Source organism: Amblyomma americanum, chromosome 11, assembly GCF_052857255.1.
Source record: "Amblyomma americanum isolate KBUSLIRL-KWMA chromosome 11, ASM5285725v1, whole genome shotgun sequence".
NCBI lineage: Eukaryota > Metazoa > Arthropoda > Arachnida > Ixodida > Ixodidae > Amblyomma > Amblyomma americanum.
The window spans coordinates 96,623,174-96,692,592 of NC_135507.1; the positions used below are offsets into that span (position 1 = coordinate 96,623,174).

Sequence of the window (69,419 nt, forward strand, 5' to 3'; positions counted from 1 at the left end):
GGCAGGATATTTTCCCATCCCCGAAAGATGTGCGCCTGAGAGGCTGGCTATCCGTCGTTGCAAGTTCGGCATGTTGGCTCGTATTCCGTATCGGTGATTAGTGATAGTCCTGAGTGTCTAAGAACTGAGTGTGTCAGCAAGGTGCTGAGCAGGGTGGTGGTCTGTGCTCTGTCGAGGCGGGGAACGGCGTCTCGTCTCTTTATGAAAATTGGTCATGTCGGCAAATGTCTGGGGCTTCAGCGAGTGCGCCTCGGTCCGTAGGGCTAGCTGCCGGGATTGTTAATGCCTGGGCAAGTCGCTCGGCCCCTTCGTTTCTAGAGTTGCTCGCGTGGGCGGGTACCCAGGGCGGGTATCTGGGCGACAGTTTGAACATCCGAAGGGGACCACTCAGCTTCTGTTCTGAAATTTCGGCATCAATCTCTCAACGAAGCTGTCGCGCCATGAAGCCAAACTTGCGGCGTCCATCGCTGCCCCGGCCTAAGGCACGCCGGCTGGCAAGACACACCCTCCTGCTTCGCGCGCTGCAGCAAGCAATGGCAAGGTTCTTTCTAACTGGAAATCTCGCCCACTCACAAGACCAGGCCCAGACGACTTCATGATTGTTCTCAAGCCATGCAAACATATGTCGCTGCACCAAGCCTTTTCAGAGAATCGCTACGGCGCCGCCATAACGGCCTACCTCAGGTCCGAGGTAGCAAGGTCTGTTACGGTTCTACCATCCCGTGAAGAAGACCTCATTGTGATTTACACCCCGAACCCGGCGGCGGCTGATCGGCTCCTTGGGGACATCTCCATTAACACCGAGCATGGGAAGATTCCACTCCACTGATACCTTCGACAAGACGGAGGTGATGCCTGCCACGGCGTCATCACCTTCAGCATCTCGGACACTACTGAATCGCTTCGGAAGCAGGTGCAGTGGAGGGCAGGCGAGGTTAGGAAATTCGGCACCTCTAACAAAGCTCGGATCACCTTCGCCGGGAGGGAAAGACCACGTTTTTCGCACTACGAGAACATGCTGATCCCTGTGCAAAATTACTACCCTACGATCCCGGCCTGCAGCCTGTGTGGGGCCGTTTGCCACCGAATGGATGCTTGCCCCAACACGCAGCGGAACACGTGCAGTCTGTGTGGGCAACAGGCCCCGCTTCAGGAGGGGGTGCGGGCCCCTCACGAATGTGTGCCGCGGTGTTCGGTTTGTGCAGGTGCGCACACCTCTAACTCGCGGGAGTGTGCGGCGAAATTCCGCAAGCACAAGATGACCACCCCAAAGAAAACAGCCGCCAAGAAGAAGAGCCGCCAACTTGGCCGCCCCGGTGAGTTACCAAGCCGGGACAACAACAACGAGAAGCCGGTGACACCTACCGGAGGAGCCGGCAAGCGCCCGTCGACGCAGCCGCCACCACACGGCGACACTGGAAAGCAGTCGACAACGCCACCACACGAGAAGACCATTCCCTGGGTCAACGTCGTGAAATATGGAACACAGGTGAGCGGTAAGGACAGGGTTGCCTCTTCCTCCCTCCCTCCTGCCCCCCTGCGTCACGCAGTGCCGAGAAAACCAAATTAGCAGCTCTTAATTGAGGGCAAAATTGAGATGCTGCTCGAGAAAACTGCTCTCCTAGAATCGCACTCAAAGCAGCCTATCACTGCCCAATCCCGCCCTGCTACCGAGGCATTGGACAGTGAGCCGTCGGTACCGAACGCAGCACTGAACGCGGAAGCTGCACTTGAAGCCCGTCTAGAGGTCCGCATGGACGCCCGTTTCAATGCCCTAGAAAGTCAAATTTCCGCGACAGTCACCTCCGCGATCGCCAAAATGACCAAAATTGTACCCACAATCCTAGCACAGCACATCGCACAATCTTCGTTTGGCGTCCGACGAGTCGGCGGTCTAATCAAAGACGTGTCTGCAAGCTATTATAAAATGCGTCGCGCTATGGAAACTTTTGTAGAAGACGACGACCGCTGCTCGCTCTCCGGAATAGAGGTTGGCACCCTCACCGCGAGTGCTGGCTCCGGAGCAGCGTCGCTACAATCGACACTCACCTAACTGAACATGGTGGACAGGCCTCAAATTACGCGCTCCCCTCATACCAATTTGGCCACCCCCATCCCAATCACCCAACGGAACTGCCGCGGATTCGGTTCCCATGCCAAGCGGGCGAACCTCCGGCTTTTCCTGTCAACATTCGATTCATTTCCTGCGGTGGTTTCCCTCCAGGAGCCAGGTAGCGGTGCAATCCTTACAAATTATGATATGTTCCAGGTAGACTCCTCTTCCAGTATCTGCGTTCACAAAAATCATACAGCCAACTTTGTTGATTTGGACCTCAATGCGGCATATTCCTAAGTGATGGTCACTCTTCTTCCGCTTAAGAAAAAAAAACGCACCCTTACGTATACTTAGCATCTATTGTTCTCCCAAGATAAAAAATGTAACTGTGCACCCAGAATGTAATGTGCACCCAGAAGGCTGCGGGCAGTGACCCCCTGGTGATCGTGGCGACTTCAACGCTCAAAGCACACTCTGGAGGTATGTGCGTGAAGAGAAGCGCGGCCGCAAGCTAGCGGAACTTGCGTCCACGCTGGGCCTGACCCTTCACACCAACCCTGCACATCCAACGCGGATGAGTAACTCCGTGACTCGGGACACGTGTCCGGATCTTACCTTCGCCAAAAACATTAGACACGCAGAAGGGGCCAACACCGAGGAAACCCTCTGCAGTGACCGCTGCATACTCAACACCAGCGTCAAAACCAAACCACTGGCATGATCCAACGCCCAAGCATGCCTACCCGACTGGACAATGTTCCGGCAAACCTACACTAATACGGCCTCTATTGACAAACAAGGCTACCACACGTAGTCACAAGAATAGGTTACACACCTTCGTTCGGTACAAAGTCAAGTTCAACTATCGGAGACCACGCCGGAGGTGGACAACCACCTCCTGTACATCTGGGAGCCGCGGCACAGCGTCGTCCGCAGATGGCGCCACCAAAAACAATCGTAAGCTCAAAATTCGCATCGCCGAGCTCATCCAGCGAGCGGCTGAGTACGCGGCACAGCTCGCCGACTCGAATTGGGTGGATCGGCGCAACACGGCCGCTAGACATATGTCTGGCCGGAGCACTTGGCGTCTTTTTCGGGCCTTGATCGATCCGACTAAAACCAGACCCGAGACACAAAAACACCTCGAACGAACTTTCCATAGCTTCGACGGAGATAGCTCTAAATTAGCATGGAAACTATGCGATCAATACTTCTGCATTAAAAAGGACCCCGAGGTCCAGCGTACTCGTATGCATGTTCCGAAAACGCGGAACTGGATCAACCGTTCCGGCTCCACGACCTGAAGGCGGCCTTGAGTAAAATAAAACGAGGAACGGTGCCGGGAAGAGACAAAATATCTGTGAAATTACTTGCCATCCTTCCCGACCCGGCCTACGAGACACTCCTGCCATATATAAACTCAAACTGGCAAGGTGCGGCACCCCTCCCAATCGAATGAAAGAACGCTCTGGTCACCTTCATTCCTAAAGCCGGCAAAACCATAAACACGGACAACCTTCGCCCCATCTCCCTCACGTCTTGTGCGGTAAAGCAGATGGAGACTATGGTGCGAGACAGGCTGTCCGAGTTTTTGGAAAAACAAAATGTATTCGCAGACACCATCTTCGGGTTCCGCCCGCACCTGTCCGCGCAGGATGTCCCGCTTGAACTAGACCGCGAAGTTCTAAATCCCGTCGAATACCCCCTTAATGACAAGGTGGTACTCGCCCTCGATTTGGAGGGGGCTTTCGACAATGTAACACACGACATAATTCTGACACCCCTCTCCCAAACCATCTGTAGACACAAGACGTTTCAGTACATTAGGCAATTCCTGGCCGCCCGGCAATCGTATATCTGGATACAAGATTAACACGGGCCCTACCAATTAGGTACGAGAAGTTCCCAGCAGAGCGTGGTCCTCTTACCTTTGCTATTCAATTTGGCAATGATGAAACTTCCGGCGCAGCTGGAAAGTCGGCATACAACACGCGCTATATGCCGACGACATCCCCATCTGGGCTAAGCACGGATCGGTAGGAGACATTAAAGCCAAACTGCAGCAAGCGGTGGAGATTGTGGACACTTACGCCCGCCGCTGCAGCCTTGAATGTTCCCCGGCCAAATCGGAATCTGTGCACATTCGATCCTCGCCAAAGTGCACTACCCAAATCGAACTGTCTCTATCGAGCGGACCCATCCCAGAACACGCTGAGATCAGAGAACGTGATCTCTTTATCAATAAACACCGCCGTGTCGACACAACACTGGCCAAATTGCAAAATGTGGGGGCCCAGGTGGGCCGCATGATCCGCCGGGTTTCCAGTAACCGCGGGGGGTTAGAAGATGCCTTGCGGCTGGCGCACGCAATCGTAACCAGTCGAGTCATGTACACGACTCCTTACCTTCACCTTCGCAAATGTGACGAGAAAGCCCTTGAGTTGGTTGTCCGTAAGATTTACAAGCGTGCTCTCGACCTCCCAGTCACCACGTCCAGCCACCGCCTCCTGGGCCTGTGGATGGTCAACACCTTCGTGGAGCTCCGAGAAGGACACTTGACAAACCACTGCACAAGACTCTCAAAGTCGCCGTCGCGTCGCCACCTGCTTGCCCGACTTCACATCCACCATCCAACACTAACGCAAGAGCGCGTGCGCATCCCCGAAATCTGGAGTTACGCCCTGCACGTACGCCCTCTTCCAGACAACATGATACGAGACGACCATAGTGGCCGTCGCGTCACGTGGGCGGAAGCCTTGGCACGCTACTATGGAAACAAACACGGAGTATTTTACGCGGACGCAACCGGCCCACATCATGGGGGTTGGTACACAGCCGCAGTCGTCCAACAAAACACCGCAGTGAACAGCCTTACATTCAAAGCTCAAGATATTACTCATGCGGATGAGGTGGCAATCGCGCTCACCGCCGCCGATCAGGATTCGTGGGTCATCATTACCGACTCTGTAGGGGCCTGCAGGAACATCGATAGGGGCTTTATTCCCTATTTGGCATACCGAATTCTTCAACATAGTAATTATCTCAGGGCTCCCGCGTCCCGCACAATAGTATGGACTCCCGCGCACACTGGTCTCGAGGGCAATGAAGCGGCCGACGCCGCTGCCCGTGCGATCACTCTCCGGGCATCACGCTCGCCTCCCACCGATGCGGACTTTGACCTTAATCCGGCTTTTACCTTCAAGGAATTTATCCAGTATTACCAATTCGGCCACGCAATCTCTCCTAAGCCCTGCAAGGGCCTCACGAAGGCGGAGGAACACTTACTCCTTCAAATTTATACTAAAACACTTCTGTGCCCGGCAGTCATCAAACATTTCGACCCTGCGTGCACAGGAGAGTTCCCACACTGCAGGAAAAAGTCTTCGGACATTTACCACATGGTGTGGGCATGCCAGTCAACTCCGCATCTTCCCCATATCCCCAACGATACCCGGGAGGACTGAAAGGCGGCCCTACTCGGCTGCTGTGACCTGGCGAGCCAAAAGGCCCTGGTCGGGTGCGCCGTAGCAGCAGCTACCGCTAGTGGACTCATGCAATGAGCAGCCCACCTAGCATTTGTAAGGAACGGACTCTTAAGGACCGCTCCACTAGCTCCCTGTATATATTTTGGAAATAAAGTTTTTCAGTCAGTTAGTTCATAAAAACGCAGCCGCCACAGTCGGGTTCGAACACGGGAGCTCCGGATCAGTAGCCGAGCGCCCTAACCACTGAAACACCGCGGCTGGCCGGGACAAGATAAGATTGGTTTTGTTTAAAGCGAAAGCTTTACTGGCCGCAGGTTGAGCAGTTTCGCGTGATTCCTGGAGAGCCCTGCTGGAGAGCCGTGCTGTTATATCGCCAATTTCAGTACCGATTTGCGTTCATCGGTTTGGTTCTTTCTTGTCTGCGCATATGTGTACTTCACGTGATTCCGTGATTCCATTCTATAATACATGGAGGGACAAAAGACTAAAGAGTGTGCTTCCAGCGATAACCATGAAGCCTAGTAAAAAAAAAGGATGGTCGATTTTTGTAGTTAGGCTAAATGCCAATTACGTAAGCTAGCAGTTCGGTTTTCACTTCGGTTCCGGTGTTCAGATGCAGTGTTCACGAATGGTAGTTGTTGGGATAACAATAACAGGTTAATCTCCATGTATGCGGAATTCGTCATTCGCTCCATTCATATACCCATGGGAGTTTTCCCACAACTCCTGACGCAATGGTGCAGTGCTCAAGCGATATGCCACTGCCGTTCTATGGAAGGAGCTGCCATCGGCGATACTTTGGTTGCTTGGGTTGGGTTGCGACCCAGGAAGCTTGGCTTTCGCGAGCAGCCTCTCGAGATTAAATGAGCTGCTGCCTCACATGGTGGGCAGGATGCTAGGTTATATGCTATATATGCAGTATGTGTGAGATGCCATTCGGTAGAAGGACGTATCCCAACATAAAACGTAACCACTGTTTATTAGCTATATCAGCGGACGAGCATACCCAGGCTACGCTCGTCCGGGTAGTGGAAGGAAAAGAGCAGGTCTTCCCAGCCGGGCAGCATGTTTTTGTAGCCGCCGTTGGTGACGTGTGCCTCGGGCGACGCCGCGGCGGCGCTGTGCTTTAAGCTCGGGATTCATGCGACGTTTTTTCCGAGGATGTTCGTGCGGCAGAAAACGTCGTGGCGGCGCGACGCCCGGCCGGAGATACATGGAGCGAAAAAGCGGCAGCCCGCCGCCGCGTATCTCAGCGCGAAAGCAATATATCAACGAGTGGCAAATACCATTGAGCGAGGAGCTCTTTGAGAGCAGCGACGCCGACTCCTCATCCAGAATAACGAAATTTTTCATTTGGACACCACTGTACTGATTGCAGCACGCGTGCATAGATATATACAAGGCATTGCGTGCTCGAATGCATGGGGTTGAAAAACTTTCGATGCCCGCTCAGCCGTGGCTACCATCGGCTGCGGTTTTGTTCGGCACCTTCGCTTCAGGGAGGAAAAGCGGGCATTTCGATCCAAAATTCGCTCGTGTTCTAAAAAAAGAAGTGATATTTCATGTCTCGTGAAGCGTTTATTTTCACGGTATTAACATTTCATTGCATTAAACACAGCAGAGCTCGTCGGCCGTGGCGGCCATGCTGGCGGCGGCGGCGGCGTCCAAACCGGAAGAGCGGGCTTTCTGCGCTGCTATCGGCTTGCTTCGGCTGCCGCTACCGGTCTCGTCAGACGCCGCGCGTCAATATCTGGCGGGACCAGATCGGCGGCGGCGGGCGTTTTTTTTCGAGACCGGGTGTCAAATGCGCGCCTTCGGGCGAAAATCGCGCAAAAAACGCTTCATGTATCCCAGGCCTTACCGGTAACGCATTCCAGCGCGTGGCCATGTGATGCTGGCCCGGATAAAAACAAGGTGGAGGCTGCGCGGAAATGTGCGCACAGTGTGTCGCCAAAGATATATACATGCCTGGGCCGGTTGCCCACCACCCGGTGAACGAGTGAGCAACATGCAACAAAACCGGCTTCAGACAGACAGACAGACAGACAGACAGACAGACAGACAGACAGACAGACAGACAGACAGACAGACAGACAGACAGACAGACAGACAGACAGACAGACAGACAGACAGACAGACAGACAGACAGACAGACAGACAGACAGACAGACAGACAGACAGACAGACAGACAGACAGACAGACAGACAGACAGACAGACAGACAGACAGACAGACAGACAGACAGACAGACAGACAGACAGACAGACAGACAGACAGACAGACAGACAGACAGACAGACAGACAGACAGACAGACAGACAGACAGACAGACAGACAGACAGACAGACAGACAGACAGACAGACAGACAGACAGACAGACAGACAGACAGACAGACAGACAGACAGACAGACAGACAGACAGACAGACAGACAGACAGACAGACAGACAGACAGACAGACAGACAGACAGACAGACAGACAGACAGACAGACAGACAGACAGACAGACAGACAGACAGACAGACAGACAGACAGACAGACAGACAGACAGACAGACAGACAGACAGACAGACAGACAGACAGACAGACAGACAGACAGACAGACAGACAGACAGACAGACAGACAGACAGACAGACAGACAGACAGACAGACAGACAGACAGACAGACAGACAGACAGACAGACAGACAGACGGACGGACGGACGGACAACTGATAAATGTGGGAAATGCACGCTATAAGTGCGAGCGCACTAAAAGTAAAAAGGAGAGTAGACCCCCACATGATTACACCCCGTGATGGCGTGCGGCATTATCACCGCTGAACCCGCGGATGCGCGGACCAGCGCGGATAATAGTGCAACCATATTTGAACCACGGGTTGCACACATGGAGAAAAAAATTCACTAGAGAGCATGACGTCACAATGCCTGCCTTCACAAGTCAAGTACTCGTGAAACCAATTCCTCTCTCGGTTTTTGTATCGAGAGCTACACTTGGCTACCAGTCGAGCATTTCGCTTTGGTCCGGAGAGGAAAGTTGTGCGCATGCGCCGTTGCCATGGCAACCGGAGAGGAGCAGCAGGTGCGGCGTGCGTTTCGTCATCGCCGGAGAGGAAAGCTGAGGAGCCGATCGGAGCGGACGCGCTCCATATGGGCTCCGTCAACTTTCTTCCTTTTTGCTGAATTACATCATCCAAGCTCCAGAAATGAACTTCAGGCTTGGCTAACCACCCCCTGGACCTCTTCGAGAACTTCGTTGGCAGTGAGTGCTCCTTATTTTTGCCCAAGCTGCCTTTTCAGACATCCGAGGTGGCGCCGATGCTTTAAGTCTAAAGCCCCAACTCGATGAACACTTCCGAGGCGTACACGCGAAGCGCCTACGCGCCTAGCGGCGCCGCGACGGACGTCAAAAGCGGTGCGAATCTCCATGGCCAGTTGCTGGCGCGCGTTTGTAATCGCGTGTCGCTCGCGCTGCCGTATCGTTGCTAGACTGCATAGGCTAAAATCGGCCGAAACTTTTTGACTGCCACTTGAAGGGTTTAGCTTATTAAAGCGGCAGGAGAAGTAAATCCATTTACAAACTGAATTGTAGTTTGCACAATAGGTTTTTATGCAAACGCGCACTTATCGCCTCGCAGTTTTCTTCGGTGTTTAGCGTAATCTGCAGCACCATCGACATAGCATCGCTAGGATCCCTGTTCAGCTCGTCGGTATTGCACTCCTCTCCAAGCATCATTATTTGCAATAATGCCAGCGGTGTGAGCACAAACACGAGTTTTACTGCTTGTGATAAGAACAGCACTTCTGCTCATTGTGAGGAGGAGGCAGGAGCGCCGCCAGCGGACAAGGCACCGCTGGTGGGTTCGGCCCGTGTTCGTGGCGCGCAGGCAAGAAGGCCTATATCACACTGCGGTGTCTTCGTTTCCTCTTTAAGTATAAAAGGTCCGTGTAGAGTATTGAAAAGATAATTAGCGCAACTGTTCTGCGGCCAAGTGGTTAAAACATCTGACCGCGGTGCCGTAGGCGCGCAGTTCGGTCGCCAGTGCCGCCGGGTACCCACTATCATGTACTGGGTACAGAGGTACAGTGATCCCTTCCCCCTGGTCTGGTGGTAGGCTTCTCTGCATTAATCTGCTCGGAAAATGTGCCTTTGACTGCACCCTGTGCAAAGAAGAATGCTTTGTCCCGTGGGGCTATATCATCAATGGTTTGATTGCGTCTACACTGTGCAGTCAGTTATAGGTCCCGTAACGACAGCAGACGTGATCTAGCTAACAAGTTAAAGCCACGCAACAGCAAATATTGCTACATTTCGTGGTCCTATGCAGTGGTACGTGCTATGCAGTGGTACGAATTCTAGCAGCAGGTACATTGTCGGCAGTGCACTGTGGAAAAGAAAAGTTCGCCGCTGTTGTAGCAGTGTCCAAAATGAACAGCAACTGCCACTCTGTGACAACGAACCCAAACTGAAACAAACATAACTCCTTGGATTTGAGGTGTAATGGTTAAGAAAAAGAAAGCCAGCTACCAATACGTTCTGTAGTGGTGTCCACACATACCGTTAATATGAGAAGTGACATTCAACAGTGGGAGTGGGTGGGAGCCCAGTCAAAACGCACTACAGGATTCTAAGACAGAAAATTTCTGTAGTCTGTAGTCTTGTCGTATTTTGGGCATGTCTTGTGTAGTCTGTCTTGTCTTTTGTAGTCCTGTCTTCTGTAGTCTGTCTTGTCTTTTATAGTCTGTCTTCTGTAGTTCGTCCTCTCTTTTGTAGTCTGTCTTGACTTCTGTAGTCTGTCTTGTCTTCTGTAGTCTGTCTTGTCTTCTGTAGTCTGTCTTGTCTTCTGTAGTCTGTCTTGTCTTCTGTAGTATGTCTTGTCTTCTGTAGTCTGTCTTGTCTTCTGTAGTCTGTCTTGTGTAGTGCTCGTACACTGTGTAACAGTCGTTAGTGTCACCTGTCAATTAACACAGGATTTGTGTTCTGGAGTAGGCTATGCACAAAAATGCACAGCTTGTTAATAGTCCCCTGTCAATTAACACAAGCTTTGTGCATTCCAGAGTAATTCGTGCACAAAACCACTAGAATTGAAATGAAAAAGATCAATATTTATTTACTGTTTCGTGCTTTTTTTTCGAGCTTGCTGATGCATGCTGTCCAGCGTTGTCCTGGCCGCAGGTTCCTAGATACATCGCCCATGAGTCAAGAAAAATGGTTTTTGTCTTGGCTGAAAAATACAAAAAATAGAGATCACCGCTGCTACCTGCGGAAAAAAAATGTGAAAGCGCTGATGCTTCCTCGACACTGGTCGCCTTTCAAATTTGGCGCCATGGTTGTTTTCTCGTTGACTTGATTGGTTATCAATGAACTCTTATTTTACCCTCATTTCATCCCAGCAACGATTTCGAGTTTTCAAATTTCCCTAAACGGATCGTTCCTGCCCACTCACTGAATACCCGCCCAGTCTAATCAAGTGTTCATTGCCTTTGGCTTTTCAATAATTACCTAATTGCCTCTAATTTATCATTATTTTTCCTATCTCCTGGTTAAGTATAGGACACTTATCACTGGTCACGTGATTGCTCATTTCGAGTTTTCAAACTTGGCGCTAAGCTTTGGCTTTGTCCATACTTCCAGTTTTTCAAACTTGGCACTATGCTGTAGCTCCACCTACTTTCAGCGTTTTCAAATTTCGCGGCACTTTTTCTCTGGCCCAGCCACTTTTTGGACATTTTTGGCTGTAAATAATTATCCGATTATGAAATTTTCTTTTCGAGCAGCATTCTCACATCATCCTCTGCCAATTACACAACCAATCGTATGACGCTATCTCTTCCGAGTTGCCCACAACTGCTGCGGACACAATCCCCGGCAACATAGCCTAGTAAACTTCTCACTTTATTCAAAATGTTGTAATACTGAACAAGGCTTATGACTGGCCGAGTTGGTACTGACTCACCTTAAAACCAGCCAGAACACACAAGAAGACATGAGCTCAAGAGGCGGGACTAAAAGTTTAATTTAAGATTTTGATTATTTGATTTGTGAGGGTTTAACGTCCCAAAGCGACTCGGGCTATGAGGGACGCCGTAGTGGAGGGCTCCAGAAATTTCGACCACCTGGGGTTCGTTAGCGTACACGGGCCTCTAAAATTTCGCCTCCATTGAAATTTGACTGGTGCGGCCAGGATCGAACCTGCGTCTTTTGGGACAGCAGCCAAGCGCCATAACCACTGAGCCACTGCGGCGGCATCATTGAAGGAAAGCCGCAAAAGGAGACCCGCGAAGAGATACAAGCGCACAATAACCCCAAGCAGTGAAAGGGCGAAGTGCAATCAAAAGTCACTGGCATACTAGTGAATCACCGAAAAAAGCAAATTCCTTACGGTGAAGGTTTTCCGATGGCTTAGCCACACGTGTCCTTAGCCTTACCGATGTAGTAAGCCTCAACTATCTACCGACAGATTTATCCCTTCCATAAACCACTGATGTGTCGTGGAAATTAGGCATGCAAAGAGACATGTCATCCTCAGATTTGCATTCACAAGATTGAGCATACAGTGCCAGATTAGAATTTGCCTTCCCCCTATAGAGTGAAAGTGCTCAGTCAAGTGCAAATTCAAATATCTGCCTGTCTGCCCATATTAGTTGCAGCCATAAGGCAGTGGAACGCAACAAACTCCATTACTTTTGCAAGTGGTGAACCTTTTTTTGTGACACTGTCCATTGTGGACAAGTACCCAGTTTTTATCAAGCCTTTTTAATGGCGGCGCAAAGGCCTCCTGTCTTGCACTTCACTGTTAAGACAACAGCAGAATTACGGTTTTCCTCGACTTTCTTGAGACTGTGAAATACTGTGGAGGTAAGGTGTATCAGCATCATCGGAGTATGTGCTCCTTACCCTCTAGCGAGTGAAAACATACTATGACAGGTTGTTGAGATGGGCAAGTGGGAACCCAGCTGCTTGGAAACCTGCTACAAGAATGCGTCCTCAGCAGTGATGGCATGACTTATCTAAAGCTGATGTCATGCACACGATTGCACACCCATCAAGTGTTTCCATCTTTACTGACCTTAACCAGCGACAAATCCACCTCTTCACCATCCTTCCCCAACAACGAGTGGTCCGACTCGTAGCTAAAAAGAGCCTTCCCCGATCTTTAGCTGTAGCCCCGACAAACATATTCGTCCACAAAGCGCAAGTCTGCATCAAGAAACTGCTAACGGTTCTGCTTAGACAATTCTGATGTAAAAGACAGGCCTTGACCGCATGCCTTAAAGACTCCTAAAACATCTTGTGCCAACTTATCTGAGCCTTCTATGTCCAGAAAAATTACAGTCATGAACATAACGAAATGCTACTATGCCAAGGTCTTCCAAACAGGGCTCTAATGCCTTAATTACTTTAGACAAAAAAATGTTGCTGAGCAAAGGTACGACCTGCGTGTAAATACCACCCTGCCAACTGACAAATGCGGATTTGAAGTAAAAGGACAACAGCCCCAAGAAGCCAGCAACCGAAATCACGCAATCATCTGTAAAAGCATGTTCATTGTTCACCCTGATGCAGTTTGCACATACCTCAGAGGTCTATCATGTGACAATGAATAGTGCAGGCCCTCCATGTCGATGCTCACTGCAGAGCACCTGCCTAGGTTGCTGTCCACAAGAAACTAGAACTCCACAGAACTCCACTTTTGTGAGTTGGCAAGGCAGTATTTACATCATAAATCAGGCATATGCAGAGGGTCCCAGGTTGCACTGTTCCTCCGCGACATTCTTCTGTCCAAAGTCGATACCGCATCAAAGCCCTGTTTGGAAGGCCTCGGCATAGTAGCATTTCGTTATGTTGATAGCTACCTAATTTTTTTGCACAAGGAGGGCTCAGATAAGTTGGCACAAGACGTTTTAGAAATCTTTAGGCATGTGGTCAAAGCCTATCTTTTAGGTCTGAGTTTCACTAAGCATAACCGTTTGTAGCTTCTTGACTTAGACCTGCGCTTTGCGGACGACCACATATGTTGGCGCCAAAGCCCAAGATCAGGAAGCCTCTTAGCTAAGAGTTGAACCACTCGAGGCTGGTGAAGGACAGGTTAGCAATCACATGCATCACGACTGCTTTATGGAAGTCATGCCATCACAGTGTTTAGAATGCATTCTCGGAGCAGGTTTCCAAGCCAATGGCACCTGGGTTCCCACTTGCCCATCTTGCGCACCTGTCAGAGTGTGTTTTTACTCTCTCGAGGGAACGGAACACCGTTCACATGATGCTGACGTAGTTGAGCAGCACAAAAAGACGGGCTCTATACCTTACCTCCACGCCATTTCGCACCATCCCAAGAAAGCTGCACCAAAGTATGATGTTGCTGTTGTCTTGACCGCTAAAAGTAAGGTAGGAGCCCTTTGCTTCTTCGTTCAAACTAGGCTTGATACAACTACGGGTAATCGTCCGCTATGCACAGTGGCAGATAAAAAATGTTCACCACTTGCAAAAGTAAACCGGTTTTTTGCATTCCACTGCCTCGTAGCTGAAACTACTATGGGCAGACATGCAGATATCTGAATGTGCGCCTGGCTGAGAGCACTTTCACTGTATGGAGAGGAAGGCGAATTTTCACCTGACACTGCACGTTCAATCTCGTGAATGCTATCGGAGGACGACCTTTCTCTTTGCACGCCTGATTTCTGCGGCACATCAGTGGTTTAGGGAAGTGATAAATCTGTCCTGATATAGTTGAGGCTTACTACATCAGTAAGGCTAAAAACAAGCGCCTGGCTAAACCGTCCGTGAACCTTCACTGTAAGGAATTAGTTTTTTAGATGGTTTACTAGTACGTCAGTGCCTTTCGGTTATTTTTTGCCCTCTCACTGCTTTGGGGTCTTGCGTGCTTGAATTTCTTTGCAGGTCTTCTTTTGCCAATTTCCTTCAATAAAATTTCAGTTGTTAGACCAGCCTCATCTTGTGCTCATCTCTTCTCCTGTTTTGTGTCTTCCGGCTGGTTTTAAGATGTAATACTGAATGCCGAAAGAAAGCCATTTTAGAGTCAAGTGCACTTATAATGGCCACAGCTATAATGAATGTTCATTTATTACAAAAAATAGTGCTTACTTCATTAATTTATGCATGAAGTATATGACATTGCATCAAAATAAAAAAAGGACTAAGCCTCTAACCCTCATGGCCAAACTGCAGCTACAGCAAACAAAAGGAAACCATAAACCTGCCCCACATGCAAAAGCTTGCACTACAGGCCAATGCAGAAATAAGATCAGATTACTTCCCAAACTGCATGACACTGCCATGCAAAGTAAAGATTGTGACACGCAATAAAGGAGCAACAAAAAAGCAAACTGTAGGTAGCAGCCAATCTCATGCAGACAAGCTACAAGGTCAGGCCAACATAGACGTGGAAGAAATTTGAAAAAAAAAGCCACAACAAGCATATAATTTTTAAGGTTTTCACAGCCCTTTAAATGGCAAATACTTTCCTGAAAAACCATAACAGAAGCGGCAATTTTTTTTCGGCAATCAATTTTTTTCATGTGCTTCATTATTCTTGAAGCATGGGTGGGCATAGAGTAGTCAGATTAGTGCATGCGTTCCTAAGCAATGCCATGCAAAAAACTGTACTTACAGAAAAAGCTTGCCTTACTGAGTGAATACCACTGGCCATCCACTAATTTCCCAGCCTGCTCCAGGTCCCTGGCAAAAATCACACGCAACTTGGTGGCTTGCACAACTTCCATGCAACTCTTAGTCTTTAGCTGGAAAAAAATTGAGGGATCAGTGAGATATCAAATTTTACATGCATTGCTTTGTTTCAATGACCGACTAAGAAAGAAACAGCGGTTTCTGTGAGCGCAACTATTTTTCACACTAGCTTTCTACAGTAAACCATGTTTATCGCGCCCTAATTCACACTGACTTGCTGCACGGCCCCAGCACTACTGTGTATAGCTCTATGGTTTCAAATGCTTGTTAGCTCTGAGCCCTTGGGCTTGCACTCTTTAATGCAGAAAACCTCGGAAAGGACAACCAGAGCTTCGAGCTTTAAGCCATAGGTATTCAGAAGCTCAGTGGTCTGTGGGAGAACTTTTGGCTGGGTGACACAGTAGCAAATGCTTCTCCAGCTATTTTCACTCCATTGCAAAAAAACTCACACAGCAGAGACCTGTCCTCCATTTTGCATTGCAGAAACAATCGCTGAAATTCAAAGCATGCATACTAAATGCACACCTACCTTCCAACACAGCTTCATAATAATGGGTATAATTATTGGAATGAAATACCAGTCAGTACATGTAGTTTTCAGTTTATCCAAAAATTTTAAGCAACCGACAAACAATAAACATTAAAAGAGAAATAAAATAACCAGAATTGTTTAAAAAATCTGTCAGAAGAATTATGTGACATCCACTACACTCCAGCAGTTCTTCGCTTTGTGCACCTTCAAACCACACTTTCTTACAGGCACATTTGCACAGAAATTGGGTTGAACCTGATCATTAAGAATCTTTTTTGGTGCAACAGTAGGAAGAAACCAGGTTTTACCCAAGAACGAAGCACCCTACACATTGTATCACAAGCCCAGATGGTGCACTTGAGTCGCCTCTTATGCTTATGCAAGAAACAGGAACAGAGATATCTTGACTAAATCAAAAAAAGAGGAAGTGCAGTGCATGTGTAATGCAGAGAAGATATAAGCAATACCACACTAAAACACTGGGAGGATTCCAAGAGTAGGTGAATGCATGAATGGGTGGCAATCAGGTGGCTAAATGAGATTAGGAAATTTGAGGAAAAAGGGTGGTAGCATGTGGCACAGGAGACAGTTACCTAAAATGAACTAGAGAACCATTGTTCTGCACTAATTTTAACAGCACATTCACACGACAGACAAAATCACTAACTCCAGAAACAGACTGAGCATCATGCAACTCAATGTCAATCACCATTGCAAATGGCACCAGCACCGCAGACTACACATGAGGAAAAGTAGACATATTTTTGCTCTCAACTTTGAGCAGCAGTCAGCTGCGTGTTTAGGAGCAAAGCTTCAAAGTACGGCAACATTGGCACTTTGCTTTACTGACATGAGGGTGCTTGTGAGCGTGCAAGTCCCATGTTTGTTTTGCACCAAATGTGTTAATTGCGAGGTACGTTTAACTAAAGAGGGGCATCTAACATGGGCATCAGCTCTTCATTACTTCCCTTCTATATCCCTCTCTTATATCACGGTTCAAGTGTCCACCAAAATGGGAGACAGTTACTGTTACATTTCCTTGAATTTTCCTTCAACTAATTTTAAATTTTTCAAGTATACAGCTTTAAGAAGGTAGAGGTACAAATTGTGCAGTATAACCATATTCTATGGCAATAAACCAGCAATAAATCTGTGCTGACAGCAGCTTGCCCAGTGCATTGCAAGGATGCTATACCATACAAGGATTGGTGTCATCGTGCAAAGTTACATTACTGACTGACAATTTGGTCTCTGTGTCAGAAATACTGGTAAACCATCATTGTAGAGCACAATGTTTTTAAAGGGATAAATGAACATATAGGTCCTTTTCGAGGACACACATGCATACCAGGCAACAGGTGTGCAATGTCAAAGCACGTTTATGTTAGCAGCAGCTGCGTCAAGAGCTACATCAGCGACTGTATTTTGTACAAGCCTACAGTTCCGGTAATTATAAGCTGAGGTACTGCTGTGAAGTGCATGTAGAGTTTCATGCATTTCTAAACCTAGCTGCAAGCCTATATTGAAAATATTTTTCTAAATAGGCAGCAAAGATATGCATCACTGAAAAAGAATAACTACCATGAACGGATCAGGAGGGATGACACAGCCGAAGGCAGGAAGCACGCATGGCCCAATAGATGCTGGCCGCTGGCAACTGCAAATAAATACATCCAGAGCAACAGCTGTCAGTGGCTGTAGCCATGTCATGAATGACAAGAGAGGAAATCGTCTACTGCTTTAAAAACTAAACTTAGACGTAATATAAGTAAATAAAAAACCAATGAGCTAGCCCATGACAAAAGAAATGAACAGATTTTATGTAGTGCACCCATATACATTCTTTGAGAAGTCACAATGACTGTTATAACCACACTGAAAGATGAGCTCGCTGAAATACCGCACACCAATATGAATATAGGATGTGCAGGTTTTCATTAATTCCTATCATGGTGCCTTGCACCAATGTCTAGGTATTAAATTGAAAGTTGCAACCAGTCTGCCCTGGTTAATTGAGAAGATAGAATGGAAAAAAGCATGCTTTCAATAGCAAGAAGCTTGATATCTCACAGCACAGCTTAGCATCATAGAAAAATTGCTAGCGCATTGAACAAATCTGCATACAATTAAAAGCTGCACAAATTTGTCGACTGGCAATGCAAGTAAATGCAAGAGAAACAAAAAAAAATACCGGAGAACACTCGTGAGTGCGGCGAAGGGAGGTCTGTGGGTAGGATCCCGTGCCTGGGAAGAGTTCCGAGCTCGGAGAATCGCCGGCACCACAGCTGATGGCACGCAACCAAGAATAAATAACAATGCGAAAATAAGTAACAAAAAACCATCGACAATGGCGAACGACTTGAATGTGGGCCTCAAAAGCGAGGGATATAGCAAAAAGGTAGAAATCCTAAATAATTGTGCAGTTGCATATCCGACAGCTCGCAGTGCTCAGAAGGAGAGGAAGCATCAACGTTTACAGCTCAGGAGACGCAAGATTGATCTAACTTTGACATAACACTGCCTCAAATCCTGTTCCACTGGGGAAGCACAGACAAGTTTACAAATGACAAGGCGATGAATATGAACTAGCCTTTCGCATGCGATCACTGTCTCAAAATTTAGTATGACGCATATTAAGGCACAAGCACTAATCCGATGAGTACTAACCCTGAGCAAAATAGTGCGGTGTCTGATCGCAGCTGGCCTAGCGCGAGCGCTCCGCCGCGCGGCACTTCTCGCTCATCGTCTTCTACGCAGTGCAAATCCATGCTTTTGCACCGAGTGTCGAAGCGCTAGCAAGCGAAAGCGTAACTCTGTTGTGATATCTGGTGCCATTTTTATTTACCACGGCACGCGAGTAATAAATGCACGTAAAGACAATGAGAACAACACTTGTCATGCAGGATATAGGCCCTGCTTTTTGGGCGCCGCATTATAGCTGCGGCAACCGCAGGCGGACTGCCTCCACTCACATCCCTATACAGCCGCATACAAATAGCGCGTGTGAATACAGATCATTAGCAAAGAAACGCAGAGCGGGACTCACCGGCCATGCGATTCATCCAGGCTTAGTAAAATGGCGCGGGAGTCTTCGTTTCCTTAACAGATGAAAAGACGTCGCAGCACTCTTCATGGCTTACCCGTTGAAACTCGCCAATGTTGACAGGCCGAAATCCTGGTCGTTGGCTTCCAAAACACACTCCTGCTCACCTTCCTATTGAATGAGTTCTTCACACGTGTCCGCCGTACAAGTACTCAAGCAATGCCTCAAAGAGGCAAATAATACAAAACACGACCTGTCGGTTGCGCTGCAATGGCGCCGACGGCTGCGCTTTCGTGTCGATGAAAAATTACAACCGACAAAAAAATTTGTTTTTTAAACCATGAATACTTATATTATCTTTACAACAAAGACACTGCATTTATTTTAAATTATTTTTAGATTATATAAGAATACTAAAGCGCTTTCAGTTACTTTTTCTGGCATGTCGTTTGTAGAAGCTGTGATCCTGTGATCCCCTGAAGTGACCCGGATGCTCTAGCAGACGACGGAGCAGACGACGGAGCAGACGACGGTGTTGACAGAATGCAATTTCGTTTGATGCCAGATAAAATCACTAAGTTGCGACAAAAAACAACGAAGAAAACCGCCGTATCTCAAGCTGGCGAATATCGTGGATAAGTTGAACGCAATTGGCACAATGGAGAGTAGCTGCGATGCATTAATTTGCGCGACACTGGCACGTTCACCGGAGATCATGAAACTTAACAGCTTAATCGGTGACCAGTACAAGCGGAGTGCTTTGGTATCAACTGCGTTACGAAACACGTCGATACTTGCGTCTCACTTTAGCTAATATGCAACAGTGGCTAGCACTCGCCGCATCCTGATCGCGTGTAGTTTAACAAGCAAGAGCCCACTAGCGCATCGAAGCAGGCGTGTTTTCGAGCTCGTATCGTTACGAAAAATACGAGTTGTTTCGGCACGTACTGGAATTGAAGTTCTCAGCCTATGCGTCACGGACGGTGACGATGTCGTCGCGGACGATCTTAACTAAGACTCGCCGCAAAGCAGCCGATAACCCAAGCATATGTGCGTTAAAGGTTGTTCACCAGTAGTGCAAGCGTGGGCATAAAGTATCGCTCAGTCGCAGCGCCAGTCGCTCGCTTCTCAATTTTCCAGCCTTCCGAGTGAAGGTCGCAAGCTGTTGAGCCAATCAGTGAGCCAGCGGGAGTGAGCGAGGCGAGCTTTCGGGAACGACGCCGCCCGCGGGCGCGCCGGTCAATGAACTACGCGCTACCCCCTGGCTGCCCTAGTCGTCGCTAAGCCTAGCCGGTTTCGCATCGATGCAGCAGCTGAGTGCACTTCGAAACTGGCTAGCGCTGAGGTGCTGCTCTCGTCATCATTTTATTGTGAACCTCGTCTCATAGTAAAACAAAGATATGCTCGGTTTCCGCGACACCTTAAGGAGCGGAGCCAGCTGAGGCTAGGGGAGCCGCGATTGAGCAGCAGCAATTAAAGGCGCCGTGGGGAGACATTTGTTTGTATTCCTGTTATCGCTTCTACCAACGACTCGATATTGGCCAACGATACTCCATCCGACGGCTTAGTATGGACTTGAACAAACATAACTGTCGCATTTTTCTGACGCTGGCGGCCAGTATTCAGGCTGGCATGCCGCGCCCGTACGTTATCATGTCGCTCAACTGTATGGCCGTGGTGCACATCACAACCCCCAGACATCCTCCTTTTCGCTCATATTGTCATAGCACACAGTCACACTGGGACCATAGTAGTTTAGAGGACCGAGCGCGGGTGCACAGGAGCTAGACTGTGTCAAAGCAGGTGAAACTTTTTAAAGCGCGCGGTTGACGTCAGTCCCAAGACTTTATTCTCATTTCGACCGAGAATCAAATCGGTTCAAACTCGCCGGCCGCCGCATTTCACCTTCAGCTGCATACGCTGCTGTCTATATTTAGCGACATTTTCGTGTCACCGTCATGAAATTTTCAGTGAAGGCAATGAACGACATCGTAAAGTATTTTTTTTGCTATTTTATGATAAGCACCACGTCACTGCCGCTAAAAAAATTCTCCGCCAACACTGCATCAGCGTTGGACTTAAGAGCGTTAGCTACGAGAGCTTCAAGTGTTTAGATCGGGGTGCTAGATCGGGAAGCTCAGCAAACGTGGAGAAGACAAAATACTAACATCTGAGGGCATTTCGTTTCGGAAACATTCGTTCTAAGATACAAGCAGCGTCATCTACATCAAAGATTTTGCACTACTATTGCGATTTACAGCCACCTTCGCTATATCCGGTATGTTTCCTCCTTATATATCAGTTAAGGAATTTTATAGACGTGTGCATTACAACAAGATGACTTGTTTGACTGCACCCGGAACTCTCTGCGACAAACGATTAGGCCTTATGGCTGTTTGGAAGTCCCCGGAATGCACGGTTTGGGGGCGGAAAGGTCGTCGGTGCGAATCCCACACATATTTTGGGCTTCATCTAAATATTTATTTTATCCTCAGGAGCATGACAAGTCAAATGACACCACTTCGATCGTTATTCGTCAAACGGGCGGCCCCCAAATTTGATGCAAATGGGGGTCCCCGGGGTTCCACTTCGATAGCCGCTATACTGGCATATGTAAAACGGATCGAAGGTATCTGTCACAACTGAGGCTCTACGCGCCCGCTGTTGCTATGTGATATAGTGTGGAAACTGTCTAGGCTAATTTGACCTTCCCTGCAGACAGACGTGTCCTTGACAAACGTAAGTAGTAAGAGCTGACGCTCTTAAAACTGAAACGCGCGGAAAAATGATATCGTGGTTGCTTTGAACATTTATACAGAGAACTGCGTGCATGTACACACATGCTGCCTTTGTGCAGCCGGATGGTTATGGCGAGTAATTTTCCCTGAATGACGATTAACGACATTCTTTTCCGCGACGCATAGAAGTGTCCTTGGTTTTTTTCTGCGCATATATTAGTAGCGGTACATTATGTTACATGGCTTGAACATGTCACAGAAGCCAAGAGGACACTGACTTTCAGTAGCGCCATTCGACTTGCGCACACCGATTGGTGTGCAGGCGCTGTCGTGGCTGCAGCTACATGCCGCCACCGCAAGAGCGTGCGGATACGCAGGCACCGCTGGCTTCGCCGCTTGTGCATACAGATTTTGGGCTTTCAAAGCCGCATTATACTCTTGAGCATGCACTACTTTCGTCACATTGTCATGTGGGAACAGAAGGGAATTAGGTGAGTGCGTGCTCGAGCAGTGCCTCTCCTCTAAGCCAATTCTCGTTCGGTGAGAGAGCCAGGTCGCGGGAAGCGAGTTGAAAACTCGATTCGCCAATGTGAATGAGCACATCATTTCGCTCGGTGCCCGTCACCAACAGACCAGAGCACCTCGCATCCTCTTCGAGACTCTCCACAGTGAACGCGCTTTGAAGCATCTTTGGTCAATTTGATCCTATCGCTGTCACACGACCGCACGACAGTATTTCTAGAATTCTGCAGTAAAATAATTACCCTCACAAGGAATCTGTCGTATGACACATGCCACGATAGGTATCTATCGCGCGGCACAATCCACGACAGGTATCTGTCGCGTGACTCATCCCACGACAGGTATCTGTCGCGCGGCATATCCCACGACAAGCTGTTGTGTCGCGCGGCAGGCCGCACTACAGGTACTTTTGTCGCGTGAAAAGAGGCGCGCTAGAAGTCTGTCGCGCGACTGAACCCACGACAGGCAACTTTGCTGAGGCACGCAATCTCTGTCGCGCGGCACGACTCCCACTGTCGCGCGACAGTACCTGCGACAGAAACCTGTCGCGCGACAAATGCTGCGACAGGGACCTTCTTCGCACGACAAAATGCAGGAAAGATGTCTGTCGTGCGGCAGAACCTACTACAAACAACTTTGTCGCGCGAAAGAACCCACGACACGAAGCTTGTCGCACGACACAAGGCACGACAAGACAGCTTGTCTTGCGACACAAAATTGTGTCGCGCGACAGATGCGCGACAAAAAATTCTGTCGTGCGTTTTGATCGGGAGGGGTTAGTGCCAAAAACGAATGGAGGCTTTGGAACAGGTGGAATTGCAGTGCCGGTAGTTGGTGTTTGATGGGACTAAAATAGCAGTCAAGTTCCATCTGAACTGAATGCTGGGCACTTGGTGCATATATATATATATATATATATATATATATATATATATATATATATATATCCTGAAGAAGACCGCACCGCGGGTCGAAATGTTGATAAATAAAAGTGTCTTTGTAGAAGTGCCCACTTCTCTTAAATCTTTATTCTGCGGAGCCAACGCAACCTACGTTCGTAATATATATATATATATATATATATATTCGCGATATTCGGAGGTCGTGGGTTCGGATCCCACCGGCGGCATGGTTGTTTTTTCTGCTGCTTTATAAGTAATCTTCTTTAAGCGATAGATTATTTTAAGTATTATTATCCCACTGATTATCGCTACACATAAAAAAAATAAAAAACATTCCCCTATGCACCATGGTTTTGGTGACTGTTGGCTCCCTTCATATATATATATATATATATATATATATATATATATATATATATATATATATATATATATATATATATATATATATATATGGTGGATGATAGTTGGCCTCCAAGTGGAACTCAACGCTTTCAAGAGAATATATATATATACTCTTGAAAGCGCTGAGTTCCACTTGGAGGCCAACTATCATCCACCGTTGGAGATGTGAAGCAACTCGGATGAAATACGCTCCAAAGTTCTACGTTACCAACAGAGATCACATAAAAAAAGGCAAAGGAGTTTCACGTCAATGTATTCGAACATTGGCAACTGACGAATAAGCATGGTCTTTGAAAGTTGGGGCTCCTTTCGGTGGTCTCCGGGGCACATCGCTATTGCAAAATAGTGTCAGGAGAACGAAGGGGCATGAAAAATTGGCTGCTTTTGCACTGCTCGTGCAGAAGTGTAGTGCCTGCATCGCTGAGATCCAACTTTGAAGTAATAAAGCTAGTGAGGCAGAAGGGCAGCACTGATATTGACAAGATGCAGCTTTGAAAACAACTTCAATACCTCAGCTGGCATAAATAATATGCACACGCCGTCAGGTCGTCAGGCCACAACTTTCACTTGTGCAATCAATGTCTCTTGAATGCTTCTTGTAGTGAAGCATGCAAGAGGTAAGCTTCTCTCCAATCAGAAGAAACCTAGCATTTCAAGGCCCTTTGGACTTTAATAGCATCGTGATATCTCTACTGTGTGGCTGAAACGAAAATCTTTGACCCTGAAGACTTTTCACAGACACTGTACACAACAAGGCTGCTTCGTTCAGTCACAAAAACCACCCACAATAGTTGTGCTGTAATAGCGCATCACGGTGTATTGCAGTCATGCTGTCTGGTTTTTACTTGCTGGCATAACAAACCACATATTTTTCCTCTACAGATGCTTCGCACGTGTGAAGGTGACCATGAACTTTTCCTAAAGTTTTTCCGGATGACTTCAGTGCTGTTTGACTAAGTGCTGGGATTTGTTTTGCCAGACCTCACACGGCAGCATGTTGTGAGAGAGCCCCTGGAGCCAGGCGAGCGACTGACAATAGCATTGAAGTTTGTAAAGCATGAGTTCTACATTATGAGAAGAAGCATTTGGACACATAGTTGTGTGATAGTTTAGCGAAATGCACATGCTACCCTTTAAGCCTTGTAATGGTCCTCTGAAAACATAAAAAAATGAAAGGGCGAGAGAGACCGGAGCAGCTGTTGCTTACATAGCTGAAACCAATTAAGGCAAACGAAACAGTGCTAAATGCTCAAAAACATATTCTGAAAAATGCGAAGAAAAAAAGAAGTCAGATAAAAGCAATAAGTCACAACTGGAGAAACCAGAACAAAAACAAAATGGTTAAGGCGTGGCCAAAAGAGTAGGGAACCCCTAGCAATGCAGGTGCACGGCACAGGAAGGCCGGGTTGTAGCACCCGAGGACTTAAAAAGAAAATAAAGCAAGCAAATGCAGCCAAGGACAGTCCGAATTTGACGAAAGTGAACTGAAAAGGAACAAAATAAAGCTAGTGAAGAGTGTCACTACATATAAACGGTAAGGTAACAGAAGCAGTGCTGTGGAACAAATGAGACACGAGCAAAATTTCAATGCATGGAGGTGCTAAACCTGTAATCTAGCATTGCTAGAATCTAGGAGCTTCACATCATGAAATGACTTTCCCTGCCATACCTGTACAAAAGCTGCATATAAAATTGAGACGCTGGCAGAATAATCGAAAATACATGAAAAACGGAGGCGCAAGGAAAGGTTACGTCATGTGTTGATCATTTTGCTATGTTTTCCAGCTATCTGACTTCAGGGCAAGATACTTGCAATGTTGCTCTTGCTTTCCGCGTGGGCATCGAGACAGCAGAGTGGTGCATCCACGAAACACGTCGGGCCATTTGGGAAGGACTGAAAGATCATTTCATGGAGGTGAAGTAGGCCTTTGCAATATTCTTCCACTCTGCTATGAGAGTTGGCTCTGGTTATCTCTCAGAGGTGTACCCTTTCATGTGGCAGTTTTTCATGTTGTGAGCTTACAGCTTCCTTTCAACAGGCTTCATAGTCCCCTCGGAATGTTTAGGATTCGTCGTGAAGTAGTGCTCTTGCACTGAAAGGAACTTAACAGGGGAAATATTCCAAAAAAAAAATCGTATTGCACATGTCTGTTATTGGATGTTGGCTTTTGGTCATGTAACATTTTGCAAGGTTGCCGCTGTCTATCTCACTCAAAGTGCTGCTGACTGCTTCCAGAGACCTACAAAGGCGCAGTGGGAAGCAACTGCCAGGCTGTCCGTACAGGCTGTCCGTGCCCTAACACTAGTTCACATTCAGTGAACATTACAGTAATGCTAGAGAGCCGGAACACTTGAGTGCCCAACAGCATCTAATATGGTTTCGCAGCGGATGAACTTTTTCCATAGGCTTCACAGCATTGCCTGCTATTTGTGAAATGGTATACAGTAACCGGGTGTCTTTTGTGTGCAACGTTGTTAACATGGCAAACAGGGGAACCAACCAAACCATTCTCGCATGTCTCTTATAACAGTGTCTCTTATAATGAGATTTTACTGTACCATGCTGTATAGCATGCAGTCGTGCCTTGTCATTGTAACACTGAACATTTCAGACTAGGTGTGCTGCCACTTGTGCTAATTGTCTGTGCTACGCTTTTCATTTCAGGGCGCATACTCTGTTGTGCTCATGGCTGTCGTCAACAGTGAATGCAAGTACATCCTTGTGGATGTCGGTGCTGAAGGCCGGCTTAGTGATGGTGGCACACTGATAAAAAAATTGACTTCGGGTGTGACCTTAGCGAGGGACGCCTGGACATTTCAAGAATTGGAAGATTGCCTGGGACGCAAGAGACTACGCCCTTCGCTTTCGTGGGCGACGAAGCCTTCCAGCTTCGAGTAGACTTTATGCACCCTTATCCATCTAGGCAGCTAGACAATCAGAAGAGGATCTTCATTTACCGGTTAAGCAGAGCACTGTATGCTGTGGCATTATTTAATCACGGTTGCGAAGTTGTCGGTGCAAGAAGGTGGTAGAATACAGGCTTACCTCAAAACAGAGAATATGAAAATAACTGCAACAAATGCTGGAATTATACTGACATTGAAATAATGCAAGCTTTCTCAATACACTTTATATTCACAACACGGAAATGTCAGCTTGAATAAATGGAAAGCTCAAAGCAAGCAGGTCTGGACAACTTAAATTCCATTGTATCTGTATCCCCATGCACGTGTTCGTTAATAAATGCACTGTATATGCCACAACCCTTGTTCGTTGATTGTTATCGTTTTTTTCCCCAGACGCTGTGCTGAGAACGCCTTGGGAGGGGCCTGCGGTGGAACCGCAAAAGTGACTACGTGAAGTGGACTATGGACAACCGTTTCATTAGCAACCTGTGCGACTACCTCAGCGCAACGGTTCTTCACTCCTTCTTTTAACTTTCAATCCCGTGCATTCCTCCCCGCTTTCCTTTTTCAACTTATGCCTCATGACACACTTCTCGAATAAAAAAAAAGAGAACGCCTTCGGAATTACAGCGGCCAGGTGGCGCATCCTACTGCGCACTATCCCTCTGCACCCGAGTAATGTGGACTACATTTTCAAGGCTGCCTGCATCCTCCACAACTTCCAGACTATCCGAAATCCACAGTCGCAGACCTTGACAGACAGGGAAGACGCCTGGGAATGTTTTGGAAGGGTACTGGCGGCGAGGCAAGCAATGGGTGTTGGGGGAGAGCTGTGTGGAGCGTCGGTACTTCCCACTGGTTCCGGCACATGCACAAAACCACCACACTGATGCAGCTGCGGCCAGGGAGCAGTTTGCTGCGTACTTCTGCAGCAAGGCTGGTGAAGTTCCCTGGCAGTGGCAGCAGCCAGGAATATCAAAGGAGGCAGTTGAACAGGGTTCAAGACCAGCAGTGTCATCCTAGACAGTGAAGGTAAGGTACTCTAGTGTTTAAGAGAAATGCATAGGAACTTCTTACTATGTTAGCTTTGGCCATGCATGAAGCTGTTGGCGGCCCAATGTATTCAGGAACGAACACATGACAGCACTGCACTGACCGGAAAGAAGTACAGTCAGGCCCGCTTATAACAGCCACTGGTATAATCAACGCTCACGGCAAGCAACAGTGGGGCTACTGTCAAAATGTGTATTTGGGCAATGGCGCTGTGTCTCGGATAAAACGCACAACATTGGTAAGTGCCAGACTCACAGCGTCGAGAGTGAAATTTGTGCACACCGGCGATTTTGTGAGGCTTGCGCAACAGATTGACGCCTCTTTACGCATAATGTGCTTAGGCAATCAAAAGCACGGCCTCTGTTCTTTCCTTGGGGTAAAGGAATTGTCTATACCCGTGAATCCCATAGCCTGTGTCAGGCACATAACCAAGCAGATGTTCCTGACCAAAAATATCTCGCGCATCGTAATTTCACATTGTGGCATAAATGTTACTATTTTGGTGTCACATTTTAAGCATATTCTAGAGCCAAAATAAAGATTCCGAACAGTGCAATTTCATTCAAAAGTGAATTCATTAAAAACTTGTAGCAGCTTGACGCGCAGGTCAATCTGCTGATTCTTGTTCACGCGCTTCATCATTTTGGCCATTGAAAGACAAAAGTGGTCGTACTCGTCATGTTCGTCACAGGTCTGCAGTGCATTTCTGAGTTTTCCGACGTGTTCAGCCAGAGCATCATCAGCCCATTCTCTTCTCCTCTTTCGCTTGTTCTGTGTAGGCGCTGATGACTGCAGCACTGATGCGTCTTGTTCCAGCAAGCCAACAGGTGCCTGGAGGGATGGCACGACTGGCTCGACGCAGGTTACTCGTGGCGTGACGGCAGCGACTCGTGGCGTGATGGCAGTGGCTCGCCAGTCAACACCTCGTGCACGAGTGACGCCTGCGACGCGCAGTCCAGACGCCACTCCTCCATCTCAACGATAGTCTCTGATGGCTCTGGGGCACTGTTGTGCTGGTACGCTGTTGTACTGCTTGCCCCTGGCATGCCGTTTGGACCTTGCTCCCTTAATTTTTGCCTGTAGTTTCCTGACGTCCTGTATATGAGATTGTGCATGTACATGCACCATGAAGTTGCATGTTTCAAGTCACTTTTTGCAAGAATGCTTCGATATACGCTTAACGAGTCTTTTTACATCCATTCATTATTTTGAGGTCATGCAATGATATTTGCAGAACGGACTGACCCTATTCTGGCTCATGACAGCTGTACATACTGTGGCATCCTCATATGCTGTTCCCTCGTGTGTCTTGCATAATATTTTTGAGCATACTGTCTTGTATATTCTAGCCTTTTGCATTATCTTGTAAAGTCCTGTATACATTATTGTGAAATGTTTAAACCGCTCTAAGCCATTTGCCTACATATGTGCCCAAATTTTTTGTTTCGTGCAGTGCACCGCTTCATCTTTTGGTTGCTTTTGCTATGCATTACTACTACTGACCTCTTCATGAAGACTACCATAATAGTAGTATAAAGGTGACACAGTGTTTGTGCTACCCTCTGAGGTTTTGGTTTGCAATTAATGCAACAAAAGTGCCGCCATTTTTCAACTGCCTGGTTGCAGGAAGACGTTCCTGTCAACTGGAAGTTATAAGAAAGAAAATCTGATACATGTGAGTTACATATGCGTAGTGGTGACCCAAAGAACTATATACGCGGAGTTGGTGCACATTGTATGGAAAATAAAATATGCAGGTTCATTTATTGCACTTTGTAGTTGTCTTACATATTAATCATATTATGCAGCTCCTTGGCTTGTCTGTACAGTATCTGGATAGTTGCAGGAAATCTGCACTTTAGCATGGCACTCCTGTCTGATTGATTAAACAGTGAGTGTTTGAGTGAATAATGGTGAACCGCCGGTAACATTGCCTATGATCCTTAGCTTAGAAGTGTGAGGGTTCAGGCTAGTGGGTAATTCACGTGCCGTTCCATAGCGCGAAACAAGGAAGTAAAGAGCACTTGTACCTTGGTCTCTTGTTTGGTGCCACGGAATCTCGCGTAGATCTTAGCTGTGACAGTGGACATGACAAAAAAAAACACATTTTATCTGCAATGCACAAAGCACATTGCAAACAGTGGTGTTCCTTTTGTACACATAAAGCGTCCAATTTTCCTAGATGAATATGCATAAACATGGAACCTTCATGAGGCCTTTTGGGTGCACACAGTATGTTGAGCATTTGTGTTGGAGTCGCATATTAGATGTGTTAATTGCTTCCAGTCAGTGCAAAGCGGTGTTATTTTCTTTCAGTGTGCAATATATTTTGTATGTTACAGTGCCATTTTCTGTGTTTCTTGATCTTAACTCATGTGCTAGTTCTTCATTTTAACAGTATTTCACTGTGAAGGCTTTGTATTTGAAGTGTACAGGCAAGTAAGGCTGAAGGTGTTGATCTTATTTCTGGTCATGCTGCTTTGTGATATTTTGAACATGATCTACACTTGCTGTTTAAGCAGCCAAGAGTCAAGCTTTGATCATTGCACCATAAAAGTTTTGTTGCGGATTCCCAATTGTCACATTTTCTTCATTAATAATGGAGCTGATATGCCCTCAAACATATTTTCAGCACTTCTGTTTGGCTGAACGTATCCACACGGGCTGCCACGTGCATTTCATGGCGAGGGAACTGTTTCAATACAATTGGTTGGCATGTTAATTCGCACAACCACATAATATATACAACTAAAAAATGAAATCTGTGCATTTATTTCCGTCACCTGGCATTCCTGATCATGAACTGGAATCTGAGCAACAGGGTATCCTTTCAAATAGAATAGCATGAGCTGCAGGTATGTCTTTACAAGCATCTATAAGTGTGAGATAGGACTGCGGTGAAAATGTCCAAATGGGATTCTTTATTGTCCCAGTTCAAATGGTTTGTTGGTCCATTCCCTGTAGCTGCTGGAACCAGTAACTGCTGATAGCGCGAACATTTACTTGGATAAACCATCCGTGTAATAAGCCCTTAGATTTCATCCCTTTCTGACAACTTACAAAATGTTTTAAAGATTTGCTTAATGACAATAAACACACTCCAAAAATTCAGGACAACAGAAGCAACCTACACTAAAATGTGTTGCCCTGCAGGACCACGCAGATCTGCCTATAGTGAGAACACGCAGCTTTAATTGTAACAATTGGGTGCCAACAAGGCCAACAACAAAGCACGGCAATACACATAACTTACACTCACATTGGTTGAAACTTACTATGTGCTCATGCTTATATACTCCCTCATTAAGGGCATCCCACAGGTGTTAGCGGGGAACAGCTAATTAATAAACATAGTTTTCTCATTAAACTTCAGCACTATTTATGCAATGTATAGCACAAAACCTCGAAGAGATTTTGATGAAAAATTTTGTGCGTTGAGGAACATCATTACAACATAAACAACAGAAAAAAGTTTTAAATCCGAAAACAAAAAGTTCAGTAGTAGCCAGTAGATCTCACTTCAGAACCAGAAGCTCCCAGCAGGGACCATTTCAGCCAGCAGTAAACCAGAGGCTTCCTTTTGGGACCAGTAGATTAAAACTAAAAAATAGTTGGTGCCCTACAGGGGCTATTTAAACCAGCAGCACACCAGAAGGCTTCCTTCTGGAACCAGATGAAATCAATAGTAAGCAATCAAATTAGGAGATTTTTTACATGGGGATGAAAATAATACCTCATATATAAGTTATAAAAAAACAAACACGGAAAGGAAGAATTCATCCAATAACAGTAGCAAAAATTCCACCTGTTATGTTGTAAACTTCCAACACTCTCGTGGCTGAAATAAATGCCGAGATTTCATTTTTAATGTGTGGACGTCAGTGGCATTCAAGTTGCATGAAAAGCCCAGTAAGGAACATAAGATGCTTGTTTAAAATGCCTGTTTAAGAATACACAATACTGAGCAATTAAGACAGCATATGAAGTCTGCGTACTTTTAAAATGCCTGATTATCATACATCTATCGTTAGCTCCCGCCAGTGTCACGGCGGCTCGGCGTTCTGCTTGCTGAGCGGCACAAGCAGCAACAGGGTGGTTGTGTCGGGTGCATTTGCACACTTTGCATTGGATTTATGACCTGGAGCAATTGCCAACAGCATGCTCAGCTGCAGCTTTGCCACAGAATATGCCGCATTTTCTTGCAACAAGTCCTGCATCAAGAACACGTTCGCTTCGGATGTAATCGCATCACGTCAAATAGCGCTTGCTTCACGCAAGCAGCGTTCCCACCACGGCAAACGACGGCACTGCTTGTGTTCCTTAAAGCGAACAGCTCGTTATCGGAATAAAAATATTGATGAACTTACGGCCTGGTGACCATCGTGTCCCTGGGGAACAACAGCTGCTCGTTATGTGCCCACACGAAGTCCGTGGGCTCGATGTCGTCTGCGCCAGCGCCGCTCTTGCGCCCCAACTGACGTGCCGTGTTCAGGCGGCGGAATTTGTCGCGCAGCGATTTCCAGCGCTTTTGTACAAAGTCCACGCTTTCTGCACAATTGTAGCGCGAAAAGTTTCAAGCACATTTCAACCATGAAGTGCTCACCATGAGCGAAGTGTATGTCTACATGGTGCTCCCGGTAGTACATCCTCCGCCATTTTAATCCAAAGTGCTGCTGTCACGTTCTTATTTTTATGCAGCCTGTCGCTTGCCAGACAAAGCGAGCGCCGCCTCTCTACAGCAGCAATGAGTAGTTCGTTATTTATAATCTCAGACATCGCCGCAGCCATAGGTGAACCAAGCGAAACCGAGGAAACGGCGCGAAAAAGAACGTACCGGATGTTGGGAGAGCTGCGCTCTCATTGGTGCACGTCGGTAAGAAAACGGCGAGCCCCTTCCGGCGCGCACGCGCGCGGGGGCGCGCCGAGGCGCAAATATCTGACATTGCCAGATATCGGCGCCCCGCTCGCGCCCCGCTCGCGCCTCGCGCCTCGCGCATGCGCGGACCGGTTTTCCAGACGCTCGTACGCGTAGGCGCTTCGCGTGTACGCCTCAGAATTGTCCATCGAGTTGGGGCTTAACGACGCTCTGGCGAAGCACGCCTAGGCCGCGCGTCATGACAACGCAGCATATGGATAACTGCATCGCTTCCCAGCCAGGCCCCAGCGGGCTGTGCTCACTGCCTGCAGCTGCCGGAAGAAGCCAAGACTCAGCCAAAATGGAAGTCCAGGACATTCCGCCCGGACCTAACGAACAACGTTCGAAGGAAGAGGAACCAACGCTGGGGACGCCGCCGGTGGACCCTTGATCCAACTGGACTATATACCTCTACAAGCGCACAAAACGCCGTCTCGTTAAAGGTCAGCAAGTCGTGGTTGCGGGTACCCGTCCCGCGCCTACTAACACCCTACCATCGCCTTCGCTCTTAAAGCAGAAGCCGATCTCACCGTCTATAAAACGACGCACACTTCCGCCTCTTCCGAAGAGCTACTTCAAAATCGTAACACGGCCGAAGAAAGGCCTCCTCGTCAAGACTTTTACCAACCATCAAGAACCCTGAGCTTTATCTCAAGCCTGTGAAAGTCATGTAGAAGATTCTAAACTCCTCGTTCGTGTGCGGCCGGGCTCTAACATCGTTATTAGCGCACCTCACCAAGATGTAGCCAAATACTAAGGAAAATCACCCAGATCACGCTTGAAAACGTTAAACAGCTCGTCAACACCTACGTGGTGGCCCCAGATAGAGTATCGAGAGGAGTCATACACCCATCACCCCGGCGGGCGAGCTCATGGCCCATATCAGAGTTCGAACCCAAAGAGTTGAAATCCTGCAAACCCGCATGCTTGGTAAATCAATGGCAGCGGTCATCACGTTCAGCTCGCCGACACCTCCCCGTTGGGTGTATTTCTTCGGGAGACAAATGGCATGCTAGCCCTACAAACTCACCCGACCTGTCTGCGAGGTGTGCCAAAGCATCTGACACCGGTCAGACGAGTGCCCAACACCAGACAGCAAGATCTGCCGCACTGTGGCAGGAGTGATCCAGATGAACTCCATACCTGCTCCCCACGCTGCGCAGCCTGCGGAGAGGCCCACAGCATAGGATACCCGGAGTGGCAAAGGCGTCTTAAGCCGTACTCTCGGACCGCAGAAAGAAGCCCTTCCTCCCCAATAAAACAGGGAACTTGCAAGAAATTCAACAGAATCCACCAGGGCATACCAAATCATCCTAATATCTAAGCAAAGCCGACAATCCGCCCAACCTACTATCCAGGTTCAGCTCGGATCAAGAATCCTCATTGCGTTCCTGGTCGATGTCACGTTCCCACTCGAGATCTAATGCGGACCTACACCATCCAGAGGACCAATCCTCCATGCCGTCAACGTCTACCGGAAAGAACCACAACAAATCAACGAAAAAGACACCACACAACATCAATGACCAGGTGAGCTGGCTAGCTTTAAGCGTCTCTCACGCCTCAAACACCTGCTCTAAATGTTCCCAACTAGAAAAGAGCAACACACACCTCACAGAACAAGTCAGTGACCAAAATCGACGCGTCCAGCGCCTAGAAGCACAACGACAACCCGCGCAGTCAGCACAACAAACACTAGGAACTCAAACTAGGGAATTAACACCTAATGTGCAAGTAGTGGCATCCCCAACAGAACCCCCTAGTCTTGCAAGCTTACAAGCTGCAATTCAAACGCTCATCACCCAGCAACAGCCGTTTGTCACCGAGATGCAAGCTCAGACGCAGACCAGTACAAAGCTAGGTCAGGCAGTCGCTGAGCTCCAACGCAGTGTCCGAGTCCTGGAACACGGCCCACGCAAGACAGTGGACGACATAAACAACCCAAGAGCCAAATTATATAGGCGTATCAACAACATAAACGACGTCAGTTACGAAGAAAGCAGCCTCGATGACAGCAACTAATAATACCTATTGAGACATCCCAAATCATTTGGAAATATGGCAGTGCAACTGTCGCTCGTTTTATAAAGATAGGACCCTCGTTACAACTCTTCATTCAGACCTCCCGTACTCCACCCGACTTCATCTACCTTCAATAAATAGGAACGCAATCCACCACCCTAAGAGGCTACTACAGAATTTTTAATCCGGATTCACCACGAGTCGCTGTTTATGTATCAAAATCCATAGGCTCTGTGGCCCACTCCTCCTCAGTTACCGGATTAACCACATATTGCTAGAAGTCCTCCCACAAAAGCTGGAGAAAAACAGCACATTTATATTGAACCTATACAGCCCACCACGTGCGCAACAAGAACAGTTTGGAAACATACTCCAGGAATGTGCTCAAATAGCAGGCAAAAGCCAGTTTGAAGTATTACGCGACCTGAACACGCTACATATGACCTGGGGGTACACAAAGCACATCAGAAAACGCACCTCCGTGTTGGAAGCCGCAGACAGGGAAGGCCTCAGGCTAGCCACGGACTATACGACACCTAGCAGAATCGGCCACAGCGTATGCAGAGGTGCCATTCCTGATCTATCTTTTACAAAGAACGCTACTTACGTCTCATGGACCAACCTCGGTGAGATCCTGGGGAGTGATCATTACATTCTGAGAACAGCAATCTCCACTCCCAAGCTGAGACGTTTCATTAGGGATACGAAGATCACTAATTGGGAAGCGTTTCGTAAATTCCACCCACTCGATGGAAGGGTCACGAGCATAATAGAGTGGACACGACACATACGAGATACTCATGCTTCCGCTGCTCAAACCATAAAATGCAGGGCCGCCACACCGGAAGTCGATCGATATCATCTACCGTTGTGGGAGACGAGAAAGAAACTCATAGTACGCTGGAAACAGCCGAGACCCGATAAACCACACCGCCTGCGCATTGTCTCCATCACAGAGGAAGCTCAGCAATATTGCATCCAACTTGCCAAACAAAATTGGGTACATTTCTGTGCCGCCTTGAAAGGAACCCTCACTAGTGTTCAAACCTGGTCCATCCTCCGCAGCCTCATTGAACCGGACAAATCCAAATCGGCCACAAATCGTGCACTCCAAACAATAGCTCCACAATTACATGGAACCGACAAAGAACTCACGGAAGCTTTGTGGACGCGTTACATTGGCGACACTCCAATACCACCTTGTCCAACCACCTACAACGGCCTTTCAAACGCAGCACTTGTCCTCCAATAACAATAGCCGAGTTAATGCGAGTTGGGCCCTCATTCCAGGGCTCAACTGGCTTGAGCTGCCCTGCGTAGCTGTTGTATGAGTGCCCTTTGGTCATCTAGGTTATCACTGGTCAGCAGTACCTCCCATTGCTCAAAAGACGTGTCTTCTGTCTGTAGAGTGTTTGGTTTGGCCCCACATCCCCTCGAAATGTGGAAGAGGGCAGGGCGGGCTTGGCACCAGGGACAGGTGTAGGCGTATAATGTTGGGTTTATGAGATGTAGTAGGTTTGGAAATGTGTTAGTCTCTATCTGCCGCCAAGAGACGGCATCTGCGGTGCCTAATGTTCTATGATGTGGAGGGGAGTGTCTCCTTTGAAGACGCTAAAGCTCGAGGCGTTCGTAGAGGTATAGGGGTGAAAGCAGGCACGGTTTGTGGCCGCGCTCGGTTGATGGTGCCTCGAGATAGAGCATGTGCCCTCTCATTTCCCTCCAGTCTCTCGTGGCCTGTTGTCCAGGTGATTTCGTGGTGCTTGGTGAGGGGTGTGGTGCCCATGAGCCGAATGATGTGCTTGGAAACTCGGCCTCTTCGACACGCGCGTTGCGAGTCTGTGATCACATGAGCGCTTTCGCCTTGGGACTAGTATTGCCTTGGCAATGACCATGGCGGTGGTCTCCGCGGCCGCTGGTGTTTCGGCTCTTACAGAAGCAGCGAATAGAGTGGACAAGCGGTGGACCACTGTGGCCGCTGTGTACTTGTCATGGTCCGGCTATGCTGCGGCGTCAACATACGCCACGTTTGGGGAATTGGCTAGGTGTCTGCATAGGTAGGATACTCGCGCTCGTCGTCTACCTGTGTGAACGTCTTTAAGCATATGTTTTGATACCGGAGCCACGCTAATGTATTTCCCGTGCTGTTTTTCTAGAGAGGATTGAGCATCTAGTGCGCGGATGTCCGCAACTGTGCCTAATCGGCGTCGGATACCTCGTCTAGCTTGGGTGGTCTGAAGTCTTAGTGTTTGAGGTGCACGGATGGCTCCTGTTCCGCAAAGGTGTTGAAGATTCCTAGCGCGGTCAGACACTCCGCCGAGTTGTTTTTAGGAAGGGTAACGGCCATGTTGTATACCCTCTTATGATTGCGCCAACTTGCTGCTCCTCTCCCTTTCTTAGCGTGTAAAATGGTAGTGTGTGATTCGGCTAAGTACCAGTGCTTGCGTTAACCGAAGAGTGTCTTCTCGCATTCCATAGCGATGCTTGGTAATGCGGCTGATCATGCGAGCTATCTGGTTTGCGGTGGTTTTGAGAGTCTGGATGGTGTAGGTAACACGGAGGTTGCTCTGTATCCAAAGACCAAGAATGCGGATCAAGTTAATTTTCCTGGTGGCTTGATCCTCGACCGTGAGGTTGATGGCACCTGGAGGGCCGTATCTCGAGACATGTACTCGTATGACCTCCGATTTCTCAGGGGCGCTGTAGAGGCCGCTTTGCGAGGCGAAGTCCTCGATGATCCGGGCTGCTGATTGTTGGGTGGTTTCTTTTTGGCACAGGGAACCCTTTGTTACCCATTTAGTTATATCATCCGTGTATTTGGTAAAGCCTACATTTGGAAGTGCTTGTAGCGCACGCGATAGCCTGAGCATAGCAATGTGGAAAACCAGGTGAGAAATAAAAGCTCCCTGAGGTGTGCCTTTGTGTGGCATACCTTTGACGTCGGAGCGGGTTTGTCCGATGCCTATCGTGGCCGTGCGGCCCGTGAGGAACGCACGACCGTAAGCAAAGACCTTTTCTCCGCCGTTAAGGTCATTTATGGCTTGATGGATTGCCTCGTGGGATATGTTGTCGAGGCGCCCTTCAAAACTAAGGCCAAAGTAAGATATTCTTGACATCTGGGGATGTTGGTAAGCACTTCTTGTCGCCGGAGCAGGAAGGCGACATGAGCTGAAAGGCCTGGCCTGAACCCAACCATAGTAGGGGGAAGATATCATTGTCTTCAGTATAGTTTTTGAGGCGAGTATGGATGACTCGTTCATAGTTTTCCTAAACATGATGTTAGACAGATTTGCCGGAGGGAATCACGGGAAGGCCGCTTGCCGGACTTGGGAATGGTGATAATTTTGGCACGACGCCAGTCCTGAGGTACAATGCCCTTCTCCCAAAGGTCATCATTGAAGTAGTCAGTGATGGCTTTGATATGCGCATGACTGAGGATACGAAGAAAAGCGTTTGTGATTTTATCCGCTCCAGGAGTGGTGTTGCGCTGCGATGCGCGGGCTGCGGCTTGCACCTCGGCTCAGTGTTATTGGTGCATCAGGTGTGGGGTTTGCAAGGCCGTTGTAGGTGGTTGGACAAGGTGATGTTGGAGTGTCGCCAATGTAACGCGTCCGCAAAGCGTCCGTGAGTTCCTTCTCGGTCCCATGGCGACGTTGAGGTATTCTTTGGAGTGTACGATTTGTGGCCGATTTGGTTTTATCGGGTTCAATGAGAATGCGGAAGATAGATCAGGTTTGAGCAATACTGAGGGTTCCTTTCAGGGCGGCACAGAACTGTATCCAATTTTGTTTGGCAAGTTGGGTGCAATATTGCTCAGCTACCTCGATGATGGAGGCATTGCGCAGGCGGATTTGTTTATTGGAGTCTCTGCTGTTTCCAACGGCTTATGAGTTTCTCGTCTTCCACAACAGTAGAAGATGTCGATAGACTTCCGGCGTGGCGGCCGTGCGTTAGCGTAGAAGTGTTGCCTACGCTATTTTGTTGCCGACGACATTCCAACTTCTGAATTTTTCTTGAATGGCAAAAGCTTCGAAGTTAGGAAGGCCAGCCACCTTCTTTGGACAACGAATGTGTAAGATTCATCAAACTTTTCAACGATTACCTTGGGTACCTTGCATGATCATGGTGTGTTTGCTGATGGAAGTGCGGATGGCGCAATGACCCACGTGGTCTGTCTGTCTTTCAGACTGTGCTTCGGCCCCGAAAACCTTAGGAAGGGACTTCACGCGTAATCCTTGCTTTCGCTTGCTTAACTAGGGTTAGCTGAGCTAAGCCAGAGCCATTTTTTCTTTTCAGCGAACCTTTTTTTCCACGTCAATACACCCATTCCACGAATCTGGATTTTCCAGCCACGCCGATGCGGGGTTTTCCTCCGAACGAGACCATTAGCGCTTTTGTTTTAATAGGTGGTGGTGAAATTATTTTTTCAGCGAACGCCAATAAAGTAAAGAAAATTATGATGCTGCCACTCCGTGGGTGGCCTTCCGGCTGCCGGTCGCGGCATCCATGTCATGCCTGGCGGCGACTTCCGCTGCCCAGGACGTAAGCCGTAGTTGAATATACGGCTCCGAGCTTGCCAAAGCAATCTCCAACAGCTGCGGACTGTTTAAGGGCCAGGAAGCGGGTGCCGAAAGTGCCGGACATGTATAAAAAAAGTGAGCACAGTCTGCTCGGGAGTGGTAGCTAAGCGTGCACTCCGGAAATAAACCACCCGGGTGAATAAGAGCAAGGCGGGCAGGAGAGAGGAATGTGTGGCCCTGTAAATGGCGCCACGTGCTCTATTGGAGATTAGAGATGGGCTTTTTAGGGGGAGTGGGCGATAGGCGGGAGTTGCAGTGATGAAGGGTGATGTCATGGAATGTGATAAATAGCCAGTGCTATATTAGTCAGCGGCATGATGTCTTCTCAAATCAAGGATTGACATCGGTCATATTTCATGGCAGTTGACAGGCGGAAATGTATTTATTTTCTTTTTTTATTTCTGCTTACTACAAGTAACAAGTAGCTCCATTTACAATCCACCCCTGTGAGATAGCTTACGCTGCCTCTATAAAACCCAATTTGACGGCTGTACCTCTCGCTTGCAGTAGACATCGCAATGGCACCGTGACGTGGGTAAAACGGCAAAAGAAATTTATGTAAGTACACTCCATCTACGTTGACACCGAGCACAGACCATCGGACACGATATTGTCTTACTTTGCCTTCGCCTACAAACCACAGTTAAGAAGGCAACCCTGTGAAACCCTATCGCCTCGTACACAGCAGGGAGGAAGTGATGACAACACTCCACGCAGTGTTCCAGGACGTCACCGACGCGGACAACCTCGATGTCGTCGCCTAGCTGTGGCCATAATGCGAGATTATGTCAAAATAAAAGGCGTCATGGTCTGCTGCAGCGGCCACATCTGATTGATCGAAACGCCGGAAGCGGATGCCGTCTCGGTTGGGAATGTGAGCGGCGGTAGGATGTCACTGCGTTGCGGTTGCCGCCTCGAAACGCCCAGCGTCGCTACTGCTCTTTACCGAAAAATGAAACTAGACCAATGCCAGAGAAGAAACATTCACCAACAAGTTTAGTTGCGTGTCGGACTCCACTGTAAAGGGGTAATATCAAAGGTGTTCATTTGGCCATTTTCCGTACTGTAAAGGCCGGAGGTGTACGTAAAGAAACAAATACTGTACGCAATACGCATGGCTTTTAACAGACTGCTGGCGCCCTCTACTGCCGTCGATCGCCTTTGATAAATGAAAGGGAGCTACCTTCTTCGTACAACACGGCGTTTTACATTTATCGGGAGGGTAAAAGCGAAGGGAGAGGAAAATTTGTGTGCACTCACTCGGTGCACAATATGCGCTCCGTGTCGTGCTGAACCAACAAGCCGTGACGAATTGCCGTCTGCAACATCGCCGAACCCAAGTTGGCGCTGTTATCGGACGGTTGTGCAGACGGTAACTCATTTTTGTCAATACTTTTATGCAGGCACTGCAAGAACCGCGAGATGCCACTGATACGTTTTTCATTTATCTGCCGCCAATAAATAAAACGCATCAGTTAAAAAATTGTCTTGCTGTGTTTCTCTTTATAGATGCGTTGGGAGACTTCGCAGACGAAGTTTTCATAAGTTCGCAATGGTACGAAGCGCAGCCATGCCCACACTGACGCCTGGAAACTCACCTGCAAGCTAACTCGCGAGCTCAATGCAGAGATACACCACCGCGGCTATGGAGAGCCGTAAAGGACGCCGCAAAAAACTCTGGCATGTCAAACGCGTCGGTGTAGCAGCGCGCCGCTGGCGACTGACCATTCGTGCTCATGAGCGGTTTCACGCTGGCAGACACTACACACGATCATGATGCAGGACGATTCAACAGCTAATAGAGAGCTCTAGAATAGGAAATGCACCTTTGCGCGCAGTAAACGCTAGTATTTTTCGGGTCACCACGCTTTGTTACATCCTTCAACATACGCACACGAGATAACTCCGGTGACAGTGGCGCTATCCAGTTTGAAGGAACAGAACAATTTATACATCAAATAACCAGTGCTTGTTAGACCAAGAAGCTACCGAATCGCCCAGCAAAATAAATGAGAGCCCAAATTTATCGTCCATTCAATTTGTTATAGGCAAGATAAGACGAAGCAAGAGACCAGTATCCAGTTTATAGCCAGTTATCGTGCCGAAAAACGCAGTAACAACGACGAGTTCACTTTGAAGCGACAGGCTCCGCTTCAAAGCGCACAGGCATGTTTTCTGTTCTTCGGCATCTGCTGCTAGAGGAGCGTACGCTATGTGCCTGTCGTCACCATCCGATTTCGTCGAACCTTTTCGCTGCAGCCGAACCGCGACATCCGCTTCCGGCGTTTCGACCAGTCAGGTGTAGCCGCTGAGGTAGAATATGCGCTTTTCTTTATGGCACAAACTCGAGATACGGGATCTGCACTCCACTCTGAACACAAAAGCGCCTATAAGGAACTAAAAACGGATTGAGCTGCCCTCTAGGGCACCCTAATTGAAAGAGGAAGTCTGATTGAAAACAGCTTACTATATTTTTGCACATTTCTGTTAAGAGTGACCAGTGCGCAGAACCTCGATGTCATGACCGGCTGCACATTCCAGACAAGTAGCGCACCGACGATTGACACCGCCATCGACGTCGACGACCTGCGGAATACAAGCCAGCTACACCGAGTCTGTGTTCAAACACAAATTCGCCACTCCAAACTGAGTGCAAAAGTTTTTGCGACACCGAGTCTGTGTTCAAACACAAATTCGCCACTCTAAACTGAGTGAAAAAGTTTTCGCGGCTGCTTCGGGCTGTACAAGACAATTTCACCGACTACGTCAACAGGACTCTGAAGTTGTTCATTATGGAGGGTCATGATACGAGCGACATAGACACAGAATAGAAGTGATGCATGTCGTGGTTAGAAAGCCCTTTTATGAGCGCTAATATAGCCATGTGTTTCTACTCATGCATTTTATTTTTGGGTGAAAGGTTTATATGCCTCATTACTTGAAAGCCCGTAGTGTGCATCGCGGCACGCACAGTCGGAGAGCCATGGAGATGAAAAGAAGAGAGAGAGGAGAGACAGCTTTAGTTTCTACAGGTGTCGGAAATTAGGGCAGGTGAGTCCTGTGTGGCCCTCCGGTGGAGGCGACGTCCTGGGCCCCCGCAATCGGTGCAATTTCAGTGGCCTTGTCTGGCTGAATGAGGAGTTTGTCCAAGCTTTCCGCAGAGGATGCTGGCTGGAGGCCCTGTGGAGGCAGGATATTTTCCCATCCCCAAAAGATCTGCGCCTGAGTGGCGGGTTATCCGTGGTTGCAAATTGGGCATGTGACCTGTATTCCCCATCGCTGATTAGTGATAGCCTTGAGTGTCTATGAACTGAGTGCGCCTGCAAGCTGCGGTTCAGCGTGGTCTGCTCTCGGTCGAAGCGTGAAACGGCGTCTCGTCTCTTTATGAAAACTGGTGATGACGGCAAAAGCGTGGTGGCTTCAGCGAAGACGCCTGGTGGAGATAAGAGCAGATGGTAACGTGCTAGCACGGACCACGTAGGTTGTTGCATCTTGCCTTGCGCGTCCATGTATGTTGTGTGTTCATCGGCACGATAGAAATCACCGAGTGATCGGGCTTTGTGTTGACTTCACGCGTCATATCGGCCAGGGAGCATGTTCTTGGGTAGCGGTTTGACAACGAGGCGGCTATGTAGTACACGTGGCAAGAAGTGGAGAGGGAAGCGACTCGAGCAGCTTGTGAGCGAGGAAACATTACCGGAGAGGGCGTCGCCGTCGAATGGTCTTTTGAGTGCTACAGGGAAATAGGACTGCAGGTGGCGTCTGGAGAGAAATAGCGATACATCGATTGGAAAAGTACCGGATTGAGGCGGAGCGTCCGAGGCAGCAGGCGCCAGTATCAGACTACTCGCCACATGACTTAAGACGCACCAGCAGCGCTCACGCGATAGGAGTTATACGTCTTTCCGAATGGTTTCGCGGCTGCGCGTGTGTCATTGTCTCTTCAGACTCCCGTGTTGATGGGTTGTGTGTGTGTGTGTGATGCAGTGTGATGGAACGGCCACGACGTCAACGTCTGCGACCTCCGCGGCGACCGCGTCTACGTGAACAGGAAGACTAGGGCGCCCCCGAAGGTTCTCTATCGGCTCCAAGGCACGGCGGCCGATAAATGCTATACGACGGCTACAGAGGCGGGCTGCAACATCGACGATCACTGCTACGGTAAGAGCGCGGAAAGCCAGTCTGTAACGGTTGAAGCGACATGGAGACGTGGCCCTGCGCAAGCGAGAAGCGGACATGTAGCGACAGAAGCGTGCGGCCAACGTCGAGTTGTCGAAACGCCAAGCGTAAGCAAAGCTTCAGAGGCACGAACAGGATTCTCAGGCTTCAGCGCACTCTCGAGCAATGCATCCTTTCTGAAACATTTCGCCCGCGGGACTATAGCGCTTTGTTATTTTGTAATTTTTTTTGACACTACTTTTTTGTTGTTGGGCATCTGATTGATTCTTCTTATATAGAGGGCAGTTCCTCAAATGTTCTAAGTGTTCGTTCTTGCTCAAAGCCGCTGGTACGAGGCTTTAACATTTCCTGACGCGACAGGTGGACAGTTTTATCTAGAATGACCGCAGCCACGTTCACATACTTCTACAATGCTCGAGAGTGCGTTGTTATCTTTGAGGCTCAATCGCTGTTCCTTGGCCAACTTTAAATTTACCGCCGCCGAGAGAAGCAGAAATACTGTCTTTCGTGGACCCTCCAATACATTTCTTGCTCTCTTCGCCGCCTGGTTGTTTAGTATCTGTGCGCGAAAGTGAGCCAAAAAAAAGAGTCCTTTTAAGAACTACTTCAGCAAACGACAACTAGACTGACTAATCCTGCACACTTGGTCCTCTCCGCGCTATCGGTGTGTTAAGGGCGGTTGGCGTCTCTGCAGCGGGTCGAGCGAGAGTCGAAATCGCGAATTATTGGACACCTTTAGCACACCGTGTTAATGGTTGGGAGCCCGCCTATCACCAGTGCGAGCGGGCTGATTGGTCCCAATTGTTGTGCTCGCGCTTCCTTCCTGCTGTTGAGTTCGGCGAAATTGGACGTGGGGAGGATTCCCTGAGGACCACCGCGAGGGTGGGTGAGCCTTCTGGGGGAGACGTGGCTGCAGGAATGCCGGAAGCAGCGACGACCATAGCGTCCCCACGTATTCGTTCCGGCCCTCAGACGACGAAGTGCAAGATCAGTGTTGCCCTCCTCAGTCACGCTGGGGTTGAACAATTGCCCGAGTGCCGCACCTTCGACAGAGGTTCCGCGTTCCGGTCATCAGTACAAGATCTTTCAACCCCTGCTGGGAGGCAGCCTGCATTCCTTTGTCACGCAGGCGCCTTCCGGGTCCACATGGGCGCGGTCCGGACATACGTGCGCGCCCACCTGGAGGCCGCGTGGACAGCAACGTGACCGGGTCCTGTTCCCTTTCCCTCGATCGAGCTGCGAGAGAACATCAGGACCGCCCTGCCGTGGGTGGTACCATCAGTGTCATCGTGTGATCGGACATCATTCTTCGAACTATATTTCCCAGCTAGGGATCTGGGGAATACGAAGAGTTTTTAAGGAGCTGCTGTTTTGGTACCAGAGGAGAGCCCCCTCTTGAGAGATACCCTTTGCTGGGAAAGACTCCCGACTGCTACGAAGCTCTCTTTACTGAGAAGCCCTCTCATTTGCCCGTACTTGTACATTATGTAAATAGTCCTTGTATAAAGTTTTCCAAGTTTTCTTCCTCCGATCGTCCACATCTCTTCTCCTGCCCAGCAACGCTTCCTGAAACCACACAACTGGCGGCAGCGGTGAGGTGCTGCTACCTGAATCTCAACAACTGGATGGCAGCTGTGGGACGTCCACGTTAAGTTACCGGCTCCAACTGACCTCGGCAGATAAGGGACTGACGGGCGTACACTATACCTCGGCAAGGTGAGTGCCCAAAGTTTTCCCTTCATTTCGCCAGACCGTATTAGCACATGCAGATGCTAGGTGCAGATTCATGTTGTCTGAGAAATTGATTTAGGGAAACTGTTTTGTCCACTTCAAGCTAGTGCTTTTGTTTTAGTGGGCTTGCTAACGCATGGTGGAACTCACGATGGAAAAGATAAAAGTGCAGGAGCTGCTCGAAATTTGCCAGGAGCGGGGGATTTCGCTACGTTCTGCGAAAAGAAAAAAGAAATTCTCGAGGTTATGCGGCACGAGGAGGTGACCACTGAGGAGGTCGACGAGGCTTTGAAAACGATTGTTGGACGCAAGAAGGAAAAAGAAGAGCTTTGGTTGGCTCAAGAAAGACGGGAGTTGTGCGGGCAGAAAGAAAAAGAAGAGCTTCGGTTGGCTCAAGAAAGACGGGTGTCGTTCGAGCAGAAAGAATAAGAAGAGCTCCGGTTGGCTCAAGTGAGACGGCACAAGAGAGAGACTTCTAATTACGCAGGTGGAGTCGGTTAAATACCAAGGCGTTAATTCTGATCAAAGCTTGGACTGGCGACACCATATTAAGAATAATGTTATTAAATGGGAACGTGCTCTAGGCCGGTTGACACGAGTTGCCCAAAAAAAGATTGGCATGCGTCGTGATACATTACTGTTGCTCTATAAGGCTTATATGAGACCTATTCTGAAATTTGGTTGTGTCTTGTTCTCTGGTAGCGCAAACTACAAGCTGCAGCCATTTGCTTTACTGGAAAGGCGTGCCCTACGGTTATGCCTCGGGCTCCCAATATCAGCTTCAAACGCTGTCTTTTATCTGGAAGCCCGTATCCCCGATCTCTTTTCCCGCTTCCAACTTCTAACTGCGCGTACTTTCTTCTGGTCCTTTGACCCGGCCCCCGGCGTTCGTAGTCTTATTTTTCTATCTCAACCACACCTGTTTTTCACTAATCATTGGCCACGCTATCAGCTTCCGCAAGTTAGGTTGACGCAGTATCTGTTAGCCCCGCTTCAGGTTAATCTGATCTCCTTGCAACAAGTCGCAGATACGCAGGCTGACCCCGTCTTCTATTATGACCATATTTTCCCGCCCCATGCGAAACATATGCCCGCAAATATCCTAAATTGTCTCCATTCTGAACACCTACAGAATTTTCCCCTTCATACTGTTATCTCCACTGATGCCTCTGGAAGTTGTGAGAAGGCGGCGATTGGGATATATTCGCAAGAGCTGGCTTCGAGCTATTCCGTTCGTATCCAAGATTATACTCCTATACTCTTCGCAGAGTTTCTGGCTATTGGTATGGCTCTTCTCAAACTTCCTAGGCATGTAGCACGGGTTATTATTCTTGCAGACTGTCTTTGAGTTCTAGTCTCTCTCCAAAATTTGGGTAAATCTTTATTTAAACGTTCGCTTAGGTTTTTTGTTCCGCGCACAGTGCGTGAGATCCGCTTTGTGTGGGTACCTTGGCATTCGGGCGTCTATTTTCACGAGGTGGCCGATTTATTGGCAAGGTCAGCTCTCAGCGCTCCTGTAATCTATCCCGTCCCTCACCCCATTGTGTTAGAAACCTCACGTTTCCAGCGCTTCCAACATATCTCAGCCAACCTGAGTGATCCATTGCTCAATACCGTGGATTTTAGGCACTTAAAGTTCCCATGGAATATCCGGTGGTGTAAATCAAGGCTTTGTGAGGTGTCAATTACGCTTCTGCGATGCATAATCCCTCACTTAAATTTGTACTTATGCAGATATGGGTTCGCTGCGACAAACCTTTGTGTATCATGTGGGCAAGTTGAAACAATAGATCATTTTCTCTTCTCTTGCCGGCGGTTCGCAGTTCAGAGAAAACAGCATTTGGAGGTCCCTCTTTTGAGGTTAGCACTCTCACTGTCTCTTCCAGTTATTCTTTCGTTCGGTGCGAGGGCAAAGGGATTTCCGTTAAGCACTGTCTGCGGCTACCTTCATGATTACATACGTGCAACTGATCGATTACCTTGTTAGCTGTATACAAAATTTTGTCGCATGTCCAAAAATGCTCGATTCTAATCCTGGTAATTCATATTTCATTATTCATTTGACTGTTCTAATTTTTATAGTGATTTAGTCTTCTCACGCCTATTTTTCCCTGCGTAAATACCTCATTGGGATTATGTACTGAACCTTGGCCAATCCTCCTGCGTGGGTATGTGCCATGCTTACTGAGGAGGAGAAGAAGAAGAGAGACGGAAGGTCCGTGAGGCAGAGGAAAAAGCGAAAGAATTAGCTCGAAAAATGAAGGAGCTCGAAATCGCGTCGAGCGGAGGGAATATGGCGCGTCTTAGCCCTGTAGCTTCAGTAGAGGAGCAAGGGAGGCAGAGATTGCAGTATCTCGTCTCACCATACCGCGTGGGAGGCGAAATTGCACTCTTTTTGGTAAATTTCGAACGCGCATGCAGGAAGGTGCACATCGACAAGAGCGCTTGGTCGGAGAAGTTACTTCCTCTCTTTCCGTGCGAGGCGGCCGAAATGGTGGCTCGCCTGTCACGGTAAGTGTGATGACTACGACAAAGTAAAGAGCGCACTGCTTAGAAAGTCCCGGCTTTCTGCTGAAGCCTTTAGGCAGCGATTCAGGCAGGCAAAGAAGGGCGGAGAGTCGCATACTGACTTCTCGTACCGGCTTAAAGTCACCTTAAACGAGTGGCTTAAGACCGCTGAGGTGCACGGAAGTCATGGCAAAATACTGAACTGCATCGCACTAGAGCAGTACTATAGCGCGATTCCAGAAGATCTGAAGATATGGCTGCTAGATAGGCTAACAGATATAGACCTAGACAAAGCGGCACAGCTCGCAGAGGAGTATTCTGTTCGCCGAAACCTCCAAAGCAAGGCAGGGTACGATGACAGGTCAGGAAAGGGAGAAACCTATTTAAAGAGAATCACCGACCGAAGGGTGCCACCAGCACGCCGGGATCACTGAGCAGAAGATGCGGGATTAAAAGGAAGAGGTAGCGAAAAAAAGACTGAGTCACCCTAATCTGCCCATTCGCCGAAACAGCAGGCACCTGGAGCTCGTGCGTTTGAAGCGCGAAAGCCTATTGTCGGCTATAATTGCAACAAGAAAGGTGACATCTCATTTAACTGCAAACAGCAATAGATGGCGTTCGCGTGCATGCGAGAGTCGGAGGAAAACCTTAAATTGCTGGAGCCATATATGCGGTACGTGGTGATAAATGGCAAGAAATTCAGAGCACTGCGGGATTCAGCGGCTACCATGGATGTTGCTCACCCATACTGTGCTTTCTCCATGGATTACACCGGCGAATGCGCTTGGATTAAGCAGGTCGCCGAAGAATAGAGTGCATGCTTGCCTCTAAGGTGACTATAGAGGAGACTTTTGGCAGGCTAGACACAGAAGCGGCAGTTAGCGCAAACTTGCCGATACACTTTCCCTACCTGTTTTCGAACAAATCCGAGCAGCTGCTGAAAGAGAAAGGTCTCTCTTTAACCTCAGGCTTGGCTTGCATGGCGCTAACACGTTCTCGAGCGCGAGAGCTCGCAAAGAAGCTTGACTACGCTCCGATAAATGAGCAGGCACCAAACCATTCTCCCGACCAGCCGGGGGATCCTTGCAGAAAAACTGATCCGTCTAAACCGCATGAGCATGACCGTGATGGTGTTCCCCAACTAGCGGTGTCTCCTGATCTCCAAGGAGCTGCCGATTCCGTGGACAATGGGGCAACAGGAACGAACGCGAAGGGTTCGAAATTAACACCTTCTTCGACTTGCTGGGAGGAGTTGACTAAGGTTGATAGGAAAGCACTCATTCCAGAGCAGAAAAGTGACCCATCGCTAAGCAATAATGTCAGAGGAGCGCAGTCACTGTCTAAATTCTACTACGACAAATCTGTACGCAAGCGCACCTTTCAATCTGGCGACCAGGTGATGTTGCTGCGTCCGTCAAAAAGAAACAGGCCTGAGGTACAATGAGGATTCCCAGCTAAGGTGGTGTCCAAGCTTTCGGACACCAACTGTGAGGTAAAAGTTAAGAACAAACACAATCGGATAATCCACAGTAATTTGATGAATCGTTATGTGCAGCGTCAGGCCATGGTTAACATGGCGCTGACCATGCCAGAGGAAGAGATCTCAGACATACCTTATGTCCCTCATGAGGACGAGCAAGCAGCGAATGAGCTGCTAAATTCAATTCACAAAGAGCCACGTTTGACGGAAAGTCAACGAGGAGACATGAAAAACGTCGTCCGCGACTTTGAGGCGGTGTTTTCAAACAAGCCAGGAAAAACAACCCTCTTCGAGCACGACATTCAGCTGTCCAGCGAACATCCGATCAGGAGCAAACCGTACCGTGTCTCTCCAAGACAAAAGAAAAGCATTGAGACGGAGATCCGCCGTATGTGCGAACTTGGCATCATAGTGCCCTGCGAAGGTGACTATACGTCACCAATCATTATTGTAGAGGTTCCAGGCAAGGATCCGAGACCTTGCGTGGACTACCGGAGACTGAAGTCAATCACAGTGGACCAGACCTACCCCATTCCGAACATCGAGGAGATGTTTGAAACAGTCGCTAAATCAGAATATATATCCACACTGGATTTAGTTCGTGGTTACTGGCAGGTGCCACTCACTGAGCGCGCCAGCAGGTACGCAGCATACGTGTCCCCCGCGGGCACGTTTCGCCCTGTAATGTTGAGCTTCGGCTTTAAAAATGCCCCGTACTGTTTTTCAAAGTTAATGGACCAAGTGCTGCGGGGACTTGCATATTTCTCTCTCCCCTACCTTGACGACGTAGCCGTTTACTCACAAAACTGGGAGGAGCACATTGATCACCTGCGTATTGTGTTGAGCCGACTGCTTGAGGCTGCTTTAACGGTAAGGGCGGCCAAATGCCGCCTGAGGTGCGCCGAAGTGAACTATCTTGGGCACGAGGTTGAACGAGGCAAACACAGACCTGCAGAGCTTAAAGTGACTGCCGTGATGGAGTGCCGTCGCCCAACCACAAAATCATAACTCAGGGATTTTCTCGGCCTAGCAGGCTATTTTCAGCATTATGTAAAGGGATACTCTAATTTAGCCAGCCCCCTGACCGATGCGCTGAGAAAAAGTCATTCTGCCAATCTTTTTTGCGACCAAAATAAATAGAAGGCATTTCAGAGTCTGAAAACGGCCCTAAGCGAGCGCGCAATACTGGCTGCGCCAGATTTCTCGAAACTCTTTATCATACAATGGTATGCCAGCGACCGCGGGTTACGCGCTATTCTTTGCCAGGAAAGCGATGGCAGGCGCACACGGCCTGTCCTTTACTTGAGCCGCAAGCTCAGCACGCGAGAAGAGGCGCATAGCACGTCTGAAAAAGAATGTGCATGCCTCGTTTCGGCTACTGACAAACTGGCATGCTACGTCTACGGGTCCCGTTTCACAGTACAAACGGACCAATGCCATTTGACTTGGCTGCACAATATGTCGCCCAAAAATGGTCGTCTACTGAGGTGGAGCCTGGCAATCCAGCACCACAGCTTCGAGGTTCACTACGAAAAAGGCAAGCTCCACACAAATGCCGACGGGCTAAGCCGAGCCTTTTAGCTGGTAAATAGTTTACCAAAGGGGATGTCCCCCAAAATTTTAGTTTTGGAGATTTATTTTATATTCTCTTCATAATGGAGAGTGTATATCTCCCACTTTCTTTGCAGTAATGTTGTTCATATTCAGGTAACATAAATAGGAGTACGTTTTCCTTATTTCGGCCAGGATAAATAAGAGCGAGTGGTGTAACGTGCCTTGACTCAGAGGTATTGGGGCGGGCAAAATTGAACGCCACGTCGGCCAAATCCAGTCACCTATTCCCGTACTGCGTGCCCTCTAAGCATCACCTGATTTCATATAGCGAATTTTTTTCCTATCAAAGTGCGCCTCGAGCGGGAGCACACGCCTTGGACAGGTGCCCTCTCTAAACTCCTCTTCGGGAGACACCATGTGTTCATTCAGGCAAAACGTATGTTCTCTTCAAGCTTTAGTTTAAGCTTTTGCTAAGTGCAGTTTTTGCCCTGAGTTTTGGTCTGGCGGGATGAGTGGGATCTAAGGGCACTTGCTTTTGTCGGATGTGGTTTGGCGTCTGCGATTCTTTTTGGCTTGCATTGCAGAGAATTTCTCAAAACGGCCATGTGACGAGGGGAAGCGATGCCGAGCTTCGGCACTGAAGGTCGTCAGAAGACTCCCAGAGAGCATCTCGTTCCAGGCACGCCCAGTCAGCCGAGCTACGTGCGAGCAGTTCATCTTCCGGACGCAATATATGGTGACGGGGGTGCTGTTGTGCTCGCGTTTCCTTCCGGATGTTGAGTTCGGCGAATTTGGACATAAGGAGAATTCCCTGAGGACCACCGCGAGGGTGGGTGAGCCCTCTGGGGGAGACATGGCTGCAGGAATGCCGGAAGCAGTGACGATAATCGCGTCCCCATGTGTTCGAACAGGAATGCCGGAAGCAGCGACGACCATAGCGTCCCCACGCATTCGTACTGGTCCTCAAACGACGAAGTACAACATCAGCGTTCCCCTCTTCAGTCACGCTTGGGTTGAACAATTGCCCGAGTGCCGCACCTTCGAGAGAGGTTCCGCGTTCCGGTCATCAGTACAAGATCTTTCAACCCCTGCTGGGAGACAGCCTGCATTCCTGTGTCACGCAGGCGCCTTCCGGGTCGACATGAGCGTGGGCCGCACACACGTGCGCGCCCACCTGGAGAGGCCGCGTGGACGACAACGTTACCGGGTTTGGTTCCCTTTCCCTCGACCGAGCTGCGAGAAAACATCAGGGCCGCCCTGCCGTGGGCGGTACTATCAGTGCCATCGTGTGATTGGACATCATTCTTCGAACTATATTCCCCAGCTAGGGATCTGGCGATTACGAAGAGTATTTAAGGAGCTGCTGGTTTTGTACCAGAGAGAGCCCCCTCTTGAGAGATACCCTTTGCTGGGAGAGACTCCCGACTGCTAAGAAGCTCTCTTTACTGAGAAGCCCTCTCTGTTGCCCGTACTTGCACATTATGTAAATAGTCCTCGTATAAAGTTTTCCAACTTCTCTTCCTCCGATCGTCCTCGTCTTTTCTCCGGCCAGTCACGCTATCTGAAACCCAACAACTGGTGGCCGCGGTGAGATGCTGCTACCTGAATCTCAACACGATGCGGCGGCAGGCGGCCACGCTGCTGCCGGTTACGTGGTGCCATGTGGCGCCTTCCAAGCGATCTACACATGCGCACTGACGACGCGCGGACTCAAAACAAGCCCTCGTTTACGCCACAACCATTGAGGCTAGCTCTATACCGGAGGCAGAGGAAGTATATAGCTATCGACTTGGTCATCGCGGATCTTCGCATCAAAGCTATTCTAATCGATTCTAAGAGCGCAATTCAAAAGTTTGCCAAAAACTAGGTAAACGCGCTCGCAATGCGAATTCTGCGCAACCGAACTCCCGACCTCAAAATGAATATCGTGTGCGTTCCGGCTCACGCGGGTAACCCCGGAAAAGAGGGGGTCGACAGCCTAGCCCGATGTTTAATCAACCGGGGGACAGGAGACCTCTATAGGAACGAACCCCACGCCTCGGCGCCTCGCTCGTACGCGGAGATTACAAACATTTATTGCGAGCTAAGACGCACGCATCCCGCCCCTAACCACGACCTGGGCAGATTGCAAGCCACGACACTCAGAAACCTACAAACAAAGACCATCCTTAGTGCTTGGCGATAGTAAAAGGACAAACGGTGAATACGACCCTGCAATTTCCGCACTACGTTTACAGGACGCACGCAGCCCAAGACGATATATTATGGGAATGCGCTAGCGAATCCCTTGTGACGACACGCTTGCCAGCTCCATCGGCAGAAGAATCAAGAAAAACAACCCTGGTGGTCCTGATCACGCGAGCTCAACAGTTCGCCCCCGACTGGGGCGACCGTGGACTCGCCCCAGCCCCAACTCATCCCTTTCATTTTTGGCAACAAAGTTGCACCCCTCCCCCCCGCATCACCGCCGTGGTGTTTAGGCTATTGAGACTGCTAGAATGCAACGTAAAGTGCACGGGCCTGCCCAGTGGCTCAAGCTGAGCCACAATCACTGCCAGTCGCTCAGAACGACCAGCGCAGAAAAGGATAACGGACAAGAAAGGGCGACTGGCTTGCCCTGGTTCTTCTGAGATCATGGCTTACCAACCAGCCCAACTCAAACCTTTGCTGAGATATGAGAGGGAAGACAAGCATAGCAGGAGTTGAAAGAGACAGGAGCGGAAAGAAAGGACGCGCGTCACAACAACCGTGTCATCCAAAACGACGACGACGGTTAAGCAACATATACCCGGTGACAAGGAGCCTTTGCCACAAGGGATAGCCTCCAGGCCTTAAGGGGCTTGTTGCTAGGGTCTCTCGCGGTGCCTAGCGGTTGTATTGGGTCTGAAGGAAAATTGGAAAGTGCACGGGCAAGCCCAGTGGCTCAAGCTGAGCCACAATCGTTGCCACGTGCAGACAGTAGAAGAGGTAAAAGAGATGTGAAAGTTTACAAGAACCAGAGCAAAAAAGAATGAAGGACAAAAAAGGAGGACGCCTGGTTTGCGCTGGTTTTTCTGAGATCATGGCTTACCATCCAGACAAATTCAAGGTATTGCTGAGATGTGAGAGGAAAGACAAAGAAACGACGGGCCTCGCAACAACAGCGTCATCGAAAACGACGACGATTGTTTAGCAAAAGATGCACCCGGTGACAAGGAGCCCTTGCCACACGGGGTAGCTTCCTGGCCTTATGAGGCTGGGAGCTAGGGTCTCCGCGGTGCCTAGCTTTTGTATTGCGACTGAAGAATGAAGGAAAATGCACGGGAATGCCCGCTGGCTCAAGCTGAGCCACAATCGCCTCCACGTGCAGAGAGTAGGAGAGTTGAAGGAGACAGGAGCGGAAGGGATGAACGACAACATCCGCGTCGCAACAACCGCGTCATCCGAAACGGCGACGACGTTTAGGCAACAGATACACTCGGTGACAAGGAGCCCTCGCCACATTGATGGGAGCTCCTGGATCCCATTCCTGTAGGGCCTGGAGCCGCCGCGCCTTCTGCGGTGTGTGTCGTTGTGACATGAAAGATGATTAAAAATGACTGCTGGAATTACGGGGCTATGATCGAGGGGCTCTCACACATGTGGTTCGAGCGGTATCTAAGTGGTGAGCGCTGACCTTTACTCATCAAGAACAAATCACGTGGTTACTCACATGACGCAACTTGCGAGAGCGAGCGGTCGGAACGGCGGTCGGTGCTACGTGGGAACGAGCGGTAGCACTGCGTCAACTCAAGGGGTTTGATGTCTCAGGCACACGTGGGACGAGCCAGAGGTCAATCTATGCGTCATTTAACCTTCACCTTTGCGTTCGAGAAGTGGAGTTTTTCGCTCCAAAAAGTTAGCTGCGGTTCAACCCAGTAAAACCAAGTAAGACGAGCAAAACGTCTGTTAAGGCAATCACACGAAGGTAAGCACACACGCCACATGATTTCATATGGGGAATGGCGCTCCACGCGATTTCCGGCAGTTGCGACAATGCTGTCAGTGCCGCATACGCAGCGTTACGTGATTCGATTGTTGAGATGCGAGCGAGTGCCGTCGGGACAACGGGCGCAGCTGCGGCGAGGCGTGAATAGTTTGGCATAACGTCCGAGACAAGATTTAAAGGCGAAAGCCTTGACTCATGAGTGGCGTGGACGGAAGCTGGAGACAGTAGTCGTCCGCACGAACTGTCAATCATAAGTTCTGGGGCAAATAAAACAAAAATGTTGAAGTTGATTAAGCATCAGTTGATTAAGCAACGTATATGTATTGAAATAAACCAGAAACCGACAATTAAAAATGAAATAAAATAAAAAAAGTTAAAATGAAATATAGAAATAAGCAATAGATAAAAATGAAAACATGACACCAATAAAAGACTACATAAATAACAGGGAACGAAATATTAAGGTAGAATGAGGACAGGGAAAGGCATTCGCATTTGCGGTCTTAGGCAGACTTATTTTTCTTGCGGGGAGTCGCGAGCGCCTGAGCGAACCAACTGTTGCGTCCTCGTTCCGAATCTCACGGGAAAGTAAGCATTGCGAAATTTTGTTTGGAGAAGCATCCATGAGAGGAATGGCGTGCTTTCTTTCTCATGTCAGGATGAAACAAGCTGTTTATGTTATTCAGCCATCCGAGACACGGTAACCATCAGCGCAGTTATTGGGCACTTTCACCGGCACTTTCAATGTCACTTCAGGTGTGCCGCAAGGCAGTATACTCGGACCGGTTTTATTTAATATTTACATAAATGATATAGTAAACACCAGCACACTTGCATCTTACATCATTTATGCAGACGACACAAGCATTTTTTTCCAGTCAGCCAGTATTGAAGAACTCACTGATTTCGCAAATGTTACACTTGAAAAATTCTCTCAATGGACTCAAATAAATAGTTTACAAATTAACGTTGCTAAAACAAGAGCCATATTATTTACTCCTGTACAAAAGGTTATCTGTCGGGATATCGACATAAAACTCGGTTCCGAACAAATAAAAGTCGTTAAAGAAATAAAAACATTGGGTGTGACGTTCAATCAACATCTAAACTGGAATGCCCACGTGGAACGCGTGGCGGGAAACCTGGCAAGAGCTTGTGGCGTACTGTGTAAGTTTAGAACGATGCTTCCGACTAAAATTAAGTTAATCCTTTATAATTCAATTTTCGCTCCCCATATTAACTACTGCAGTCTTGTATGGACGGACACAACTCAATCCAACCTTACCAAATTGATGCTATTACAAAAGAAAGCAATTCGTCATGTAGCAAATGCCTCATATGACGCCCATACAAGAGAACTTTTTGCTTCGTTTAATGTACTCCCCATACACCACATACATAAACTTAACCTCATTATGAAGTACAAACACAGTGTTCAAACTAACAACGAAACTTTCCTCAACTTATGTAATTTACATCGACCTTTAGAAGTGCCCTACATATTCAGAAACAGAGAACACTGGTCTATACCTTCTTCCCGCACTAATCAGGGTCGGCACATGCTGCAGTACCACATGCCTACATATTTGAATTTCCTACAAAATAAAAATATAGATATACATAACCTTAGCAAATACAAGTGGCAGAAATACCTTATTCTTGAAGACATATGAGTTTAATTATGTTTCTCCGACACAAACTGCTTTTGTATTGCGGATGTATTGTATCTTTTTATCATCGTCTATTTTCCTGCTTCTATTATGTGAACTTGTGTACACCCGATTATATTTGACCCTTTGGAGCTGCTGACGCGATTTTTTTTTGTTTTCCTGCTAGATATGTTTCTTTCATTTTCTGTGCGTTGAATTGTAATCTTCATATGTATAAATAGTCTGCGACGAGTTAACACAGATACATGTTCATTTCTCACATCAAAACTATTTCAGATATAGCACCTGTCTTACTGCACATTCCATTGCATACTTTTTTTTTCTTCGCTGGTTCTAAGTCCTGCATGTATATATATATATATATATATATATATATATATATATATATATATATATATATATATATATATATATATATATATATATATATATATATATATATATATGTGTGTGTGTGTGTGTGTGTGTGTGTGTGTGTGTATGTGTGTGTGTGTATATATATATATGTAATAACGTGACAGTCTGTTGGCCTTGTCAATTAGGGGTGGGAGCCTCGTCAAGCTACTGAGTTTGTGGCTTTTTGCTCCTACCCTAGCATTTTTTTCTGCTCTTCAGGACAAAAAATGCTGAATAAAGTTGATTGATTGATTGATACCGGGTACCATGCTACCATTATCTGAGTACCCTGAGTCCGCGCGCAGGCAGTTCACATGCCAAAATTCACCTTGACGGCGCCAGATAACGCCAGGTAACGGGCAGCTGCGTACGCGCCTGGCGCCTCAACGGGACCAATAAGGTTGGGCGCACGTCCGATGTTCAGGCTCCCGAAAATTAACACAGTGTGCTAAAGGTGTCCACTAGTTTGCGAGTTGGACTCTCGCTCGAGGCGCTGCGGAAGCGCCGACCGAGGGTGGTCGGCGCGGACAGCGCCGAGAGGACAAAGTGTCCAGGATTTATCAGTCTAGTTGACGTTTTATGTAGTGGTTTTTGAAGAGACCCTTTATTGGGCTGATTTTCGGACACAGATACCTGAACAACCAGGCACCGAAGACAGCGAGAAATGTTTTCGCGATCCACGGAAGACAGGATCCCCACTTTTCTCGGCCACGGTGAATTTAAATTTGACAAAGAACCTCCGATTGAGTCACAAAGGTAACTACGCATTCTCGAGGAATGTAGAAGTCTAACGTGGCTGCAGTCATTCTAGATAAACTAGCTGCCTTTCGCGTCAGAAAATGTTGCAGCCGCGAACCACCGCCTCTGTGCAAAAGTGAGTTTCAACGGCTCAGTTTTGCACAAAGCCGGTGGTTCGCGGCTGCAACAATCTCTGACGCGAAAGAATGAACAGCAGCTCGGACTTCTGAGGTGTGGACGAGAGGTCGGATACAGCCACGTGGCGCTAAATGACATCCACCACTTGTTGAAGTGCGCATTCAACCTCAGCATCGTTGTCTGGGTTTCAACAGGCAACGATATTGAGGTTGAATCCGCACTTCAACAAGCGGTGGATGTCATTGAGCGCCACGTAGCCGGAGCCGACCTTTCGTGCTCACCTCAGAAGTCCGAGCTGCTGCTCATTGCAGGTCAACCCGGCCTCCACGGCTATCTTCCCATCCGCATTACCGCTAGTGGCCAACTCATACGCGAAGTATCCACAATTAGAGTATAGGGGCTTCTCATCCAGAACAATCAGAAAAACACCGACACTCTGGCTAAACTCACAGTCTCTGTCTCTTAGACCATCCGTTTTATTCGTCGCATTGCTATTAAACATAGAGGAATGCGAGAGGCTGATCTCCGACGTCTTGTTCAGGCGTTTGTTATCAGCCGCCTGACATGTACCCTCCCTTACCTCTACCTTAGCTCTCCGCAAGGGCAGGGCTAAGTCCCTGCATAAAAGTATTTAACAGATGAGCTTAGAATGGCCAGACCGGAAGTTTAGCAATGGTTTGGCAGTCCTCGGGCGATACCACCAGCACAAGTGTTCCCCCCCCCCCCACACACACACATACCGTGCCAAATCCAAACTTCCGTTCTGGCCATTATAAGCTCATAAAGGAGGGAATTGCCGTATCTTGCCTGCATTCAGCTCTCAATAAATCTTGCCATGAAAGGACGCGAGAGAGCATTTTGGCGCAAACAGACAGGTTACGTGTGAACGGGTACCCAGATCAACTCATTTCCAGGGCAGCGGATAAACTTCTTAGGCAGCTCAAGAGTGGGGCTCAGCCGAAAGAAGCCAAAAAGAAGAAAAACCCGGCTGTGGTCCCGTATGCACACTGCTTGTCACATGGGCTGAAAAAAGTTGCGGGCAGATACCACGTTGATGTCTTTTCGGCGCCTAGAAAACTTAGCGCAATGTGCAAACAGGTCAATCAGGGGCACTATGGCAAGAGCAAGAGGGATGCTTATCAGGTGCGTCATGTGTCGCCATCTATACCTTGTGAATTAGGGGTTTTATACCAGCTCCCCTTCTCCTGCGGTGCCATGTACATTGGCCAGACTGGCAGATGCGTCAACAAACGCTTGATGGAGCATCAAAACACCAAGAAAAATGACCCCCTCTCACACAGGCTCCCACAGCAGGCAATGCCAATGCAGGCATGAAAAGGATCATGCAGAAAGAAGAACTAAAGAGGACCCCCTTGCCCAGGCGTCTTTCCAGTGCAAAAAGTGCCAGTGTGTTCCCGATTAAAAGAACACGTGCATCCTGTTCCGACATAACAGTAAATTAACACGCGAGGTAATGGAGGCTTTTTATATTGACCACAATGGCACAAAATGTATCAGCAGCCCTACCATAACGCAATCCTAGAGGGAATTGAGCTATCTGACCTCCCACGTGCCTTCCAGATAACTTTTGTTGATTGATAAGTAGTTCACTGTTTGTATTTATACGCTTTTCGTTCTTCAATAAAAACCAGTTGATAGTCAGCGCCTGCTTGTGCTAGTCCTTCGTCTTGTGCCCGTTCGTGTTGCGCTGAGAGCGAAAATGAACACTTACCAACTCGCCCAAATTTCCGCCTTCCTTTTCCACTTTACCACCTTTACGATTCCATTGCGATGCCTACGGGAAGTGAGAAGTACATTGCGATGTCAGTACATGTTAAAGATCCCCAGGTGGTCGAAATTAGTGCGGAGCCCTCCACTAATGTACCTCTTTCTTCCCTTCTTCTTTCACTCCCTCCTTTATCCCTTCCCTTACAACACTATTCAGGTCTCCACCGATATGTGAGACAGATACTGTGCCATGCCCTTTCCCCCAAAATTAAGAATGATTTTCCAATAAATTCGGCAATTTACCATAGATTCGAATCGAGGATAACGAACATGGTACTTTTCATTTAGGAGCCAGGGGTACGCCGCAGGGCACGGTGCTCTCTCCCCTGTTATTAAATCTGGCTATGATGCACTTACCGGCCCACCTGGATGTTGTCGCCAGTGTGCAGCATGCTCTGTATGCCGATGACATCACCCCGTAGGCCACGCGGGGCTCCCTCGGAGACACTGAGACCAACGTACAGGAGGCGGCGACCATAGCGGACCGTTATGCTCGCCACCACGGCATCGAATGCTCCCCCAAAAGTCCAAATTTGTGCAAATATGCCCCTCACCATAGTGCCCCGCAAAAATTGCATTTCTCTTGAGACTGTAACAATAATAATATTAATACTACTAATAATAACAATTGGCTTTTTGGGAAGGAAATGGCGCAGTATCTGTCTGATATATCGTTGGACATCTGAACCGCGCCGAAAGGGAAGGGTAAAGGAGGGAGTGAAAGAAGGAAGGAAGAGAGAGGTGCTATAGCGGAGGGCTCCGGAATAATTTCGATCACCTTGTGATCTTTAACGTGCACGAACATTGCACATCACACGGGCACCTTATCGTATCAATTGACGAGCGCCCTAACCACTGAGCCAAGCGGGGGCCTCTTAAGACAGGTCCATTCCCTAAAAATATCGAACACGGGGTACTGTGCTCTTTATACATCAACGCAAACAATCAGAAACGACTTTGGCCAAACTTCATAATGGGGGGGACCAGGCAGGATGCACGGTCCGCCGCATTTCTAACAAGCGCGGCGGTTACGATGCAAGGACGCCTTGCGACTGGGGCTTGCCTTTGTAACAAGTCGAATACTATATTCGACTCCATACCTCCACTCGAAGTCATCCTCCGCAAAATTAATAAGCGGACTCTGGTCCTCCACGCGAACACCTCCAACCAACGCCTCCTGGGGCTGGGTATGAACAGACTTCGGGAGCTCCGGGAAGCCCACTTGACCAGACATCATCGGGTCGCCGCCTCCTTGTCCGACTACACATCCAACATACCACAATCATGGAAGCGCTCGTATGTATTCCATCCCAGTGGAGATGCGCCCTCCACGTGTGCCCTCTTTTGCGAGCTCGAATTGTGAGGACCATAATGGCCCGCGCCTGGCGTGGGCGGAAACCCTGGCCCGCCAGTATGGATCGAAACCCGGCGTATTCTACGTCGATGCCTGGAGAGCGGGCGGGGCCAGTGCGATAAAGATTCTCCGTATGAAGTAGGAATTCGTAAACGTGTTTGAATAGAGCCAAACTTTTTTTTTAAACCATTACTCAGAGTTTTGTCCCCGCAAGATTTATCCACTGTAATTTGAAAGCTAACAATAAGTTGTAGTACACTCGTTCAATTCGAAAACTACTACAAGGTAATTTGTATACAAAGGAAAAATTGTTGCAGCCTTCGTCGCCTACCATCGTTCTCTCGTGCATTGGTCTTTGCTTCTTTAAAAGAGAATCAAAACGCTGTTTTCTTTCTTTTTCACAGCCTTGGACGCTTAATCGCTTCGGCAACTCTCGGCCAGCAGCATGAATTTTCGGCGTCCTGCGATAAGAGCCGCATGCGCAGATACCTACATCGGGCATAACGCCATGTCGCCGGCAACAGCCGCGCTGCAGCCGACCTTGTTCATCCATCGCACGCTTGAGAGCTGCACAGTAACTGAGCAAAGCTCCCTGTCACGTGGTATTTTTCAAAATGGCGGGCTTTCTTTGGGACGGGGAAAAAAGGACCACGTGAGACATATCGTGTAGGAAAAATCTTTTTTGAGGTTTCTGAAGGCTCTCTACAAGTTTGCGTATCACACTTGTGGTATGTAGCGAATACTTAAAAAGATGATGAATTAAACAAAGCAAATGAACTAGTTAAGGGGAAAATAAAAAAATAGCCTGAGTAACTCTAGGCTAGTGCCAACATTATATACTTGGTTCCACTGGCGTCCGAAGTTTCTTTCATTTTTTAAATCTTTGGCTCAAGCTTTGTGGGACAACCTGTATATTGGATATTGCCGAGACATGGCAATTTATAATTCATCATTTTTTTTATTCGTGGCTACTGTGAACGTTGTTTCGTACCGTAATCGCAGGCTTACGCTGATGTCCCTTTGGTTTAATTAGTAGTACTGGCCAACCAATCGGTAAGATATTCCAAAACTCTTTCTTTACTTCGTAGTTCACATATGCAGATGGCTAAGCGCCGTTCGCCGGAGACGGATTTGTTGTGAACAGGATGGAAGTGTTGCCGGCGTCATTTTGACGCTGTTGTCTGTTTGAAATGTCGCAATTATGTCGTGCTTTGACACCGAATGCATTCCAACAGGCCTTCTAACCTATGCAGTTTTTCTGAATGGCACAAGCTTCTCTTGGTGTCCCATTTGAGACCACGTGCTCTATATTCTCTCACTAATCATGACCCTCTTATGAACCAGCCTGACTAATCCCAAATAAGGACAATGGCTTCACCCATATGCCTCACACTAATCGTGTCCTTTGACATGTTCGGCCACCTTACCCCCGGAAAATGCTTAATCTCATCTGTCCACTTGATTTTCTGCCACCGTCAGTTTCGCTTGCTTCCTCCTACGATCCATTGGTACCACTTATGACCATCGGTTATCTGCCTTCACATCACATGTACTTGCAATTACGTTTGTTCTTGATTTGAAATACGTCATCATTTAGCCGACTTTGTTCTCTGGCCAATTCCTCTCTTCCTGTGTCTTAACGGTGCATCTATCATGTTGATTTACATGGCCCGCTGTGCTGTGCGCAACCTATTTACAAGGCTTTTCGTAATTATAGGCAATGTTGCCGCTTCATATGTAAGTGCGGGAAAGATAACAATGTGTAATGCTTTCGTCGTGAAGGTTACTGGAAATGTGCTAATCATGACCTGAGAGTTGCTGCTATATACACAACACAAAATTAATTGTTTTATTTTCTCGGCTTTTTCCATCGCGTGGTCATAATGAGCGGCTATCTGCGCTTAGAAGATGCATTCATGTTTCGCATACAAAAGTAAAATACTCTGTCCTTCCGAGACTAGTAAAAAAACTGTACATCTTTGAAATATGTTAAAGGACCACCTTAATAGTTAGCCTGCCTGTGTACTCGACTTTGCTTTGCTATCAATCCCCTAAGCTACTTATAAAGGCAGTGGGATCAGCCAATCGGGAATCGCCCGGCTTTTACCGATCATATTTTACCGATAACTCTTCTCAGTCCACGGTCCTGAATACATAATTTTAACACGTGGTGAATAGTACTGAATAGACACTTTCGCCCTGGACTGACGTTCTTTTTTACTTGGAAGTTATCACTTTCCTTAAGGACGTATATTGTAGCGTTAAGGCCGCTATAGTTGTATTTTTCAGCAGCTTTGCATACTTTCTCCTAAACACTGGAAAGGCAATGGCCATGAGACTGCTGTGGATTCAAATAAGTGAAACGTTTTCTTCTACTACACGCAGGACAATATCGCGGTTGCTTATACTCTGCGTATATCTTTATCACCTGGTTCAAGGTGTGAACATGGGCCACAGCCAGTCGCCGTTAGGAAGGCCTGCAACCTTCTTTGGTCAACGAAAGTATAAGATTCCTCAAACTTTTCAACGATTACCTTAGTGAATACCTTGCATGATCATGGAATGTTTGCTGATGCAAGCTGTGCTACTCTTGTATCGAGAAATTCTCTTGTTCAGCTTATCCCGCTGTTTGTGGTATAGAAAATCCATCGTGAACTGTTTTATTATCTGTAGAATATATTCAGCGCTGAGCGCTAATTTCGCGCCACTTAATGCACGGGAGGCGTTGCAGTGAATATTTGGACAAAAAAACTGATGATGATGACTCCCAGCGCCAAAACCCAAGAGCATTGTTACGGACGGAATGGTGTTCGCACCCTCGTGGTCGTCGGAAATATTTTGCGATTCGGAATCGTTTAACTCTTCAGTTGTGTTGAACCAGAACCCGGTTAAAAATAAATTGACTCACATGTTAGATAATTTGAACATTTGCCGATACTTAAATGCGAATTTTCATTTCGTGTGCCGTGGGCATCTTTATTTCCTTTGTTGCTCTTTGTTCTGTGCTTTTGCTCAGCTAAATATCCGCCAATAAAAGCGTTTTTTTTATCGAATTCCTATTGTGATCAGTTTGGTTTCTGAAACATGAAGAGTGAAAAAGGTCTTCACCGTAATTTCTAGAATCGCCTACTGCCAGCCGCAGCTGAGTGACACTCCACACAACTGAATACAGTCACTAACCATTGAATATGCAAAGCTTAAAGAAATCAAGTTTCGAGCTATTTTTGTTGGATGAACACAAGCCACGCAAGGGCAGATGGCATCTCGCGTCTTGCGGTCGGCAAAAAAATTTGCCATTAAAAAAAATTTCTTTTCATCCGTGGTGAACCCCCTAGCTTCGCTACATACATTGTAGATGTTCATTTTCACCGACCTGCAACAATACAGGTTTCAGTGAATGAATGGAACCTTCGCATGATAAGCTCAGCCTAATTTTACTCACATAGCGGTTGAGGATTTTCGCTATTAGTCTTTTGCTCCCTAATTCAAATGGTATTAAGCAGCAATCCAGATGTCTAAACAACTTAAAGTTAAGGTGAGGATATTAGAGGCAGACACAATATTTGATAATGTGAACATGGGACGAGGGTGGCGCAAGAATTTTGCAGTTCATGAAGTCCACGAAGCTTCTGCCCCTTAGGGATAAGGGCACTGGACTGCTGCACCGGAGTACCCGGGATCAATCCAGTCGCCTGAGGCAGCGTTTCGATGGAGCCAAAACTCGAAAGGCGCTCGTGTGCTGTGCGATGTCAGTGCACGCTAAGGATCCACAGGTGCTCTAATTTATTCTGACGCCCTGCACTACGACAACTCTTTATTTATTCTTTCACTACCATTGTCCTCCTTTCCCTTGCGGTGCTGTTGGGGTGTCCACCGATATGAGACAATTACTGTACCGTTTCCTTTCCTCAAATCGCCTATTTTCAAAGGCCGATTTTTGTTGTGCAGCAGATGGCTGTTTTTTTTGCGGTTCGTCGTCAACAGGGCAAAACACAATGAAGAGTATAAATAAAATCTCCGCTTCGCCTAAATCTCAGGTTATAATTTGAGATTGATTAAAACTTTGATGCAACGCCGCCAGTACACAATCAATGTTGAAAGCAAGCAATCGTTCCACTTATGCGTTCAATTTGTTGTGCAGAAGCCTCCTACTGATCCACTAATAATTTGTGCGCTGTATGCATTGGCTAGCGGTACCTAATCAAGTAAGCACCGGCTCAGTTAGCGGTCAAACCAACCCAGCTGGCTACTTCGGCTGTTGTTCAACACTGCTTAAAAGCTCGTGTAGATGTCCGCCACCGGTTGGTTTTGTTACTGATTGTCTCGGTCAGGTATATTAAGTGTTTCCATTTACCCCTTTCTGTACAAATTGACTGCTTGTCTCGCGGTCAAATAAACTTCCCTTTTTGTATACAATAAGCGTATGTCAGCTATGGCTAGCCAGCCTGTCTTCATAAACATCTCTATTTTTATGAACTGTTCCGGAACTTGAGATCACTTACGTTCACGATGGTTTTAAGTGTCCATGCGGTCGGTTGAGGAATCCTTGGCGCACCATTACGCAGATACCGGCGCGCTTTTCACGTGACGTCACTTCCTCGCACATAAGAATTCGTGACGCTGATTAGTGGCCCTTAAAATTAAGCTTTCCTTTAATGTCTATAGCGCACACGGCTGCGCTGCATGCTTGTACAAATCCTGTGTTTATCATCCTGATCGAACATCCTCATTCTGAAGTAAACTGCACGGCTCCCGGCCGAAGGGACTCCTGTTCACTTCCTCTGGACAGCCTTTTTAAGCAAAAGGTTTGCATGCCGCGCGGCGCCGATTTCGCTGCGTATGCACAGATTATCTTGGAGGAGGAGCGGAAAGGAGCAAGTAATTACGTGACGCACCACGTGACTCGCAGCAGCTGCAGTTCCGCGCTTTGCCGTCGTCGCAGGGGCTGCGCGCTGCTTATCCAGTGTGTCGCTATGGAGGAAGCAGGTCAGCCGGAGCCGACGTCCTCGATAGTGCGTACCCGCAGACGTCGAGCCGAGTCTAATCATCCGGTCAACACTGCCAACCGTGCGAGGGATTTAGCAATCGATAGCGAGCGTATACGCGCTAAACGGCCGGCGAAAAGCAAGGGAGGGCGTGAGCTTCACCTGGCTTGACGGCGAGCGAAAGATGCCGAAGGAAGACAGCGACGAGCCTTGCTAGCATCCGAGGCGGAGACTGGTGAGCCGCTGGAAGTCAGTTCTCGCAGTGCGGAATGCACAACGACCCACGTGGTGCGTCTATCTGTAAGACTGTGCTTCGGCCATGAAAACCTTGAGAGGGGACCTTACGTGTCATCCTTGCTTTCGCTTGGGGTGGTTTCCCCGGCTTTGTAATGAAGCGCACCTCCGCTTCTTTCCATTCTTTTGGTAACGAACCCTTCTCCCAGGACGCGTTGGCGAGGTTTAGCAGTTCAGCTCGGCTTTTGTCGCTCATATTTTTTAGCATCTTGTATGTAATGCCGTCAATGCCCGGCGCGCTGCCTTGATTACTTTCATCGATGGCCGCAACCAGCTCCAGGTCGGTGAAGGGTTCGTCCATCTCGACGTTGCTTTCCCCTTCATACTCGTGAGTCGGGTTACCGCTCTTCTCGGTCTTGAGGTATTTACTTGTGAGTTCACTAATGAGCTTCTCCCCGTCCCCGTCGTAACTGTTGTCGTTCTCGTGAGGTCTCGAGCGCATGCGCTCTTGTTTTTTAACGGATCTATGAGGTGCCGCAACAGCTTCCAAGTCTTTTTTGTAGACAGTGTGCCTTGCAGGTCGTCACACATCTTCATCCAATTCTCCCTGCATAGCTGCTCCGCATACTCGGCCCACGTCACAACCTGCGCCCCATCTCCCTCACGTCGTGTGTGGGGAACGTGGTCGAGCGTATGGTTTTCAAGAGACTACAGAGACATTTGGACGTCACTGATCAGCTACCAACGCCTATGCACGGATTCCGGAGGCACCTGAGCACGCAAGACGTCTTGGTGCAACTACACGAGCTAGTTATCAAGCAAGCGAAGCCTCATACGCCAAGAGCTATCCTGGCGATCGATCTAAAGGGGGCCTTCGATAACGTCACACACGAAAGTATCCTCCGTAACCTGCGCCAAACGGGGTGCGGGAAGCGCACCTTCAAGTATGTGCAAGATTTCTTAACCAACAGAACGGACACAATCAAAATTGGAGAGGAGAAGTCGAAACCAATAGCCCTGGGAGACAGAGGCACCCCGCAAGGGTCGGTTCTTTCGCCGCTTCTCTTCAACCTGGCACTCCTCCCTCTCCCGACTTTGCTTCAAGACATAGAGGGCACAGATCACGCTCTTTACGCAGACGATATCACCGTGTGGACGTCGAGGGCAGGGTCGAAGAGTTGGATAGAGGAGACCCTTCAGAGAGTGGCAAAGACCGTGCACGAGTTCGCTCAATCGTGCGGCCTCAGTTGCTCGCCCCAGAAGTCGGAGTTACTCGTCATCAAGCCCAGAAGAAAGCAAGGAGACCAACAGAACGTCCGCATCACCATCGATAGGGCGAACATAACGCCAACCACGCAAGCACGTATTCTGGGTGTCATCTTCCTGAACAACGGCAAGGCGGGGGCGTCGATAGACAAGATCAAGGTTTCAACTGAACAAATTTCGCACATGATCAGAAGAGTAACGAACAGAAAAAGAGGATTCAAGGAGGACGATGCACTGACGCTCGTCCAGGCCTTCGTGACGCCGCGCATCGTTTACGCGGCACCGTACCGGAAGTTACTCAAGAAAGACCAGGACCAGTTGAACGTTATTATACACAAGGCAACCAAGATGGCGCTGGGCATACCGACGCATTCCTCGACCGACAAGCCTCTCGGCATGGCCAAGCACAACAACGTTGAAGAGATAATAGAAGCTCATCTGTCTAATCAAAGAGTCCGGCTCAGTCAAACTTTGGCGGGACGTCGCGTTCTTGCCAAGTTGGGCTGGCAAGAGGCAGGCCGGAAGGAAACGGGACCGTTACCCAGGTTGTGGGCGCATAAAACCTACAGTAAACCGCGTCCTCGAAACATGAGGCCGGGTCGTAACGACGGCCGCAGAGCGGCTCGTATAGCGGCTTTGACGGAGACATTAGATCAAATAGAAGAAGAAGAACAGGGCGTCACTCTCTTCACAGGCGCTTCATTACCCAAGTTTTCATCGAAAGCCACGCTGGCAGTTACGACGCGGGATATGCTCGTAACCTGCGCCTCTATTGAGACGTCTTTTCCAGAGGTGGCAGAAGAGGCCGCGATAGCGCTAGCACTCGCGCAGCCCAAAGTGGGAAGAATTGTCAAAGAAAATTATGTTGCTGCCGCTCCGTGGGGGGGGCCTTCCTGCTTCCGGTCGTGGCCTCCATGTCATGCCTGGCGGCGACTTCCACTGCCCAGGTCATAAGCCGTACTTTAATGTACGGCTCCGAGCTGTCCAAAGCAGCCTCCCACAGCTGCGGACTGTTCAAGTGCCAGGAGGCGGCGGCCGAAAGTGCCGGGCATGAATAAAGAATGTGAGCATAGCCTGCTCGGGGGTGGCTGCAGAGCGTGGATTCCGGTGAGAATTAGCACCGGGGTGAATGAGGGCAAGGCGGGTAGGGGAGAGAAAAGTGTGGGCGCCTGTAAATGGCGCACGTGCTCTGTTGGAGCTTAGAGAGGGAGTTGTTAGGGAGAGGGAGGGATAGGCGGGAGTTGCGGTGATAAACGTGATGAAACGGTGATGAAATGTGATGAATAGGCAATGCGTCGTTAGGCAGCGCCTTGATGTGTTCTCAAATCAAGGATTGACATCGGTCGTATTTCATGGCAGTTGGCTGCTAGGCGTTAACGTATTTCATTCATTTTCTCATTGCTGCTTACTAGTAGTAACAAGCAGCTCTGTTTACAATCCACTCTTGTGAGAGAACTTACACTGCCTTTATAAAACCCAATTAGACCGCTGTACCTCTCACTTGCCGTAGACATCGCAATTGCACCCTGACGGGGTTAAAATGGAAAAAGAACTGTATGTAAGTACAATCAATCTACGTTGACACCGAACACAGACCATCGGACGCGATCTTGCCCTACTTTGCTTCGCCTACAAACCACAGTTAAGGAGGCAACCCTGTGAAACCCTAACACCTCGTACACAGCAGGGAGGCCATGATGACAACGCTCGACGGAGTGTTGCAGCACCTCACCGACGGGGACAACATCGGTGTCGTCGCATACAAGGGTCCGCATTCCGAGTTTGTGTCATAATAAAAAGCATCATTATCTGCGCCACATGATTGGACGAAACAGCGGAAGCGGATGTCGTCTCGGTTGCGACTGTGAGCGACGGCAGGATGTCACTGAGTTGTGGTTGCCGCGGCGAAACGTCCATCGCCGCTATTGCTCTTTACCAAGAAATGGAACTAGACCAATGCGAGAAAAGGAATATTCACCCACAGCTTTTGTTGCCGATCGAATTCCACTGTAAAGGGGTAATATCAAGGGTGCTTTATTTGCGCATTTTACTTCAAAAAATAGAAACTATAGTTAAGAATCTCTTTTCTGTACAATAAATACCGGAGGTGTACTTAAATAAGAAAATATTGTACCAAATACGCATGGCTTTTAGTGACAGTGCGCCCGCTGCAGCCGTCGACCGCCGATGGTAAATAAAAGGCAGCTAGCTTGTTCGCATAACACTGCGTTTTACATAAAAGCTAACGGAGAGGAAAATTTGTGTCGACTCACTCGCTGCACATTGTGCGCTCCGTGCCGTGCTGAACCAAGACGCCTTGGCGAATTGCCGTCTGAAACATCTCTGATAATAAGTTGGCGCGGTTATCGGACGGTTGTGCAGACGGTAAACTATTTTTGTCATTCCCTTCATGCAGGCACAGCAAGAACCGCGAGATGCCGCTGATAGGTTTTTAATTTATCTGCCGCCAATAAATAAAACGTATCAGGTAATAAACAGTCTTGGTGTGCTTTAATTTAGAGATGCGTTGGGAGACTTCGGAGAGGAAGTTTTCATAATTAGCCATG

The 69,419-nt window shown here is 48.3% G+C and overlaps 1 long non-coding RNA gene across 1 annotated transcript; it reads right to left on the reverse strand.

The window, feature by feature from the left end:
• Positions 1-10,649: 10,649 nt before the first annotated feature.
• LOC144109444 (uncharacterized) lies at positions 10,650-17,569 on the reverse strand. The gene is made up of 3 exons (XR_013309600.1): positions 17,362-17,569; positions 15,172-15,301; positions 10,650-10,764 (listed from the first exon to the last, which is right to left on the reverse strand). It is a non-coding gene; the product is annotated as an uncharacterized LOC144109444 (long non-coding RNA).
• Between the last annotated feature and the right edge of the window lie 51,850 nt (positions 17,570-69,419).